Genomic DNA, 72,089 nt, shown 5'->3' on the forward strand with positions numbered 1-72,089 from the left:
ATTAGATGTTTCAATTCGGTTTTAAGAAATGAAATACAGAAGTTCCCAAAAATAATTAGCATCCAGATGAAATGGTAAAAGGAATGAGTTCTTAGGTTCAAACCTTAAGATCACTTACGATAATAATATTGTGATTTATCTGATCCTTTAGACTTGTATACTGTTTAATAGACCTTAGAGATTAGTTGAGATACGCATAAGCTCATGAACGGATCCAGCCACTTTTTGGGTGGGCCATGAATTTTTTTTTAAAAATATTAATATGTATAATTTATATATTTTGGCCAATCCTAACAAAAATATTAATGAACAAAAGTATTAATGTATAATTAATTTTTACTTTGGTCCACCCTAGCAGAATTTTCTGGATCTGTTACTGTGCAAGCTGGTCCAGACACCCGGTTACCCAAAAAAAAAAAAAAAAAAAAACAAATAAAATGGTAAAAGGAAGAAACAACACTAACTTACCAAGGACAGTGGAGGGTTGATATCAATACACCCCTAAAACTCTGCAAAACTATATGTTAAGCACCACTAAGATCAAAAACTACACCATACACCCCTTACCATCACTATTGTAAACTAAATTTGATATGAAAAAGGTTAAATTGGACGTTTCACATAACAATTTCAGCAATAATACATTTTTAAAAATTACAAGCGTATACTTTTTAAGAAAACTTTAAGGGCAATACCATCTTTTAAGTTGTCAGTTCAAGTCAATCATCCAATACTATAGGCAAAATTGAGTGTATAATATAGTTCATGATGGCTATTCAATATTTCAATTTGCCAATTTTGAGAAGTAATACTAATATTAACCCTTTCATGGAAGGTGGCGCATTTTTTTTTTTTCCATTTTATATTATAGAGAAATTATATTAAATGTCCCTAATTCAGGGACCGAATTGAAATCTAGCCAAAAAAAACAAAAAAAGGGTCTCTCAAAAATATCCCTTCCACATTTTCAAAGATAATAATACCCCTTGACATAAAAGCAACCCTAACTTACTCGAACCTTAACACTTCTCTCCTCACATTTAAACTCTAAACAAACCCAAACATCAATCAAAATTTTTACCGTGACTTGAAGTGCATTTGGTGGAGATTAGAAGAAATCAGTTTGCTAGGTTTAAAAAGGTAACATTTACAATCTTTTTAAGATTATGTCATGTATAGATTTGGGCAATTTTTTATTGTTGAATGTTTGTTAGATGGTTTATTGTTTGATTATTGTGATTGGGTGTTTGTGAAGAAGTGATTTTGTTGTTTTGTTGGAAGAAACTAACAAATGCTGGTGATATGAAGCCACGAAAAATTACGAAAAGGACTGCAAATTTCGCCCAATAGACGTTATCGGACACAATTGATCTAATCAAGTGAAATTTTGAAGCGGTGACAAAACCCCACTACATAGGGTGATATTGGAAGGTATCGGGCACTTGGTATTCTGTAGGGGTGGGCAGTTCTGGGTACCCTGTATTTTTTAGGAGAACTAGAACAGAAACTACACAGTGCAAGTTCCCAAAAAAAGGAACCAAAACCGAAATCGCTTAGTGCAGGTTCTTAAATTCAAGAAACCGGATCCTAAAATGCAAGTTCCGTTTCATTCCCCAGTACCCTATAAAAAATCAATTACCCCCTATTAGTTTAAAAAATGGCAAAAATACCTTAAAAGTTTACAAATACGCCCCTAACAAATTTTGATTACTCATTCATTTGTGTTCAATGTGACTCATAAATCCTCTAATCTCTAGGCAACACTTGAATTCAATTAATTCATCACAATTCACATAAAATTCCTCAATCAAAACCAAAATACAAACAATTAATTAAACAAGCATACTATAAATCTATAATTTAAAATTATAATTAACTAAATTTTTAATCATTTAATTAAGTATTGTACTATTGTTTATAATGGAATATTATAATTAATTAAGTAATTATACTATAAATCTATAATGTAATGTTATAATGAATTAAATTTTTAATCATTTAATTAAGTAATGTACTAATGTAATAAATTACTAATATTTATAATGAAATGTTATAAATTTATAATTAATTAAGTAATCATTTAACTATGTAATGTTATAATTAATTAAGTGATTATAATATAATATAATGTTATTATTAATTAAGTAATTATTTAATTATAATATAATGTTTTAATTAATTAAATTTATAATCATTTAATTAAGTATTATACTAATGTATATAATAGAATATTATAATTAATTAAGTAATTATTTGTTTATACTATAATGTTATAATTAATTAAGTAATCATACTATAAATTTATAATGTAATGCTATAATTAATTAAATTTCTAATCATTTAATTAGACATTGTGCTAATGTAGTAAATTACTAATGTTTATAATATAATGTCATAATTGATTAAATTATCATTTAATCATGTAATGTTATAATTAATTATATGATCATACTATAATGTAATGTTATAATTAATTAAGTAATCATACTATAAATCTATATAGTAATATTATAATTAATTAAATTTCTAATCATTTAATTAAATAATGTACTAATGTAGTAAATTACTAATGTTTATAATGTAATGTTATAATTAATTAAGTAATCATACTATAAATCTTTTATGTAATACTATAATTAATTAAATTTCTAATCTTTTAATTAAGTATTGTACTAATGTTTATAATAGAATGTTATAATTAATTAAGTAATGATTTGTTTATAACGTAATGTTATAATTAATTAATTAATCATACTATAAATTTATAATATAATATAATGTTATAATTAATTAATTTTCTAATCATTTAATTAAGTATTGTGCTAATGTAATAAATTACTAATGTTTATAATATAATGTCATGATTAATTAAGTAATTATTTAATCATACAATATTATAATTAATTATGTAATCATATTATAATGTAATGTTATAAACAATTAATATTATAAACAATTAATATAATTAATTAAATTTCTAATTATTTAATTAAGTAATGTTATAAACTTATAATTAATTAAGTAATCATTTAACTATAATGTAATGTTATAATTGATTAAGTAATCATTTAACTAGTAATATATTAATGTTTATCAATTTATCATATATAATTAATTAATCACTAATTTACTACTTATATACTTAGAATTTGACAATTGAAGTAAATAACTAAATATTATATTATTATTCAATCAAATATACTATTTTATTCAAAAATAATTCTTTCAATAACATTAAAACACTTTTAATTGGTCCTAATTCCAATTATACATTTAATTAATCAAAAATTTAATATTAATATATTAAAGTTTTTTATATGTGTAGTTTATATGTAAAATTACGAGACCCCCCATTCTTCACAAATATTTCATTTCAGCCCAGGTTCCAAAGCAAGGTACTTGCCGCAAGTTCCGAGCCAGGTACCCATTGCGGGTTCTTTTTTCCAGGTTCCGGTTCCTCCACATGTAGGAATCGGAACCGCACAGTGCGGTTCCACAAAAAATGGAACCGAAACCTACAGCACAATGTCAGTTCTGGTTCTGATTCTGGTTCTACTCGCAGGTTCCGATTCTACCCGCAGGTTCCGATTCTACCCATTACCCGTGCTCACCCCTAATATTCTATAACTTACCTCGATACCTTCCAATATGATCCTATTAGGCAATGTAGGGCATTTTCAAAAATAACCTAATGATGGGTATCGAGTGGTTTAGAGCAATATTCAGGTACTTTATATATTAACATATGGGGTAATTGGTTGGTATAGGGCATGGTATAAATGCACAATAGAGGGGTATCGGGTGGTGTAGGGCATATTCGAGCACTTTTACAATTAACAGATGAGGTGATCGGGTGGTTTAGGACATGTAAGTAATGACCTGATTAGAGGTATTGGGTGGTTTTGGGCGTATTCAGCCACTTAAACAATATATTATCGCTTGTTTGAAACTAAGAGATTTTTTTTTTTTTTTTTTATACAAACAATTAATTAAATTAATTAAACAATCATACTATAAATCTATAATTTAATATTATAATTAATTAAATTTTTAATCATTTAATTAAGTATTGTACTATTGTTTATAATGGAATATTATAATTAATTAAGTAATTATATTATAAATCTATAATGTAATGTTATAATGAATTAAATTTTTAATCATTTAATTAAGTAATGTACTAATGTAATAAATTACTAATATTTATAATGAAATGTTATAAATTTATAATTAATTAAATAATCATTTAACTATGTAATGTTATAATTAATTAAATGATTATAATATAATATAATGTTATTATTAATTAAGTAATTATTTAATTATAATATAATGTTTTAATTAATTAAATTTATAATCATTTAATTAAGTATTATACTAATGTATATAATAGAATATTATAATTAATTAAGTAATCATTTAATTAAGTAATTATTTGTTTATACTATAATGTTATAATTAATTAAGTAATCATACTATAAATTTATAATGTAATGCTATAATTAATTAAATTTCTAATCATTTAATTAGGCATTGTGCTAATGTAGTAAATTACTAATGTTTATAATATAATGTCATAATTAATTAAATAATTATTTAATCATGTAATGTTATAATTAATTATATGATCATATTATAATGTATGTTGCTAATTAATTAAGTTAATCATACTATAAATCTTTTATATATACTATAATAATTAAATTTCTAATCTTTTAATTAAGTATTGTACTAATGTTTATAATAGATTTATAATTAATTAAGTAAGATTTGTTTATAACGTAATGTTATAATTAATTAATAATCATACTATAAATTTATAATATAATATAATGTTATAATTTTAATTTCTAATCATTTATTAAGATTTGTGCTATGTAATAATTACTAATGTTATAATAAAATATGTCATGATTAATTAAGTAATTATTTAATCATACATATTATAATTATTATGTAATCATATTATAATGTAATGTTATAAACATTAATATTATAAACAATTAATATAATTAATTAAATTTCTAATTATTTAATTAAGTAATGTTATAAACTTATATTAATTAGTAATCATTAACTATAATGTAATGTTATAATTGATTAATAATCATTTAACTAGTAATATTAATGTTTATCAATTTATCATATATATTATTAATCACATTTACTACTTATACTTAGAATTTGACAATTGAAGTAAATAACTAAATATTATATTATATTCAATCAATATACTATTTTATTCAAAATAATTCTTTCAATAACATTAAAACACTTTTATTGGTCCTAATTCCAATTATACATTAATTAATCAAATTTAATATTAATATATTAAAGTTTTTTATATGGTAGTTTTATGTAAATTACGAGACCCCCCATTCTTCACAAATATTTCATTTCAGCCCGGTTCCAAAGCAAGGTACTTGCCAAGTTCCGAGCCGGGTACCCACGCAGGTTTTTTTTTTACAGGTTCCAGTTCCTCCACATGTAGGAACCGGAACCAAAACCGCACAGTGCGGTTCCACAAAAATGGAACCGAAACCTATAGCACAATGTCGGTTTCAGTAGGTTCTGGTTCTACCCACAGGTTCCAATTCTACCTACTACCCGTGCTCACCCTTAATATTCTATAACTTAGCTCGATGCCTTCCAATATGATCCTATTAGGCAATGTAGGGCATTTCAAAAAACCTAATGATGGGTATCGAGTGGTTTAGAGCAATATTCAGGTACTTTATTATTAACATATGGGTAATTGGCTGGTATAGGGCATGTTATAAATGCAAAATAGAGGGGTATCGGGTGGTGTAGGGCATATTCGAGCACTTTTACATTATGATGAGGTGATCGGGTGGTTTAGGACATGTAAGTAATGACCTGATTAGAGGTATTGGGGGGTTTTGGGCGTATTCAGCCACTAAACAATATATTATCGCTTGTTTGAAACTAAGTTTTTTTTTTTTTTTTTTTATGTTTATTTCCAAAATATGTATGTTATATATGTTTTCAGTGGATTAAAACATAATTTACTCCTTCGCATCACTGTTTTAAAACCCGGTTAGCCCGACCAGTTTAACAAGACCCAAAAGCTTCACTGGGTCGGGTTTTATATTCCTATTCACCCAAAACCCTAAAATTTAGGATGATAATCAATGAATAATTGAAGGCTGGGATGTTGGGGCTTTTGAAGAAAAGGTCGGTGAGTGTAATAGTGGTGACGGAGTTGATTTCGATGAGTAAATCGACCAAAATAAAAACACTAGCGACGGCAACAACCAGCTTTTCACAGCGATTGGCGAGGCTAACGAGGGTGGGGTGAGGTGGGTTTGGTTGGGAGGAAAAGGGGAGTATTTCAAACCTATAGGACCTAACATAATTTTTAGGGGTGTATTGTCAATTTTAAATTTTTTGTCAACTTTTGACCATTTTGACCAATGGTCAAACCGGTTAAACTAGTCAACCCAAGACTCGACAACTTTTCCGGGTTTCATCCCAGGTTGAGTTTTAAACATTGCTTCACACAAGGTAAATGACAATTATAAATAAGGTTTGTAACACTGGAAGATGTGAAACAATACATAGCATATTTACCAACTATTGCAAGTTACTACTCCTTACTTATTGAAGAAATCAATTACTTTGAAAAGTATCAAAAATTGGAAAAAATCGAGATGAAGAATTACCAATGACATACCACAATCGAAACTTTACTTATTGAAGAAGATCAATTACTTTGAAAAGTACTTGAAACGTTGACAATCAAAAATTGGAAAAAATCGAGATGAAGAGATTACACAATGATATACCACAACGAAATACAAAGTTTCGATTGTGGTGCATTTACGTTGAAGTTTATAAGGTACCTTATGCACCACATCTCACTTTTTTATGTTGAGAAACATGATGGACCCACATTTACGAAGCTTAATGTGTGCTCTATTTTTCATAGAGTAATGCTTCTATAGTAGTAAATTAATAAATAATGAAACTGTACATGCTTTTATTGAAGTTTAATTTAATGATAATATTTGATTTTGTATATGCATTTATATAAGTTTATTGACAAATTATGCTTTCAATAAGATTGTATTTACAATGTTTTCCAATGGTATGATTCATTATAATTATTATTATAAGTATCGATTCTTTTAAATCGTAAACTTAGAATTACGCATCATGCCTTACTGGTTTACAATGATATAGATAATGATCATTATAGGGTAAAATAGATTCAAAATTGAAGCTACAATGAATTAATCACATAGCTTTTGTATGGTAAAAGTGTAAGTAATCACTACTAGGGGTATGCAGGTCTGGGTATAGACCCAATTCCAAGGAACCGAAACCGATTCCGATTCCAGATACCTTGTAAATTTATGTCTACCTAGGGATGGGCATAGTCCTCACCATGTCAGGGACCCGGCCTGGCCCCACCCAAACGGGGTGGATCCCTGAAATGTTTGAGGTATTGGTTAGGCCTAGATTGAAAATCAGTCCCCCGAATTCAGGGACGAGCTTGGGACAAGATTGGTCTCATCCCAGACCTGACTTCCCTAACCCAGCCCGACCCATATATATATATTGCATCAAAGTATAGTTGTGGAAATTTTGGGAATTAAATTTTAGTGAACTTTATTATCTAAAAATACAAATATTATAATCATTAGAGTGAAAATAAAGTTTTTGAATTTGCCCATAAGTTAAATTAACATTAATTGTGACAAAATAATCAAATTAAATATAAATATAAATATGATTTATAAATCTTTAATTAAATAATTAGTATGAATGTATGACTGTAAGTTTGTTTTATTTCATTAATTTAAGTTTTATTACAAAACACTTGTCTTTCTTAATATACCATGAGTTATCATACTATAATGTTATAATTAATTAAAAATCTAATCATTTAATTAAGTAATGTACTAGTATATTCATCAATTTATCATATATAACTTATAACTTGATAATTGAAGTAAATATTATTCAATCAAATATACTATTTTATTCAAAAGTAACTGTCTTAAGAACATTAAAACACTTTTAATTGGATCCTAATTCTATCTATACACTTAATTAATCAAATAATTAATGAATCTAATCTAATTTGATTATCTTAAGTCTTAATCCCATGCCCTCAAAACTTTAACATTATAATATTTTTTTAATAGAGAAATAAAATAAAATTACTAATAATTAAATTATTTCGGAAAAAGTTTCATACATAATTAGTAGGTGGTTTTGAATTTTGTATTTTAATAAATTAACTACTAATCACTTATTTGTTATACTCATTAAACTTCGATTCATACTTATGAATAGATAAAAATAATTTATATAATATTATATTTATTAGAGTGAAAATGAAATTTTTGAATTTCCCCTAAGTTAAATTAACATTAATTGTGATAAAAGAATCAAATTAAATATTAATATTGATATGATTTAGGAATATTGAATTATAAAATTAGTATGACTCTAAGTTTGTTTTATGTCTTAATATACCATGAGGCATGAGTTGTCATAGAAATCAAGGGCGAAATCGAGTCAAGTTGAGTCAAGTCGAGTATCTGGTAAATCGAACTCGACCCGAGCGCTCTAGTACCGAATTTGAGTTCGAGTTCGAGCCTAATCGAGTCTAAGAAATCAAGTTTGAACTTGAACTTGGTACCTAAAATTGGAATTTGAGTTCGTATAATCAAGTTTTTTTTTTTTTTTTTTTTAGTTTTGATTGAGTTCGAGATCGAACTCGATTTCAACAAGGGTGGATTTGCAAATTTTATAACTTTTAAATTACTTTTGACTCGTATTACTTTAAAAACTATCAACTTAACCATCGAGCTTGGATTCTATTGTTATCGAACTCGACTCGAATGACTACTCAAACTTGAACTTGACTCAACTAATGTCAAGCCAATATCGAGCCGCTCGCAAGCGGCTCAGCTTGATTTTCACCCCTAGTCATACTATAATATTATAATTAATTAAATATCTAATCATTTACTCAAGCAATGTATTACAGCTTGATTTTCACCCATAGTCATACTATAATGTTATAATTAATTAAATATCTAATCATTTACTCAAGTAATGTATTAAACTACTAATTTTCATCAATTTATTGTATATAATTACTAATTCACTATAGATATATTTAGAACTTGATAATTGAAGACTTGAAGTAAATATTATTCAATCAAATATACTATCATATTCAATAATAATTTTCTTAATAACATTAAAATACTTTTAATTGGATCCTAATTCTATTTATACACTTAATTAATCATAAAAAATATATAATATTTATAATTTAATATAATCTACCAACCAAGTGGGGCCTCCACCTACTTTCTATCGCCACATCCCTTGACTCACTCACGTGTGTCTTCATCCCATTTTCAATTTTAAAATTTTTTTATGCAAAATTATAACGCCCCCAATATTTACTGATATTTCATTTCAATCCCTATTCTAAGACAAGTTCCATCCCGAGTACCCAACCTCGGTTCCCATTACAAGTCTCGGGTCTAAGATCGGACCTGCACATGCAGAAATTGAAATCGAACCTGCACAGTGTCAGTTCCAAAAAAAATGGAATCGAAACCTACCCGTACAGTGTCAATTCCAATAGGTTTCGGTTCTAGTCCCAGTTCTACCCGCTACCCATACTCACCCTTAGCCATAAGTACGTAGTAAGTTACCATTAGCATGGTCCGACTTGCAACAAGCATGGGATTATTGATCCATATCCTAATTAGGGGATTATGGGTGCAAGAAATCCTATAGCACCCACTCTCACCAACTGTCAGATGGGATGAGTATAAAAGGAGCCCTTAACCTCCTTTTGAAGGGACTCTCTTCCAAAATTAGTAAAGCTCAAGAAGAAACTATAGTGATCTTCTAGAGAGAGTTAAAGAGAAGATTGATCACGGAGCTTGAAGGCCTTCAGTTCATGCTCGTGATCTCCCTTCCTCTATAATCTCATTTAAATTCATTACACCTTGTAACAACCTTACAATAATAGTAGAATAGTGGATGTAGATTTGGTTCTCATAATTGTCAAACCACTATAAATTCCTTGTGTTCTTTACTTTACTACGTGGCTTTAGCGACCTTGCTTGTCACCTATGGCCACGCGCACATCTTACTCAACTCCTTTCAAGGCTAACTGAGTATCTCTAGTTGATACGATTTGTTGCATCAAAATTTTAGCGCTAGAATGAGGGCCTCCTCCTTCAACAAGTTTTCCAAAGAAGACAACTTTCCACTCACAGTACACTAGCTACAAGCTCAACGCAAAACAAGATAACATGGCTCTTACTAGAACATCTAGAAGCTGAGTAATCGGCCCTTAGTAAACTGGCCATCAAAAAGTTCGACAAGAGGCCCATGCCAATCACCCAATGATTGTTTTGCCCTTACCGATTGTCCCGACAATGAACCCACTTGAGATAGGCACTTCCAACAATGTCCCAATGACGGATATGCTAAAATTGCTAACTAACGCGATACAAGCCCTACGTCAAAACGCGCCTGGGACAAGCGAGACGTAAGCGGGCACTTCTTGTTCCAAATCTTGGCCCACTTCTTGTTCCAAATCTTGGCGAGTCATCTCATACAAAAACCATGCCATATCATCCTGTCCATACATAGCTACCCTTGTCAATGGCAAGTTACTTTCATTATCTTTGATGCTAAGAAAACTTCAATCTTATGCTAGCAATACTTTTGCAATCTCAATACCTCCAACAACGGCAGCCCTTGTAAAAGTAATGTATCCATATTTTTCTCCCAATTTCAAGTCATCTTTAAAATATTCTCTGTCAACTAAGATGAACACAAACTCGCTCTAAATCTTCTGTTTTATAATTACTTATTAACTTGATGGGAAAATGGCCCTAAGCATTCTCTTTCATAATCATCTATGACTTGGCAATTCTGCCCTCATCGGTCGCCCTGGCAACAAATCCACTCGAGGCTGGCACTTCCAAAAATGTCCAAATGATGGATACGCTAAAATCGCTAACTAACGCGATACAAGCCCCAAGGCAAAACACGTCTGGGACAAGGGAGATGCAGGCGGGCACTTCTTGTTACAAATCTTGGCAAGTCATCCCATAAAAAACAAAGCCATATCACCCTTTCCATACATCGCTGCCCTTGTCAATGGCAAGTTATTTTCATTATCTTTGATGCTAAGAAAACTCTGATCTTGTGCTAGCAATACTTTTGCAATCTCAATACTTTCAGCAATGGCAACCTTTGCAAAAGCAATGTATCCATATTTATCCCGTAATTTCAAGTCATCTTTAAAAAAATTTCTCAGTTGACTAAGATGAATGCAAACTCGCTCTAAATCTTCTGTTTTATAATTATTTATGACTTGATGGAAAAATGGCCCTAAGCATTCTCTTTCATAATAATCTATGACTTGGCAGTTCTGCCCTCACCGATCATCCTGGCAACGGACCCACTCGAGGTGGGCACTTCCAACAATGTCCAAAAATCGCTAACTAACGCGATACAAGCCCTATGGTAAAACGCGCCTGGGACAAGCGAGACGTAGGCGGGCACTTCTTGTTCCAAATCTTGGCGAGTCATCTCATACAAAAACCAAGCCATATCACCTTATCCATACATAGCTGCCCTTCTCAATGCCTGGTTATTTTCGTTATCTGCAAAACGCGCCTAGGAGAAGGGAGATGTAGGCAGGCACTTCGTTCCAAATCTTGGCGAGTCATCTTATACAAAAGTCAAGCCATATCACCCTGTCCATACATTGCTACCCTTGTCAATGGCAAGTTAGTTTCATTATCTTTGACGCTAAAAAAACTTCGATCTTGTGCTACCAATACTTTTGCAATCTCAATACTTGCAACAATGGCAGCCCTTGCAAAAGCAGTGTATCCATATTTATCTCGCAATTTCAAGTCATCTTTAAATTTTTTTCTCAGTTGACTAAGATGAACACAAAATCGCTCTAAATCTTTTGTTTTATAATTATTTATGGCTTGACGGAAACATGGGCCTAAGCATTCTCTCTCAAAATCATCTATGACTTGGAAGTTTTGCCCTCACCGATTGTCCCAACAACAGACCCACTCGAGGTAGGCATTACCAAAAATGTCCAAATGATGGATACACTAAAATCACTAACTAACGCGATACAAGCCTAATGGTAAAATGAGTCAGGGACAAAGGAGACACAGGCGGTCATTTATTGTTCAAAATCTTGGCCCACTTCTTGTTCCAAATCTTGGCGAGTCATCTCATAAAAAAACCAAGCCATATCACCCTATCCATACATAGCTGCCCTTGTCAATGGAAAGTTATTTTCATTATCTTTGATGCTAAGAAAACTTTGATCTTGTGCAAGCAATACTTTTGAAATCTTAATACTTCCAACAATGCTAGCCCTTGCACAAGCAGTGCATCCATATTTATCCCGCAATTTCAAGTCATCTCTAAATTTTTTTCTCAATTGACTAAGATGAACCCAAACTTGCTCTAAATCTTCTATTTTATAATTATTTATGACTTGACAGAAAAATGGCCCCAAGCATTCTCTTTTATAATCACCTATGACTTGGTAGTTCTGTTCTTACTGATTCTCCCAGTTACGGACCCACTCGAGGTGGGCACTTCCAACAATGTCCAAATGATGGATATGCTAAAATCACTAACTAATGCGATACAAGTCCTATGGAAAAATGCACCTAGGACAAGGGAGACGCAGGCAGCACTTCTTGTTCCTAATCTTGGCGAGTCATCTCATACAAAAACCAAGCCATACCACCCTGTCCATACATCACTACCCTTGTCAATGGCAAGTTATTTTCCATATCGTTGATGCTAAGAAAACTCTGATCTTGTGCTAGCAATACTTTTACAATCTCAATAATTCCAACAATGTCAACCCTTACAAAAGCGGTTTATCCATATTTATCCCGCAATTTCAAGTCATCTTTAAAAAAATTTCTCAGTTGACTAAGATGAACACAAACTCGCTCTAAATCTTATATTTTATAATTATTTATGACTTGATGGAAAAATGGCCCTAAGCATTCTCTTTCATAATCATCTATGACTTGGCAGTTTTTCCCACACCGATCGTCCTTACAACAAACCCTTTCGAGGTAGGCACTTTCCAACAATGTCCAAATGATGGATACCCTAAAATCGCTAACTAACGCAATACAAGCCCTATGGCAAAATGAGCCTGGGACAAGGGAGACGTAGGCGAGCACTTCTTTTGCCAAATCTTGGCGAGTCATCTCATACAAAAACCAAGCCATATCGCCCTGTCCATACATAGTTGCCCTTGTCAATGGCAAGTTATTTTCATTATATTTGATGCTAAGAAAACTCTAATCTTGTGCTAGCAATACTTTTGCAATCTCAATACTTCCAACAATGGCAGCCCTTGCAAAAGCAGTGTATCTATATTTATCCTGTAATTTCAAGTGATCTTTAAAAAAATTTCTCAGTTGACTAAGATGAACACAAACTCACTCTAAATCTTCTGATTTATAATTATTTATGACTTGACAGAAAATGGCCCTAAGCATTCTCTTTCATAATCATCTATGACTTGGCAGTTCTGTCTTCACTGACTGTCCCGGTAACGAACCCACTCAGGATGGGCACTTCCAACAATGTCCAAATGATGGATACGCTGAAATCGCTAACTAATGCGATACAAGCCCTACGAAAAAACGTGCCTGGGACAAGGGAGACGTAGGCAAGCACTTCTTGTTCCAAATCTTGGTGAGTCATCTCATTCAAAAACCGGGCCATATCACCCTATCCATATATAGTTGCCCTTATCAATGGCAAGTTATTTTCATTATCTTTGATGCTAAGAAAACTCTGATTTTATGCTAGCAATACTTTTGTCATCTTAATACTTCCAACAAATGACGGCCCTTGCAAAAGAAGTGTATCCATATTTATCCCGCAATTTCAAGTGTTCTTTAAAAAAATTTATCAGTTGACTAAGATGAACGCAAACTCGCTCTAAATCTTCTATTTTATAATTATATATGACTTGATGGAAAAATGGCCCTAAGAATTCTCTTTCATAATCATCTATGACTTGGCAGTTCTGCCCTCACTCATCGTCCTGACAATAGACCCACTCAATGTAGGCACTTCCAACAATGTCCAAATGATGGATACGCTTAAGTTGCTAACTAACGCGATACAAGCCCTGTGGCAAAACGCTCCTAGGACAAAGGAGATGTAGGCGGGCACTTCTTATTCCAAATCTTAGCCCACTTCTTGTTCAAAATCTTTGCGAGTCATCTCATATAAAAACCATGTCATATCACCCTGTCCATACATAATTGCCCTTGTCAATGGCAAGTTATTTTCATTATCATTGATGCTAAGAAAACTTCGATCTTGTGCTAGAAATACTTTTGCAATCTCAATACTTCCAACAATGGTAGCCCTTGCAAAAGTAGTGTATCCATATTTATCTCGTAATTCCAAGTCATCTTTAAAAAATTTTCTCAGTTTACTAAGATGAACACAGACTCGCTCTAAATCTTTTGTTTTATAATTAGTTATGACTTGATGAAAAAATGGCCCTAAGCATTCTCTTTCATAATCATCTTTTACTTGGTAGTTCTGCCCTCACCAATCGTCCCAGCAATGGACCCACTCAAGGCAAGTACTTCCAACAATGTCCAAATGATGGATACATTAAAATCCTAACTAACACGATAAATGTCATACGAAAAAACGCGCCTGGGACAGGGGAGATGCAGGCAAGCACTTATTGGCCCACTTCTTGTTCGAAATCTTGGCGAGTCATCTCATAAAAAAACCAAGCCATATCACCCTATCTATACATAGCTACCTTTGTCAATGGCAAGTTATTTTCATTATCTTTGATGCTAAGAAAACTCTGATCTTGTGCTAGCAATACTTTTGCAATCTCAATACTTTCAACAATGGCAACCCTTGCAAAAGCAGTGTATCCATATTTATCCCGCTATTTCATGTCATCTTTAAAAAATTTTCTTAGGTGACTAAGATGAACACAAACTCACTCTAAATCTTTTGTTTTATAATATTTATGACTTGACAGAAAAATGGCCCTAAGTATTCTCTTTCATAATCATCTATCACTTGGCAATTCTACCCTCACCGATCAACCTGGCAATGGACCCACTCGAGGCGGGCACTTGCAACAATGTCCAAATGATGGATACGTTAAAATCGCTAACTAACACGATACAAGCCCTATAGCAAAACGCGTTGGGGATAAGGGAAACGCAGGCGGCCACTTCTTGACCAAAATCTTAGCCCACTTCTTGTTCCAAATCTTGGCGAGTCATCTCATAAAAAAACCAAGCCATATCACCATGTCCATACATAGCTGCCCTTGTCAATGGCAAGTTATTTTTGTTATCTTTGATGCTAAGAAAATTTCGATCGTGTGCTAGCAATACTTTTGCAATCTCAATACTTTCAACAATGGCAACCTTTGCAAAAGCAATGTATCCATATTTATCCCGTAATTTCAAGTTATCTTTAAAAAAATTTCTCAGTTGACTAAGATGAATGCAAACTCGCTCTAAATCTTCTGTTTTATAATTATTTATGACTTGATGGAAAAATGGCCCTAAGCATTCTCTTTCATAATAATCTATGACTTGGCAGTTCTGCCCTCACCGATCGTCCTGGCAACGGACCCACTTGAGGTGGGCACTTCCAACAATGTCAAATGATGAATATGCTAAAATTGCTAACTAACGCGATACAAGTCCTATGGCAAAACGCGCATGGGACAGGGGAGACGCAGGTGGGCACTTCTTGTTCCAAATCTTGACGAGTCATCTCATACAAAAACCAATACATATCGCCCTTTTCCATGCATGGCTGCCCTTGTCAGTGGCAAGTTATTTTCATTATCTTTGATGCTATGAAAACTTCGATCTTGTGCTAGCAATACTTTTGCAATCTCAATACTTCCAACAATGGTAGCCCTTGCAAAATCAGTGTATCCATATTTATCCCGCAATTTCAAGTCATCTTTAAATTTTTTTCTCAGTTGACTAAGATGAACACAAACTCGCTCTAAATCTTCTGTTTTATAATTATTTTCGACTTGATGGAAAAATAGCCCTAAGCATCATCTTTCATAGTCATCTATGACTTTACTTACAAATGTACTTTGTGTAGCTTGAATAGCTATACGAAGCATGGTTTCTTTTTTGTCAGTTATCACCACTGTAAACAAATTCAGGTCATGGTTAATTTCCTTCAAACCATTAAAAACCTCAATATCTCCTTCCCATGCAGCATTACGGATTGGCACACAAGTATTTGCATAGAATTTCATGTCTTTGGCTATCCCTACATTAATATATGAATGAAATATCAAATTTTAGAATTCTAGAACCAAATATTAATAGATGCTTCAACACCAAATATCAAAATTTAACATAACAATATGGGAGAGAAAAAGTTCACTAGCATCAGGGATTTAAGGAGGCTCAGAAGTATGTTGCTCTCCCAAAGAGGAATCGATCTCCTCAGAAATTGGTTGTTGTCTGATACATGCTTGCTGAATTCCTCCTCTTGAAGTTTTTTGTTCTTCACTTCCACTTGGCATGTCCATCACCACAAAGTCTGCCAATCCTTCTAATAAGAATTAATAATTCCCCATAACAAATTATATATGTAAGTCGAAAGAAAAAAGGAATTATTTTGTTCCTTCACTTGAGATGTATATTCTATGTTGTGAAAAGGCTGAAAATAAATTAACCAAATTGTTGAAAAAATATGTTTAAAAGAAAACTTATATATATGTATATTTATTTCATTCTTAGTAGACATAGATATACGTAAAAATCAAGAATGAGTTATCTAGAACATTGGTTCTTACACCTACTATTGCAAGCTCTTATCTATGAATGAGTATGTTATGCCTGAAAATGTAGGGCTGACGCAAGTCTCAGTCGGTATAAAAAGGCAAAGCTTAGGTAGGCCCATAGCCAGTTAGAAGCAGCCATGTCGCGTGGTGACGGGAGCAGCACACTCATGTCAGTAAAGTGGGTGCACGCCAGACCAGCCAGAAGTTGTAGTGATTCCACATGTCCAATCCCTGCACCAAATCGCGTAAATCACTCTAGAAGGTGGGCAATGTGACATAAAGAAGGATTTGCGCGGATAATCCCACCAACTCACAGATTCAGTATTGATAACCTTAATCCATCTCACTATTAATTGAGAGCTCTTTTCTCATTAAAGGGATTAGCTACTCTCTCTCTCAAAATATATATAGCATTTTCCCTTGTACAATCATTTGTAAGTCAGTCCGTTAACGCGACCTGACCTCCATCATTAATACAAAAATCAGTGGACGTAGGATTCGCTTCCTTAGCATCCGAACCACTTTACGCTGTTTTCATTGCATTTACTCTCATTTTCATATTCACGTGTGTTCTCTGGGCCTACTCAGCATTTCACATGTGCGTTTGGTTGGTGTCAAAATCATGCATCAACAGTTTGGTGCTAGAAGAAGGGCCCTGATTTAGTGTTCATTCTTGATCAGGAGAATCTCTTACTGGTCCTACAACAGCAAATGGCCCGCCAACCTGAACCTGAGCGAACTAACCAGGGTGCTGAGGGCATACCCCAAGTCCAGGGGGACACATCTTCTGAGATACCTTCGGTTCTGCAAAATGTCGCGGGAGATATCCCATCAAGTTCACAACTTGACCCTGTCATTATGAGCTACCTGGAAAGGTTCAACAATACCCTTCAGACAATCAACCAAAGGTTGGACCGTTTGAACCAGGGCGTGCCACCCAAATCAGTTGGGGCAGTGCAACTGCCAAAAATGCCTGTAGGTCATGTGAAGACGCAACAAAAGGAGATAGCTTATGCCACGAGCACTACAGCGCGTCGAAGAAAGGGCAAACAAGTGGCAAAAAATGGGCCTAAGGGTTCCAAAGGGCAGGCAAACACCGACCACATCCCGAATAGAATACCAGTGGCATTAAGACGTGGTGAAAGGACATAGCCCGAGTCGTCCCATGCCACGTCGCATATACACCCCCATAAAAGTACTGGGCAAGGCAATTCTTATCACCGTCAGCAAAACGATCCTGATCGCCATCAGGTGGGAGGTTTCCACACTTCGCGGGGTGGTTCGTACCACCGCAAAGGTTGTGAAAATTTCTCATACTATTCATCACCATCACACGGCTCTAGCTAGCGTGTATCGAGAGCAGTCGAAACTGTCAGCCGAGGCGAAGAGGAATCCGACCTCTGGACTTTTCTCAATCACAATCGTGAGGGTCGAACTCGCATGGGCGAAATCAATCCCCAAATGGCTCCACTATCTCAGATTGAAGAGCTGCAGCGAGCTCTAGACCGACTAAGAGCTCAGCAAAATGAGCAAAGGCAGGTCGCATCTGCTTCCCCCTTCTCTCCAAAAGTGCTAGCCACTGTACTCCCATCAAGATTTAGAATGCCCGACATGTGGGCATTCGACGAAAATTTTGATCTGCGGGATCATTTATATGAATTCAATGACCTGATGGAGCTTCAATGGGTTTTAGATTTGGCCAAGTGTCGTTGTTTGGCAGTAACTCTAACCTCTCATGCCAAACGATGGTTCAGGTTGCTCCCAGCGAGATCGATCAGCTTGTGGCCTCAAATGAGTGCAACATTCCTAAGGCATTTCCAAGCAAATCGAAAGTTCTTGATGCCTTTGAGCTACCTCAGCAATATAAGGCAAGAGAGGGATGAATCCCTCCAATCGTACATCGATCGATTCCACAGAGAACTCAATAAGGTAGCTCATACTCCTGAAGAGTCTGTTCAGACTCTCATAATAGCAGGAGTTCATCCACAGACCAACATATGGAAAGAGTTACTGGCTGAGGATGATGTTTCCCTCACCCGCTTCTATAGCCTTGCGAGAAGAACCTCCAAATTAAAAATTCAGTGGCAATGCTCCACCGTCGCGACCCCAGTGCTTTAGGCAGTGCGTCTGGTCGAGGGGAGAGTATGAGAGTTGATCACAGATGGGCTACTGACGATCAACAAAAAGGAAAGAAACCGCACTATGAACCCAAAAAGTCTAATGCTTCAGTTCCTCATCGCGATTGTGACAGAAATCAATATACACCTTTGAATGCATCTTATCGGCTATTATTGACAAATCAGAAGAAGCCAGCCTGCTTGGAGAGCCTGAGCCCATGAAAAATCCCTCGTCAGCTAGAAATAGTAAAAAGTACTGTCGCTTTCATCGAGATAATGGGCATCACACCGATGAGTGTCGAGCTCTCAAACAGGCAATCGAAGACCTCATCAAGAAGGGGCATTTTAAGGAATATATTGATGACTTTACTTCTGCACAAGAGAAAATTCAAGGGGAACCAGGAAAGAAGCATCATGATCGCAAAGGCATAAGCAGTATCAACTTGATCTTTAGAGGGTCGTACCTCACGGGGAACTCGCGAGGTGCCCAAGAAAGATATGCTCGCATGGCTCATCACGACCCTATCAGTGTGATGAGCACGATGCAACGACCGCAAAAGGTTCGCAGGGAGGAGGCAATTACCTTCTCCAAAAAGGATACTGCTCATTTGCATCATGCCTACGATGATGCTCTTGTAATCATGCCCCTCATAAGGTGTCATAATGTCCAGAGAATATTGGTGGATAATGGAAGTGCTATGAACATCTTGTTCCAGACAGCTTTTGAAAGAATGAACTTGGACGAGGCCGACCTGAAGCCTGCCTCGATCCCCTTATATAGTTTTACAGGGGACCATTGATCCCCAAAGGAACGATCTTGCTTCCAGTCATGCTGGGTGATTTCGATGAAGTGACCAAGGCAACTGAATTCTTGGTAGTGGATTGCCCATCTGCTTTTAATGGTATCTTTGGGCGACCTCTATTGAAAAACTTCAGAGCAGTTACTTCGATATACCATCTGAAGATGAAGTTCCCCACCCCGACGGGGATAGGGAAAGTTAGCGGATCTCAGTGCGCAGCTCGCGATTGTTACATAAAAGTAGTACAGATGGCGTGCAAAGGGAAAGGCATCTTACACGGCACTCCCTGATAGGCTATGGCAATCAGCCGGATCGAGCCACAGCCTGGCCCAACCGAGAATAATATGGATCCTCGTATTCAAGAATGCCCTTCCAGTGGGCTGGTTGAGGATCTGACTGAAGTATCGATCGACCAGAGCGAGCCAAGCAGAGTGTTAAGGATTGGGAGCAATCTCAATCCCCAACTCGCTACCGAGCTGACTAGCTTCCTCAGAGAGAATATCAATGTGTTCGCCTGGTCACACGCAGATATGGTCGAGATCAACCCGGATATTATTTGCCATGCATTAAACATCGACAGTGAAGCCAAGCTGGTTCGCCAAAAAAGAAAAGCGATGGATCCGAAGCGATATACTGCCTTAAAACTAGAGGTGGATAACCTCATTCGGAGCAGATCCATCCAAGAAGCGCTTTATCCAACCTGGGTTGCCAACCCGGTTCTTGTAAGGAAGCCAAATGGCAAATGACGAACCTACATCGACTTCACCGATCTCAACAAAGCATGCCCGAAAGATAGCTTTCCCCTACCTAGAATCGACCAGCTCGTGGATGCCACCTCGGGGCACGAGCTACTGAGTTTCATGGATGTATACTTGGGATATAATCAAATTTTGATATACGCACCAGACGAAGAGCATACATCCTTGGTTACAGATTGGGGATTGTACTGCTACAGAGTTATATTCTTCGGCCTCAAGAATGCTGGCGTGACCTACCAGTGGTTGGTTAACTAGATGTTCTCTGAACAGATCGAAAAGTCAATGGAGATCTATGTAGATGACATGCTGGTCAAATCCCATGTTGCCTCGAATCACATTGCGCATCTCGCTGAGATGTTTGATATCCTCCGACTATACAGAATGAAGCTAAACCCCCTCAAGTGCTCATTCAGAGTATCCTTGGGAAAACTTGCTAGGATACATGGTTAATCAACGGGGAATAGAGATCAACCCCGAGAAAATTCAAGCTCTCCTCGATATGGAAAGCCCGACCAGCAAAAAGTAGGTCATGAGCCTTAATAGGTGAATAGCGACGCTAAGTCGCTTTATATCGAGGTTAACAGATTGCTGTTTGCCATTCTTCAATGTTCTAAAGGCCAACAAAAAGTTTGAGTGGACTCCCGAGTGCGAACAAGCATTCCAAAGTATTAAAGAACACCTCGGGAAGCCAACTCTCCTGTCCAAGCCTCTCCCACAAGAGATCCTCCTCCTGTATCTATCCGTCTCTCAGTTTGTGCTTAGTGCAGCCTTAGTTCGAGAAGAAAACAAGGTCCAATGGCTAGTGTCTTACGCGAGAAAGCGTCTGTTGGATGCCGAGATGCAGTATCTAGAAATCAAACGGTTAGCCTATACCCTGCTAATCACTTTCAAAACGTTACAGCCTCACTTCCACGCCCATACGATCCATGTAATGACTGATTACCTACTCAGACAGGTCCTTCAGAAGCCGGAGGCGTCAGGTAAATTGCTTAAATGGGCCATGGAATTAAGTCAGTTCGATCTAAAGTATAGATTGAGATCAACTATCAAAGGGCAAGTTGTTGCCAATTTCATATCAGAATTCTCATATCTTCCAACAAGTGAGTTGGAGCAATAGCCCAACGAAGCCATTTAGGAAACTACTCAAAATCTATCAACCTGGAGCTTTTACGTCGATGGATCATCGAACAGAAAGAGGGCCGGTATAGGTCTTCTCCTTTTGAGTCTCAAAGGGGCTCGCGTTCATGGCATTCTCCGGTTCGGGTTTAAGACAACCAATAATGAGGCCGAGTATGAAGCTCTGCTCGCTGGATTGTAGTTGGCCAGAGAAATGGTGTAATCACGATCAGTATCCACAGCGACTCCATGCTAGTCATTAACCAGATTTTGGGAGAGTACCAAGCCAAGGAAGAAAATATGATCCACTATTTGAAGAAAGCTAACGCCGCACTCGAGCCATTCAAGCACTTTGCGATCACTGATATCCCCAGAAAAAGCAACTCTGTGGCAAATGCCTTGGCAAGGATAGCCTCTTCATTAGACTCAGAAGCACCGGATAGCATCCCTGTTTGATTCATCGAGAACCCTAGTATCAACCCAATCAAACAAGTCGTGAATGTAACATAATCAGATTCTTGGATGACTGCCATTATTCAATACCTCAGGGACGGGACCTTGCCTGACGACAAGGTCGAGGCAAGGATTCTACAAACAAGATCTGCTCGTTATACCCTCATTGGAGACCATCTGTACAGGCGAGGGTTTAGCGCCCCTCTCCTCTGATGTGTAACTGGCAAAGAAGCAGATTACATCATGAGGGAAATACATGAAGGGATCTGCGGTAATCACACTGTCGCACGATCTCTCGCCAACAAAGTTATTCGTCAAGGATACTACTGGCCCCGAATCCAAGAAGACACCTACAACTTTGTCAAAAGGTGTGACAAGTGCCAGCGTTTCACGAACATATTGCAAGCTCCTTCCCACCAACTGATAACCATGACCAGCCCCTAGCCATTCTCCATGTGAGGAATCGATCTCATCGGTCCCATGCCAATTGGTAAAGGGAGAGTAAAGTATGTCGTGGTCGCAGTAGATTACTTCACCAAATGGGTAGAAGCTGAGCCGCTAGCCGCGATCACGACCAAAAAGCTCAAGGACTTCGTTTTCAAGAACATTGTGTGTTGCTACGGGATTCCTTATACCCTCATCTCAGATAATGGTAAGCAGTTCGACAATGAGGAGTTCAAGCAGTTTTGCGACGAGCTGGGTATTCATAAAAAATTCGCCTCAGTTGTGAGACCGCAAACAAATGGTCAAGTTAAAGTTGTCAACAAAACCATCAAGCACACTCTAAAGGCCAAACTTGGCGCAGCCAAGGGGAATTAGGCCGACGACCTTCCCGAAGTCCTATGGTTATACAGGACAACTTTGAAAACCTCTACCTCAGAAACCCATTTTTCAATAGCATATGGTTGCGAAGCGATGATCTCTGTGGAGGTAGGAACCGATTCACTACGGAGGGACTTGTACAATGAAGCTGACAATGAAGTGCTTATGCGAGCAAGTCTGGATCTTGTTGAAGAACATCGTGGCAAGGCTAAAAATGTTAAATGGTTCCATAGTACTGCGAGCTTGGAATGTTGAACACTTGCTACCTTACTATCAGTAATTCCGAACTCATTTTTTTTCCTTGTAAAGCTTTTATAACCTTTGTAAATAACGGATGTAATTCAGTTTTTTTGTAATCACTTTACATGTATAATTATGTTCACATAGACTTATTCTAGTGTAATTATAAAGTTGCTATGCGATCTCATATGTAACGAAGGGTACCAAAAGTTAAGTACTCATGAAAAATTACCAAAAAACGATCTTTATTTATTTGTAATAAAAAGGAGTACATAATCAAGCAAGAACGAAAGCTGCAAAGGCGGATCACTAATTCTCGTCCCTAGGACCCGGAGGCGCGACCTCTACATTCCTAAGCTGGTCGCCGAATTCCTTTTTGGGTACCACCTCTAGGACATACTCTGGATGTTCTTCCAGATTAGGTCCCCGAGCCATTTCCTCAACCTCGGCCTGTGCCAGAGTAGCCAGTTCATCCTGGTACTCGCCAGGGAGATCGGACAGATCCATCTCAAGGTTCTTCACTTGAAGAGCAAAGATGGACCTAATCGTCCAATTTATAGCTTTGTTCTCCATCTCTGCTTCCTGCTGTTGCATTTCTGCAATTAGCGAGGCAATGCGACCCTGTGCAAAGTGGAGCGCGACCTTAAGCTTGGTTCGCTGCCTTTCAGTAGCCTCCCACAGATTGCCCCTTTCCTACTCAGCTCGCATGGCTCGTTAGGAGGTATTCTGCAACGCTTGATCCTTCTCAGTAGCCTCCGTGGAAAGTCTAGCCACGGTCCGTGATAATCTATGGATTATACCATTTTTATTAGATCTTTTAGTCGAATTTCAGGTACTTTCTAGTTCATTTTGACCTGAATTGTTGCTTAATTCTTTACATTTCATGTTTCAGGTTAAAATGGACATTTTGAGCTAATAAAGACAGAATTGGAAATTCTGGACTCGGAAGTAAGCGGATCTCAGAAGTTGGGAGAGTCCTGAAGCAGGGTAAAGCACTATGAAGCTTGCTACCAAGAGAAAGCACCGAAGATCGAAGAATCAAGCAAAGATGCAAGCAAATGGGCAATTCTGTAAATTCAGAATTTGTCAGGAAGCTTCGCCGTGGCGAAGGTTGTTCTTCACCACAGCGAAGTGCCCCAGTCATGCACCAAGTCTGCTTTTTTCTTCGCCGCAGCGACGGATGCAATTTCCAGTTTTGTAAAACGCACATTTTTACTTTTGAGTGTTTTGTTGAGAAATTTGGGGCGAGGTATAAAGAAAAACACTCAGCCTTTTTGAATGGGTCTTTGGATAGGGTTAGAGCAGCTTTTTACATTTCCTTAGTTTTCATTTGGAGGAATTTTTGAGATTGAACAAGGGTAAATATTTGATTTCGAACTAGGGGATTCATCATTTTGGGGAGATTTCTTATCTTTTCTTTTATTTTCATTATGTTGAACTTTAGTATTTTCGTTTCTTTCATTTGTGTTGTTGACTTAGCCATGAACTAACCCATTTTGGGTTAGGGTTTTGATTGTAGTTCGAATTTTAATGGGTTAAGTTATTGATTATTTTCTTTTCGTATGATTTTGCTTTGATTGTGTGTTTACTCTGCATTTACTGGTTTTATGTGATGAACATAATGAGATTGAGAAATGAATCATGTTAGGCTTCTTGGGTAATCACCATAGTAGTATTGGATGCTAGAGATAGATTCAAGAACCAATGAAATCATTTTAGGATTCTTGTGCTTAATGAGCTTAAAATTATTAACTTTCTAATTGTTGAATGCGGAGGGTTAATAAGGAAGAGTAGGAAAACATAGCCTGAGAATGTATGTTTGACACTTTGGAGAGTTTGATTTACAATCAATGCATGGGAATATGAATTTAGCTTAATTCTTTAGGTTTAACCCATAAAGCCCGAATGAAGTCAAAACCCTACCCGTTTGTTTGAATTGATTTTTATCCGTGTTTTACATCTTACATTCATAGTTAATTCGCAGTTTAGTAATTTTGTTTTAGTAATAGGTTAAATTGCTCCCATTAATCCAAAAGAATTCGGTTGCTCCAACTTGAAAACGGTAGAAAACTTAGTGCTTAGCGAACAATCCTTGTGGAAACGATACTCACTCATCATTATATTACTTATGCGACTAGTATACTTGCTACATTTGCATGTTGCAGGAAACACGCATCAAGTTTTTGGCACCGTTGCCGGGGATCTTGTTTTAAGTTAACATTGAGTTTTTCTATAGTTAGCTAGATTGGAGTTTTTGTTTTTGTTTTTATCATATTCTGTTTTATTCTCGTTGTTAATTTTCAATTGGTTTGTAATCTCACCTTCCTTCATTTCTTTTCGTGCAGTTTATGCGAAGAACAAGATGTCAGTCAGTGGTTCCTGTTGATCTTGAGATTGAGAGAACCGCCAGATGACTGAACAGAGAGAGAAGAGAAAGAGGGGATATCGTGATTGAAACAGAAGAAATAGTTGTTGAGATGGCAGAACCAGAGAACAAGACATTAAGGGAATTTTCAGTTCCCACGGTTAATGGCAGTGGGTCGAGTATTACTAGGCCTATGGTGCAAGCCAACAACTTTGAGATTAAGCCGACAATCATTCAGATGATCCAGCAGTCTGTAAGGTTTAATGGTGATTTGAAGGAAGATCTGAATCAGCATATTGCAAATTTCTTGGAAATTTGTGACAACTTCAAATCGAACGGAGATCAGATGACGCCATTAGATTGAGGTTATTCCCATTCTCATTGGGGGATAAAGCAAAGGGGTGGTTAATGGCACTACCACCGGGAACCATCACAACATAGAATGATTTAGCACAAAAGTTCCTTACCAAGTTCTTCCCTCCAGCTAAATCAACAAAACTCAGAAATGATATCACATCATTTCTACAAGATGAGTCCGAGTCATTGTATGAGGCTTGGGAGAGATACAAGGAGTTAATGAGGAAATGTCCACACCATGGGTTGCCAGTTTGGCTTTAAGTCCAAACATTCTACAATGGACTGATGGGTAATGTGCAAACCATGGTGGATGCAGTATCAGGAGGAGACTTGCAGAATAAGACACGAGAGGAGGCTTATGAGTTGCTTGAGGTATTGGCAAGCAACAACTATCAAAGACCAAATGAGAGAGTAATACCAAGAAAATCTTCGGGTCTTCATGAAGTTGATGCCTTCACAGCCATCTCAGCCCAACTCATGGCACTTCAGAAACAGTTGGGAAGTATGTAGGTAAACTCTGTACAAGTACCTCAACTAACTTGTGATTTTTGTGCAAGAAACCATGTGAGCAGTGAGTGTCAAGTGGGGAACACATTTGCTTCATCATCTTCATCATCGGAGCAAGTGAACTACTTGGCAGGAAATCAGAGGCAACCAAACAACCCGCAGCTTTGTTCACTTGATCAGACAGATCCATCTCAAGGTTCCTCACTTGAAGAGCAAAGATGGACTTGATCATCCAATCCGTAGCTTTGTTCTCCATCTCCGCTTCCTGCTGTTGCATTTCTACAGTTAGCGAGGCAATGCGACCCTATGCAAAGTGGAGCATAGCCTCAAGCTTGGTTCGCTGCCTTTCAGTAGCCTCCCACAGATTGCCCCTTTCCTACTCAGCTCACATGGCTCGTTGGGAGGTATTCTATAGCGCTTGATCCTTCTCAGTAGCCTCCCTGGAAAGTCGAGCCACGGTTCGCTAGAGCTCCTTTACCTCCTTGTCGCGTTTGCCCATCTTGATCTTTTGAAAGTCCACTGTCCGACGAGCATCCCTTTTCGACATGTGCTAGTCTGCCTAAGCAATGGACAAGTCTCTGTCTACTCGTGTAACCTTCAGCTCCCACATAAGCCATGCATTCTCCTCTTATAGCTCGACCAATTTCTCGGCAGACCCCAACTGGGCCTTCTGCTGGGACATGTGTAGGGAAAGCAAGGCCTGCACGATAAGAGTAAAAGAGTTAGTCTACTTCCCTCGAAAAAGCGAATAAATTTCTTTATCTGGGACAGCTTGTTTACCTGGCTAAAGAGTTTGAATGATGTAGACAACAGTTCAGTAGGACTGGATGCTAGGAACTGCTCGAACGACTCCGCGAGTCCATATTCCAACAATGTTAGGACCACCGACTGCAAATGGTCCGGGAGTTGGGCCATTGAGTCTAGTACAGGCGTTCCAATCCCCTCTGCAGGTAAAGCTTGTCCCGCGGGCTCTTTACCTGGTCTCCTCCCGAGGACTGTGACCGTAGGTTGCGTCGGCTGATTGATGGAAATGCCAGTTGTGCCTCTAAGCAGCCCTCCTAAGTTGAATGCTTGGTAAGGCTGTGACCTCTCGAGCTGAATGCCCAAGCCTTCCTCTTCGGACTCCGTTTCCTTGGTCCGAATTTGCTGCCTCTTCTTAGGCCTTGAGGTCGTAGTCTTCTGCTTCTGGTGAGCAGCCGAGTATGGAGGAATTTCTGCAGGTCGGTTCGGAGCACCAGCCTGTGTCTCTCCGACCGGAGGACCGCTGGGAGCAGCTCCAACTGGTCCGGTGGTATGCCTATTGGGAAAAGAGAATTGTCTCGATCGTGGTGACTTAGACACCCGATGAGGTATGGTCACTGCATGCGAACAACGTTAGTAAAACAGTTCACTCCAGAAAAAATTAGAAAGTCTAGAAGCTACTCGGGGGGGGGGGGGGGGGTAGGAGGGCTCTAAGGCTGTGTACTCGTTGAAGAAGTCGTACCTCCATAAGTTTTCGGTTGTCACAAGCAACCTCACGTCGCGACTTTCCTTAGGTAGAAAACCGAAGGAAACAATTCTGTCCGGGTCCACGAGCAAGTTCAAACTGGTCGTTCTATTAACTGCCAAGGAAAACAAATAGCTCATTAGCGAAGAATGGAAATCGAGTGAGTTTAGAAGGGAAGAGAACTTACTCGGATCCTAAAAGCGGCTGATGCCGTCATAACGAAAAAAGAAAAATTTTGTGTCGAATGGTCCCACATTGCTCGGATAGCTATGTATCCCTGCTTGTATTGAGTTTCACCTGGACAAGTACCAAGAATCCTTGTCCTTACTCTTTTTTAAGACATACGAACAACCGAGCTCAACTGCGGTTAGCTCACCCAGTCGATTCTCCCTACACATAATGTACATGGCAATGGCAATCATGTACGCATTCGGGGTGAGCTGCATTGGCGTGATCCCGAAATGATCGAGGACCGACCTGGTGAAAGGGTGGAAAGGGATGAACCCCCCACCCTTGAAGATATCTTCCGAGATCACGACCATCCCACATGGCGGATCCCGGGCAGTATGCACCCTGTCACGAAAAACCTCTACGCTAACAGCGAACTGGTTAACCACCCTTTGCAGCTCGTCAGCGGTAAGCGCCAAGTAAATTTTTTGAGGGGGGCCCGCAGGAGCATCCTCTATAGGCGAGCTGGCTCCTTTATGGGGGTCCATTTTGTAATCTGCAAAAGCAACAAAATGTTACCATTCAGTCTTCGTACATTTTTGTACGATAACGTGGAGGAAATATTTTCCTCCCTAAACCCAAAAAAAACCCTAATAAAATACTTAAAAGAGCCACCACCAATGGCTCCAACCCAACGGAGAGTATTTTGCCTCCGATGAGCTACCGACGAACAGTCATCACATGATGACTGTCAAAAGCTAAAAACATTGAAGATAAAAGAAGGGAATCATCTTTACCTCTAGGAATGAGAAAGATTGGTTCCTGTTTTGAATATCGAGCGAACACCACTCAGAAAGGCAAAGAATCAAGACTGGTAAAAGTTTCTTGCTCTCTGAGAATGAAAATGTTGTGGCTTTGCCTAAAGAGAGCTTAGGGTTTTTATAGTGAAGGAAATGATGCTTTGATTTCCCGAAATCAAATGACGTTTAGGCGAAAAACACATCTAACCGTTGATAGCGACCACATGTCACGAATCAACGAGGAAGAGTGACTGTCACGCCTCAAGAAAACAGATTGTCACCTCCTTCTATTGAAACGCTCAAGCGACAGCATGTTTTCCCTCCTCCACATTTAATGCGCCCACAGTCGCATTTAATGCTCTGATAAGGAATGTCGTTTCAGCATGGCTTGCATTTAATGTGCATGGCTGGCACTTATTGCGCATAAGACACATCTGCCAGAGCAAAGGGCATTTCATTTAATGCACCCGCTGCAAAAAGTGCAACGGATAATATCCGAAGAGATCGTTACCAGAAACACTCTTCATCGTCAGTTGCGAAGCGACGTGACTCCAAACTTTTCGTCAGTCGTGAGGCGACTTGACTCTTAAGATTTCTTATCAGTCACGAAGCGACGTGATTGTTCAACCCCATCCCACGTCAATCGCGAAGCGATGTGACCGACTATGAAGCAGCATGGCCATTTATCCTAAAAAGTTGCTAAGTGCAAACAGGTCAGGAATTCCCTCAGGTCGGGATCATCACTAGCATGATCAGGTTGCTGATCCTGAGGTCGCGGATCATCCTCGGTTGCTTATGGAAAGATGTCCTCTCGATCCCCTTTGCAATCAGGTCGGGTCGACCAACATCTCTTCATACGCATCAAATCTAGGCATTTGTAGTTTTCAAGGTTCGATTCTCAAACCTTAAAAACTAGGGGACTTCTGTTATGCTTGAAAATGTAGGGCTAACGCAAGGCTCAGTCGGTATAAAAAGGCAGAGCTTAGGTAGGCCCGCAGCCAGTTAGAAGTAGCCATGTCACGTGGTGATGGGAGCAGCACACTCCTGTCAGTAAAGTGGGTGCGCGCCATACCTGCCAGAAGCTGTAGTGATTCCACGTGTCCAATCCCTGCACCAAATCGCGTAAATCACTCTAGAAGGTGGGCAATGTGACATAAAGAAGGATTTGTGCGGATAATCCCACCAACTCACAGATTCAGTAATGATAACCTTAATCCATCCCACTATAAATTGAGAGCTCTTTTCTTATTAAAGGGATTAGCTACTCTCTCTCTCTCAAAATATATATAGCATTTTCCCTTGTACAATCATTTGTAAATTAGTTCGTTAACGCGACCTGACCTCCATCATTAATACAAAAATCAGTGGACGTAAGATTCGCTTCCTTAGCATCTGAACCACTTTAAACGTTGTTTTCATTGCATTTACTCTCATTTTCATATTCACGTGTGTTCTCTAGGCCTGCTTAACATTTCACACGTGCGTTTGATTGGTGTCAAAATTGTGCATCAACTGAGTAATTGATCACTCTTATAATTTAACACCTTAACATCAAGTTTTGATGAAATGACTATATAAAATAATGACTATGAATTAGTAATTTGGTGTTTTTGAATTAAGAAAATAGGAGATATAAAAATATTTTTGATTATTTTCAACATTCTTTAAATTCATTTCTCATAACATAAAATATTGGCATAATTTTTTTTTTTTTTAAATTTTCGGATAGAGAAACACATAGATGGTTAAAGAGGAAACATTCTTTAATTTCATTTCTCAAAACATTTTTTTTTTTCAAATTTAAGATAATGCATGGTTCAAGTAAAAAAAATAAAAATCAATTTTGTTTGTCTCACTTCCCTATTACTAAAGGCTATTAACACTGGCATGGACTAGAAATATATAATCTAAAGGACTAGAATTGATTGAAAAAATGTTGATGAAGTGATTGTTGGGAAGCAACAGAAAATGGTTGACAACACCAACACTTCATGCATGCATAAACAGATCCATTAAAAAATAAAAAAAAACAGATATAAAAGTTGAAAATGAAAGGAAAAGTTGTAGAATGAAACCTGCAAATTAGTTCAAGGTCGAAAGAGAGAGTCTTCAAATATTAGCGAGTATGGAAGCTAGCATCCGTACACCGAAAAACGTGAAACAAATGAAAACATTTTCAGAAAACAAAAGTGGTTAGAAAGAAGCAAATGGATGAAATGAAAGCATAAATATAGTGAATTGAAACGAAAGCATTAAAAAAAGAAAATTACACGTTCATCCATCATGTTTATTTTGGAACTCTATATTAGAAATAATGACAATTTCATCTATCATGTTCTAGGCTATTCCTTCAAGGACACACTCTCTCTACATATTTTCTTGCCATTTTTCTCCATTCAATTCCTCACTCTTAACTTTTATTATCTTTGTAGCCTCTCACTCTCACTAAAAGTTAAAAAGGAAATTACACAAACAATCTTTTTTTTTTGATAAAGTCCTCCATCTCTTTAAGTTTGTTATTAAACTTTTATTTCAAAATAGCATTGCGTTTCAAATTTAATTGATCAAAGACAAATTTGCTATAACCATCGAACTGTATAAGAGATGTTATTATTACTTTAAATCCTCAAATTTTGGTTAAATCTTTAAATAAATAAAACCTATAAATTTTAGTTTTCAAAGTATCATGGTAAATGACCTTGATGCCTTCTATAATCTATTATCCCATGCTCAATAGACACCACATCCAGCACATGTGAAGATATAAGTTTACAATTTTTATAACTATTTTTATTTCTTTATTTCATAAAAAATTTCGTATCTTTTAACTTTTTTTTTAATAAATTAAATCTTTTAAAATAATATAATTAATTGAAAACAATTTGAAAAAACTTAAAAACATATCCAAATTTGGAGCAATGTTCTAAAAACTAGACCAGGCCTTGACCCGATCAAGTTTGTAGTTCCAGTGGTCCAAAAATTTTAAATTCTTACAAACACATCCTTGGAAATTGCATTTTCAGTCCTTACAGGTTGAAAATATAGCAAATACGCTCCTATGTTCTATTTGGGTTTTGACATTTCTGGCTAATTCCAGTGGCCAAAATTCAATCCGACACCACCACCTAAACTACCGTCCTCCATTCTACAAAACCCCTCTAACCACGGAACTTAGTAGGCCTCTGTTCGCCGGCCGTGAGTCGCAAACATCGTTGCGATTACGTTAATTTTTTTGGCCAAATTCTAGTGTATTCCGACCTCCAAAATTCAATCAAACACCACCACCTAAACCACCGGCCTCCACTCTACGAAACCCCTCTAATCCCGGCACTTGTAGCCCCCTTTTCACTAGCTGTGATTCCCATATTGAATTGAACTTTTCGACCAAATTTCGGCTTATTCCAACATCAAAAATTCAATCCAACACTACCCCATGAACCACCGATCTCCACTCTACAAAAGCCCTCTAACTCTGGCACTTAGTAGCCTCTCGTTCGCCAACGATCAAATTAGGGATTTTGGTTAACAGTGAAATTGAAATCTTGGACCAAAAAGAGGTCGGTCGACAATTGGACCTGTCCAACCGATCAGTTCGGTCCGATTTTCAAAACATTGATTTTGAGTCTACTCCACCTCATATTCTAGCAACTCAAATGACAGCCCAACCAAAGCAATCCCACCACCATAAAACACCACAGAAACTCATTCAACACTTCCAATTAAAGAAATAATAGACCCATTCCATTCCAAACAACAAACAATCAAATAAAAAAATTTAGAAAAACAAGAAATGTAGAGGAAAGAGAGGGCGGTTGTTAGAAGAACAAGAAGTCTAAGAAATGTTGATGCAGTGATAGTTGGTAAGCTACAGAAAATGGATGGCAACCACATTCAAGTGAGAGACAGATGAAACAAAATAAGTGTTGGAAAATTACACCTATAGTGACAGCGAACAATTTATCATATCTATACTACAAACAAATATTTTTACCTCTTGATTATCGATCTTTCTCCTTTGTCCCTAAAGTGTAGTTTCTAGTTTGGATACTTAGTTTCTACCTTGAATCGATTGATGAATGTGCTTTCTCAAAGAAAGTTTACGATAAAACAGAGTAAAGTAAAGAGATTTTGTAGAGTTGAGGAGAAACCAAAAAAGCATTATTTTTTAGACGTTGAGCATACCCAAATTGAAAAGCATTATTTCTAAAGAGGCCATCTCTTCCTCAAGGGTGGCGACCCTAACCTTGGATGCCTCATTCCCAGTCTCGAGGGTCTGCACTAACAACCACAATTCTAACACCTGAAGCTTCAACAAGTCTCTCTCTTGCTTGATCCTTTCCTTACTCGTCGATGCCTCTTAAAGCTCCCTAATATCGCGATCCCATGCTTCAAAGGCCTCCCTTTGCTTGACCACCTCAACTTTGGCCACATTAAGCTCTCCTTCCATCTGATAGGCTGTTCCCCTACAGCCTTTTTAACTCGCTGAAGCTCTGCCATATTTTTGTCCGCACTTCCAGGCCCTGCACTGGCTTCTTGCTGGAAGATCGCCAAAGTATTAGAACCCTACACCAATAAACATAAGTCAGGATAGCCTGGAAGGCACAATGGAGAGAATGACAAGATAAAACCTTATATATACCCTCATGATATCACGTACGACATCTAAGAGTTTATCACTGGAGGATAGCTTTTGCTTTTGCTCATATATCTCATTAGTTACAACCTAACGAAAGACTATAGTCCCTCAAGCAATAGAGGCCGAGACCCGCACATCCACAATCACCTCGTGCTCCTCACCCTGCAAAGAAGCGGTACTTGACTCATCCTGGACCTAGAAGATGGATGGATCTTCGTTTACTCTCGCCTTCTTTTGCGACGCTAATCGGCAGGCCATCTCACCAATCTCTTTGGGTCTCTTCTAGTGTGACGTCAAGGGCCCTCCCCTCTACTGCTTTCTTCACAAGGATCTCACATTGCTCTTTTCTAGACACAAGCCAATGAGATTCTTACCCTGTCTCCTGTAGCCTTGTAGACATTCGTCTCGAAACTGAGTGCTTAGGCACAACACTAGTCTTAGGTCTCTTGGCGCTTTTTTGGGGAACTTTAACAAAAATAGCAAGAAAGCTAGTCGACGCAAGACAAAACCCAAACTCGACCAAATTTTCAAGAGTAATCAATTTACTAATGTCCTGGTCTTTATTCGACAGCAAGCTAAAGTCTGTGAAACGTGTTTGCAACTCTATCAACAATATCGCTTGATCACGATCAGCTCCAGACAAAGAAAGTAATGTGTTAGCAATCTAGCAATTCTTAATGGAGCAAAGCTCGAAGGCATCTTACATGCATCCCCAAAGGACATGTCCCTGTCAACTGGACAAAGGAAACCGTCAGAATCCCATTCTGGAATCTTGTTCGATATCCCAATCAACCCCGCACCAATACATTTGGTCTTACACAGGTAATACAACCAACCCTCCCAGTTTTCCGCAAACTATACATATATACAAGCTCATCAACAGATAGCTTGCCAAAACCAGCTTTTTGAAAAGCGATATACATGCCGATCATATACAAATATGAATTGGCAATGAGTTGCAGCGAAGCAATCTGAAATCGTCCATCACGATCTCAATAAAACAGTGTTGGGGAATTGATACCTCGCACCTCAAAAGTGTCTTTGAAATAGCGACCCAACCCTCGAGCGGACTTTTTGGAGCGAGATTACTTGGCACATGCAGAGTGCAAGCTAAACCATATTCCCAACGAATCCGCCCCAGCTCCTCTACAGGAAGAGCCACAAGGGGGTTCCCCCTTGGTTTTATCGTCGCCAATAGGGGAACGTCTTTGACAAGGCCAACACCCTCCGCCTTTAAAGGCTCAAATCCAGCCCCACTCAGATGACTCCTCGCAGACAACTACGTCAAGTCATCAGAAGACACAACCACACATCGATTACTACAGCCAACCATTCATATGTCCACCATCAGATACTTGAAACACACAAGGACAAGTGTCACAATCCACAATCAACTTGAGCCACTACCCTCGCACTTGCCTTTGACAAGAAACGCCGACCAAGCCTATCAACCTAACCCAACAACAAAGCAAATCCTATAGACCCTACAAACCCTAACCACATAAAAACCCTGAGCAAACCTACATACAAGGAACAATATACACAACTTACCAATAGAAACGCGGTGACCTTCCAATATACGAAGAAATGCCAAGACAAGATAAACACCCAAAAGTTGCACAATAACTGCTTTGATAGGAAATTCGCAAAAAAGCGAGGAGTCAGGGTTTTAGGATTCACTGATAAGAAGTACACCACAAATGAGAAGAAATCCAAATCATGACCTTCATGCCACATGCATTCCATTATTCAGGATAGCGTACTCTCTAGAGAGAAAAAACAAATCATCACACATTGTCCGGTTAGACGACACCGCCGTACGACTGACACACGCATTCAGTGCAAATTCAAATCCCCAAGCAAGACAAATACATTTCTACCCCTACTACCTCCCAAACCGTATGACAAAGAAAGTTAGCCCAAAGAAAAAATTGAAGGGAAATGCAGAAGAGCAACAAAGATATCTCAAAAGCATCAACTATTATTTCATATAATTCATCACACAAGTACATTGTGTCTAAGAGAGAGAGAAAGAGAAAAGTATGTATAATAATAAACATCTAGCCAATGATGCTCCACTAATAAGCATACACAAACAGCTTTAGCCCTCACTCAAAGTTCACGACCCTGCGATTCCACACCCCCGAACGCCTCAACCTGTTGTCGCATCCTATCCCATTGTTGTCGAATGGTGGCAATGGTCCGTCCATCTTTGTGCGCTTGCTTTTGAAGGGCTACCCTCTCCAATCGCAATTCAACTAACGCTTTGTCCTTGTTCGCGATGAGACCGCTATATAGTGCCACCTCCTCTTCATGGGCGACATGAGCATTGATTCCAAACCTCTCCGATTCAGCCAGCCTTGCTTTGACCAACCAAAGCCTCCCTACATTTTCACCCAACCTCACCAAGTCACCATAGGCTTCTTGGAACAGCAACGTTGAAGAAGGTTGCATAAACATAATGTTAACATACAATGAAGCCAATACTAAAAACCAATTAAAAAATCAACAACACAACGTACCCGAGCCTAGTTGTTAGCCACTGTCTTTAGCAAGTCAGCCTTGCTAAGGAGCTTATCTGCCTCCCACTCTGCTGATTTATCACAGTCCATTAGGGTGCTCATAGGTTCGCATAGATGCTTTGGGAAGAACGTTATCACCTCCTTTGGGGTGGTTAGTCCAACAACCACATGGACAGACGACGAGCCATCGACGACATGTGTAGCACAGCGCATCGACTCCCTATTATTCCTCATCCACCTACCGATATACGGCACAACAATCCTATGGCCACCACTCCCTCCATCAGCCCTTGCAGCTATTGTGTCTCGTTTAGCATCACACTACGCAGGGAAAGAGCTAACCTCATCCTCTTTTCCAAGGCTCTGGGAAGGCCCAGCCTCAGTAGCCAACATCCATAGAAATTCTCGCATCCGCTCCAACCACCCAAGCTCATTACTATTACTATTATTCCCACCTGAAACCATCTTCACAAACCCTAATTCTCAACACAACTCTACATCAAAGTAAGGAAAGCACAAGTTACATATGATACAAGTGTAACGGGCCATATTTGTACACGCCCACAGACACTAAAATGACTTGTCATGGTAACTGTTTAACTTCCAACACTCCATAATGACTCAAAACGAGAAGAACACATCTTTTCCCAAGGTGTCATCAACTCCAAAATTCTAAGCGACGCAACCCCAAATTTGACAGGGTGTTAAGATAGTAATGATGTGACAACTCATAATTCACACGTAATGAACAATCGCGCTCATAAAAAGCTAAGTTTTCAATGCCCAATACGCCCTTCAAATATTAGGGGTTAATATTGAGGGACGTCATCTCAAATGTTGTGACATGTGGGTATTAAATAGCCAGGACAAAAGCACTAACACTTAGCAAAATGAGTAAAGCAATCAACAAGTTCGAGCAAAGAACAATATTTAGAATAACATTTACATGATGCGCGAAAATATGAAGGTCATACAAAAGCGATCGATGAATACACATATATGTATAAAAGTAAGGGCCACTAGGCCAATGCTTACAAAATAGTTAACATAAAGAAAAGAGTACAAGCACTAGAACAAGTTACAGGAAATATTTACAAGCTACAGATTCACCCTCACATCCTCAGAATTTGCAACAATTTCCAAGGCCTCCATGTGCGCTACAACTCGACGAAGAGAATATCCCAAAGCCTCTAGACATGTTGTAGCTCTACAAGAGAGATCCCCTGCGAAAATTCCCAAGGAGGGAGCAACTAGCCAGACTCACTAGGAGGCCAAAGTGAGCACGCTACCCTCCAAAAAGCATATTGGAAGTAGACCCAAAGGAAAGAGTGGGAGCAACAGGACAGAGGCTCCACAGGACATTACCACAGAGATGCACACTTCACCAAATCTCTTGAGGTTTTGAATAAGATACAGAACCTATCAAAACTCCTCTAGGATCCAAAGAGATAGGAGGGGAGGGGAGGGGGAAAAAACAGCCCCATATCTACCCAGCTCGCTAGAAGAGCCTCTTCAAAAAAGGAACGTAGTAATTCCAGTTCGAGAAAAAGTATGCCTATGCAACTAAACGAAAGTCTCGCAACCACAAACATACCAACTGGCATCTAGGCATATACTAACTCTCGTTTACAGGGGAGAGTATGGGTAGTTGTCTTACTAGGCGGACAGTAATCCTCGTGAGAAGAAACGGAGTCTTAAGACTCTGCATCCCAGCGTGTCGCAATAAGCCAACTCATTCTCACGTTCTTTGCATGCACCTAAATGAGCTCCTCCCAAAGGAACTCCATACATCAATGAGTGTCGCAGAGAACGCTGCGTAAACTATCCATTTCCCTCTATTGGCTGGCATGCACTGCAGCAGCAATGTCCTTCGACTGCAAAACTTACACTCCACCCTCCAGAGCCTCTCTAAAAGTGTGGCCTTCTCCCAAGAATCGAAGGTCACAACTGAAGGGCTAGATCAACCAGGATGGTCCAGCGGATTTGTACTCCCAACTGTAATGACCCGATTGCTTCCCTTCGGACTCGTTCGGCCTTAGGTGCTAATCTCCTGACGATTGCCCTAAGTCAGCCTTGCTTGCTCACGCTCCTAGCCCTGCAAGTAAGAAAACACTCACACAAACTCACAAGAAATGCTAGAAGAGAAATCTTTACTAATTGAGAGAACTTTACAATTCTTGGATGGTTTGGCCAAATGAAGGCCACCCCCTTTTATAGTAGTTTGAGTATACAATGAACGGTCAAGATCTTCCGAGATCAACGGTGGAGATTAGTTAACTCTAAACTACCACCTACCAACTACTATCTACCAACTACCACATTAATTACAATATTCTAGCATATACAAGAGTATTCCGGAAGCTTCTAGAATGTCCGGGTGACGCACACCAAGTGTTCGATGAAATGCTTGAGAGGCGTCACATTCTCCCCCACCTAATCCGGAGACGTCCTCGTCGACTCTTCGTGGAATTCTCGGACCTTGTCTTTGAATTGCCACAATGCACTCTCGGGTTCCCAACTAGCTTCACTCTTTGGTAGCCCCTTCCATTTGACAAAGTATTCCCGACTTGGAGGATGGCCCTTTTGTCGAACGACACGATCGGCTAACACACACTCCACCTCCTTATCATAGAACTTAGTGTTGCCAAACGGTACTCGCTTTGGTTCTCCTCTTCCCGGATCTTCCGTATCTTCATGGTACGGCTTCAAACAACTCACATGGAAGACCGGATGAAGTCTCAACCAAGAAGGTAGCTCAAGCTTGTAAGACACATTACCGACCCTCTTGATTATGGGAAATGGCCCCTCGTATCTTCAGACAAGGGCCTTGTGCAATGATCGGGTAGACTTGTGTTGTGAAGGGAGGATTTTGACAAGTACTAAATCTCCCACATTGAACTCTACATGCCTCCGTTTCTTGTCCGCCCATTTCTTCATTTTCTTAGTTGCTTTGTCGAGGTACACCCGTGTGATGTCGGCTTGCTCGTGCCATGACTTAGCAACTTTGAATGCCGCGGGACTGCTCCCCTTATAACTTGTACCCAAAGTGTGCGGCGTGAGTGGCTGTTGACCCATTACTATTTCGAACGGGCTTTTGTTGGTGGCTTCACTTCTCTGTAAGTTGTATGAAATTTGGGCTACATCAATCAACTACGCCCAATCAAGTTGGTTAGCGCTTACAAAGTGCCGTAGATAAATCTCTAGCAAAGCATTCACTCTCTCGGTTTGCCCATCGGTTTGAGGGTGAAAGCTTGTAGAAAAGTGTAATGCCGACCTCATGAGTTTGAATAATTCGGTCCAGAACCTCCCGGTGAATCGACTGTCCCGATCACTTATGATAGACTTCGGAAGACCCCAATACTTCACAACATGCTTGAAAAAGAGCTTGGCCGTGTCTTCCGCTGTACATTCCTTTGGTGCGGGGATGAAGGTAGCATACTTTGACAACCTGTCCACCACGACAATAATGGTGGTAAACCCCTCGGATTTCGACAAGCACACTATAAAATCCATTGAGATGCTCTCCCATGGTCTACTCGGTGTGGGCAATGGTTCCAGTAATCCTGCAGGGCTTTGGTGTTCCACTTTGTCTTGTTGGCACACAAGACAAGTTCGTACAAACTGTTCCACATCATCCCGCATTTGTGGCCAATAATAAGCTGCTTCTAACAGTGCTCGAGTGCGCCTTTGTCCGGGATGTCCGGCCCATTTGGTGTCATGACACTCCTTGATTAAGTTCCTCCGCAAATTTCCCCACTTTGGAACATACACCCTTCTCCCTTTGGTGTACAGGAGGCCATCTTCTACCCAAAAGCGCTTGGTCTTGCCATCTTGAGCTAAAGAAATGAGTTGCTTGGCCAATGCGTCATGATCGAGACCCTCCCTTATAATCTTGAGAAGATCCCCTTGTATCTTACTGATAGCTGCAAATTCGGCCTTCCGACTCAATGCATCTGCTACCAAGTTGGCTTTCCCGGGCTTGTACTCTAACACATAGTCAAACTCGGCCAGGAAGTCTTGCCATCTAGCTTGCTTGGGACTGAGCTTCTTCTGACTCTGAAAGTAGCTTGTTGCCACATTATCTGTCTTTACCAAAAACTTGGACCCAAGTAAGTAATGCCGCCAAGTGCGTAGACAATGCACCACGGCTGTCATCTCTTTCTCTTGCACTGTGTATCGCCGCTCCGTTCATTGAGCTTCCGGCTCTCAAAGGCTATTGGATGTTCCTCCTGCATTAAAACACCTCCAATAGCAAAATCGGATGCATCAGTATGTACCTCAAATGGTTGGGCATGGTTGGGCAATGCTAATATTGGCTCCTCCATGATGGCCCTTTTCAAAGTGTCAAAGGCTTGTTGGCGATCAACCGTCCACTCCCATTTTATGGCCTTTTTAAGCAAATCCGTGAGTGGTGCGGCAATGGTGGAATAGCCTTTGATAAATCTTCGATAATAGTTGACCAGACCCAAGAAAGAGCGCAACTCGGTAACCTTTGTTGGAGCTTCCCATTCCACAATAGCCTTCACCTTGGCTTTGTCCATGATGAGTTTCCCATCCGTGATCTTGTGGCCGAGAAACTCTACCTCCGACTTGGCAAATGAACACTTCTCCCGCTTGACATACAGCTTATTTTCTTGCAACACTCGAAAAACTGTTCGCAGGTGCTCGGCATGCTGCTCAAGAGTGTTGCTATATACCACAATGTCGTCGAGATAAACCACCACGAACCGATCAAGATATGGATGGAAAATGTGGTTCATGAGGGTGCAAAACGTGGCAGGGGCATTGGTGAGGCCGAATGGCATGACTTTGAACTCGAAGGCTCCGTAACCCGTCACACATGTGGTCTTCGGCTCATCCTCTTCCGCAATCCGCACTTGGTAATACCCCAATCTCAAATCAAGCTTAGAAAAGTACTTGGCCTGTCCAAGTTGATCAAACAAATCGGCAATTAGTGGAATGGGATACTTGTTTTTGATGGTTACCTTATTGAGTGCCCGGTAGTCGATGCAAAGGCGAAGCGACCCATCATGCTTCTTTTGGAAGAGGACCGGAGCTCCGTATGGTGGCTTTAACATGCATGAGGGACTTATCTTGAACTTTCGGTTGTGCGGGCTTTACCTTCAAGGCATTGAGAAGTTGGAGGCATCCCATGTTGGCAGTTTCAGATGCGGATGTCTCAGGTTGTTTCTCTTCGAACATGGCATTGAAGGCCTTGCGCTTGGGGCAGTAACGGATCCAATGGTCCCCATCACAAAGATAGCAATTCTCACGACGCTTGTATTCCTTCTTGCCATCCTTCCGCCATTCTTTCTTGTGAGGCGGCTTATCTTCCTTCTCTCGGTGGGATGGTTTGTCTCCCTTTCCTCCCCCGCCTTTGCCGTGATCGGACTTGCCATCCTTCTTCGGCTTGGATGGTTCTCCCTTGTGGAACTCAACAAGGATGTCGGCTTCGGTAAGGGCTGTGGAGATGTTGGCTACTTGACGCCTTTGGAGCTCCCATTGTGCCCAGGGTTGGAGCCCCTCCATAAAGTTGAATAGCAAATCTTCCGAATTCATGTTATCAACTTGAAGCATAAGTTTAGAGAATTCATCCACATACCTAGAAATAGGCCCCGTGTCTTTGAGTTCCCGCATCTTCTTTCATGCCTCATATGCTACGTTGCCCAGATAGAATTGCTTTTTGATTTCACACTTGAGTAACTCCCAAGTGTTGATGATGCATGTGCCTTGCATAATCTCAGCATGCTTCCGTTGCCACCACGCGATTGCATGGTCCTCAAGATACCCGGTTGCAATGTTCACCCTCTCTTGCTCACTTTGGACATTAGTAGCTTCGAAGTACCTCTCCATGGACCATAGAAAGTTCTCCAGCTCTTGGGCATCCCGCTTTCCCCCATACTTTCGCGGTCTTGGAACTTCGACCCTTGCGGGAGGTGCAGCATTGGTGACGACCCCGTTTGCCACCGCCCTCTTGCAAAATGCCCAATCGCCCTTGCTTTCTTCTAAACCCGATCGGAGCTCTTCCACTTGAGCTTGTAATGTCCTAAGAGAGTCCAACACCACCACTTGGAACTCCTCAAAGGCTTGGTGCTTATCGGCAACATGTTGGCGAAACTCTCCCATGGTTTCGACCATGCCTTCAACATCGTCCATCTTTTGATCGAGGAAGTCGAGGTGTTCCTTCACTTCGGCAACATTCACCTCGTTGCGCATCACCCGCGCTTCCATGGAGGCAATCACGTCCACGGACTTGTCCTTCCCTCCTCGAGAGTTCTTCTTGGAAGGGTTGGGGTTAGGATTGGCTTCCCTCCCCCTTTGCTCTTCATGGCAAACTTTGGACGACATCTTGAACCAAGAATCTTCTGGCTCTGATACCAACTGTAACGACCCGTTTGCTTCCCTTCGAACTCGTTCGGCCTTAGGTGCTAATCTCCCGATGATTACCCTAAGTCAGCCTTGCTTGCTCACGCTCCTAGCCCTGCAAGTAAGAAAACACTCACACAAACTCACAAGAGATGCTAGAAGAAAACTCTTTACTAATTGAGAGAACTTTACAATTTTTGGATGGTTTGGCCAAATGAAGGCCTCCCCCTTTTATAGTAGTTGGAATATACAATGAACGGTCAAGATCTTCCGAGATCAACGGTGGAGATTAGTTAACTCCAAACTACCACCTACCAACTACTATCTACCAACTACCACATTAATTACAATATTCTAGCATGTACAAGAGTGTTCCGGAAGCTTCTAGAATGTCCGGGTGACGCACACCAAGTGTTTGATGAAATGCTTGAGAGGCGTCACACAACGCCATGGTCTGGAACACCGCAAGAAAGGACCCTTTCATTGCTCCCGTCCCTCTCTGTTGAGCATGAAGGTTATTAACAATAGACATTTGCATAAGAAAGCAACCACAGTTAGAAAAATGTAAGAAGTACAAATAGCAATGACAAGACCAAATAAGAGCGACATACCAGAAATTTTCTTTTCAAAAAGGATGGAGAAAGCAGAAGAGGCGATGGTGGCAAACCTAATCGCAAAAACTATATTTATAAGCGAATGGGAAGACGAATTGTTCGTTGTCATCATTATCGCCATTTCCAATGACTAGATAAGGGGTACAGGCGCCGTTTCATTTCTCTCAACTATCGTCGTTCCCAACATACTCGTACACAAGGGAAAAAGAGACCGACACGCCACCATTCATTGTGCCATGAAAAATTAGACAAAATGACGGCTGATATGACTCATCAAGAGGGAAGCAAAGGGTGTCAAACATAACTCCTTGCATGGATGTGAAGTAATAGGCCAAAGAGTTATAGCTCATAAGAATGGCGAGCATCGAGACCCGCACTCCATTTTCGTATACGATCACTAAAGTAGAGGTTTTCAAAGCCCGATATGCCCTTCAAAAACTAGGGTGTTGATGTTATGCCTAATTCCCGAATGGTCCGATAAATGCCATGTGTCTCTAAAATACACAGTAGCCTAACACCCAGGATCTTCCTACGTGTCATCTTCTTGGTGTTTGACTTGTTTTATAAGGTGATTACCATAAGTCAATAGAAGTTTCTATTAGCATGGTCCGACCTACAACAAGCATGGAATTACTAATCCTGATCCTAACTAGGGGGATTATGCGTGCAAGAAATCCCATAGCATCCACTCTCACCAACTGTCAAATAGGATGAGTATAAAATGAGCTTTTAACCTCTGTTTGAAATGACTCTCTTCCAGCATTAGTAAAGCTCAAGTAGAAAATACAGTGATCTTCTAAAGAGAGTTAAAGAGAAGATTGATCACAAAGCTTGAAGGCCTTCAATTCATGCTCGCATCTCCCCTCCTTTGTAACTTCATTTAAATTTATTACACCTTGTAACACCCACTCATAACCATCGAACCACTATAAATTCCTTGTGTTCTTTACTTTACTACGTTGCTTTTGCGACCTTGCTAGTCACCCGTGGCCACATGCACATCTTGCTCAGCCCATCCCGAGGCCGGCTGAGTATCTTTTGTTGATACGATTTATCACATCAACAAAAAGCATGAGAGGTATGAAAATCATATGTTCCACTGATCGTCCATTAAAGCCTCAAGGTATTTTTGTTGCACAAGTTTATTGTGGAGCTATTCATTTATGAATTAGATAAAATAGTGGATATTTTTAAAAGGGTTGGAATACAAACTTATTGCTAAAGAAATAACAAAAAATAAAAAATTCCAAGAAATTTTCCTTTTGATATTGCCAAAGAGAATCAATTTTCATTCGTGTATATACATAACATCAATCTAGGGTGTGTTTGGTAGGGGTCTAGGAAGATTACCCCTGTAATCTATCTTTTATTACGGGCATTAAGTAATCTTTCATTGACAATAGTTGTTACTGTTGGTAATATAGGAGGTAATCAATATGTGTTATTAAAAGATTACCAAGGTAATCCACTGTTCATATCAATTTTATCCTTAATTAAAAAACACTTCAAACACAAATGTCCTCATATGTTTACCAATTAACAATTAGCTCAACTATGCAAAATAACTTCCATAACCTCATAAATTAATTTTTTGGATAGAAATGCCCCTCACTATTTATATAAATACCACCCAAAATTATTTAGCCATTGTAGACAACTTCTGGCCACCACCATTGGTGGCCTCCCGCAGTCGCCAAAATGACGCACAACTAATTAAATATGGTCGGCCATGCACCAAGATGACCATTTTTTACTAGATCGAAGGCTGAAAACGACAAGACGGCCTTGGATTTAGTCGCTAATGGCCTTGGATCTAGCTGAAAATGGCTAGATACTCAACCATCCACGACTGTTAACGACCTTGGATCTAGCCAAAAATGGTCAGATCTACGGCCATCTAGCCTTTTTCAGCCTTCGGTCTAGACGAAAACGACCAAATCGATGCACTGTTGGCCAGATTCGACCGGTCGTGCACTGTTCTAGCGACTCTTGGTGGCCACCAGCAATGGTGCCCATTAGTCGTCTGCAGTAATTGGGGTATTTTGTTAAAATTTAAATTTTTGTTGTTGGGGGTTAAAAGAATCTATCTAAATAATAATTATAATAATATCATTAGAAAGAAAGGGCAATTCAGTAAAAGTCTTTGCCGAAAATATTTTATTTCTTCCGACTAAGCATTTTAATTATTTATACCCACCAATCTAACCAAACATATTAATATAATATTCCCTCATAATTTTTAAGGTAATCTATCTCACTAATAATCCTACCTTTTTAGTAATAAAACATTTCCTGAACCAAACACACTTTATATATAATAAGGACAGAAACAACTTGTAAAAGAATGGGGGTCACTTCACTGTTACTTTCGAAGAAGAAAGTATTACTATGTAATAGTTTCGGCTCCGTTGGGCTTATTATTTCTACCCATATTCCCAATCTTGTTCCCCAAATATTGTTTGGCATATTATTTGAGAAATATTAGTCTATTTTTTAATTACTTTTAGACCCCTTAAGTTTATTAATTTCATTAAATAACCCCTAAAAAAGTTTAAAAATTAACAAAAACACCCCCACCTACCAATACTTGCCAGATTTCGACAACCACCGTTGGTGGTAACCGGAATCTATCACAACGGTCTACACCACCATCGAAAATGGCCAGTAATTCATTGATCTAGCCTTTTCTGACCGTAGATCTAACCGAAAAATGCCATATCAATGCTCTACCCGCCAGATCCGACTGGTCTGTGATGTAATGCAATTTTTCGGCGAGTGGTGGGAGTGTTTTTGTCATTTTACAAAATTTTTATATATTGGGATGTTTAGTTAAATTAGCAAACCTATGAGGTTTTTTTATAAATTTTTAAATTTTACCTCATAATACTCCCTTATTCAATTATCCAATATTATTTCTAAAATTTTATTCAAAATAATAAAACAAACCGAACCTATTTCACTTAACAAAGGAGGGGCATTAAGAGAAAGACAACAAAAGAAGAAGAAGATTCTAGACTTTTAATCCCATTCAAACAACTTGTAAAGGAAGGGTGAAAGTCTTTTCTCTTTCTGACTTCACCAGTCACTACTTGTTGAGGAAGGAGACACCTTCAAGTGGAAGGTGAAATATTCAAATATGAAAGGGAGCGCAGAGTGAGATGGTGGGGTCTTCTTTACACTCCTTGGGCGGCAAGTTTATGCACAGCGTCACACACTTCTTCGAGAATGTTGACTGTTGAGCATTGCTTGCTTTTCGTGTATATAAATAATTGATCGCCCCCTTGCCATTAGAGCAAATTATTCAAATGGACGCTCTTGTTGGATTTAGATTCCATCCGACTGATGAAGAAATCATCCGTTTTCTGGAAAAGAAGAGGCTTGACCCTGATTTCTCTGTCCATGCTATTACTGAGACTAATATCTACGATTTCGAACCTGGTGAATTGTTCGGTATGTTGATTTCTAATATCAGTCAACACAATCATTTTAATGTCCATATGATATTTTTATCTACTTCGTCAAGAATGGTTCTGATAGTTGATTTGTTCTGGGTGTGATTCAGGGCTTTCACAAATTCAGTCCGATGGAAAATGGTGTAGCTTTTTCTGCGCACCTGATTATGTAAATGCTGAGAGGGATCGAGTTCACAGAGCAACAAAGACAGGGTACTGGAAAATAACCGGTAAGGGTAGTGAAATCAATGCCAAAGGTGGCACTGATGCTATTGGCAGAAAAAAGATCTTAGTTTTCTATGAACGTGGTCAGGGTCCCAAAGGTACTAAAACCGACTGGGTCATGCATCAATTCTCTGCCAAAGACAATCCTCTTTATAAGGTATATGCTAGTCTCATTTTTTATTTATTTGTTTGGTTTCGACTAGTACATTTGGCGTTGCTTTCCATTTTATTGCTTATTACGCTCATAACATGTCATTTCCCTGCAACTATGAAAGAAAATTTAATCTTTGTTTTTCACTTCAACCTCAAATTATAGCTGGAAAACTATTATTCAATTGGTTAGGAAAAGTTAGCATGAATGTGACTTGTTTTGATGAATGAGAAATTGTTGATCTGCTTGCTGCTAGAACCTTGGCATGTACTATTCTGCCTTTTTTTTTAATGAAAATTTGCTATTGCTATTGATAATATAGCATTTATAGATAGCAATCTCATTTAATTGTGACCATTAATTTGTGCAGAAGGATTTTGTTGTGTGTCGCGTAAAAAGAAATGGAGATAAGAAGCGTCGTAATTCAACCTATGTTAAAGGTCGACAACATAAAAAGCTTCGTACTTCAACAGAGGTTGAACGTCAACAACATCAAAATCTCCCTATTTCAATCCGCAATGAGGGTCAAGTGAATCACCATCTGGCTTTTAGTAATCACAGTCATGCTACCAAAGATATTTTTCCAGAATCACACTTTTTACCAAGTAATTATCCGGTTTGGGGTTCCAGAAATCATGTTGCAGAAAACGCTTTTCTGGAATCACAATTACCACCAAATAGCAATCTGATTTCTAAGTTTAGAAATCTTGTTGAAGAAACTAGTTTGATTTCTGAATCTAGAAATTTTGGTGAAGATACTTCGATTTCTGATTCTAGAATTCGTGTCGAAGAATATACTTCGTCTGAATCTAGAGATTGTGTTGAAGAAAACACTTCGATTTCCAGAAATCGTATTGAAGAAAATACTTCTCCAGAATTGCAGTTATTACTGCAGTTTCTACGAAGTAACTATATGATTTCTAATTCTAGAAATCATGTTGGAGAAAATACTTCTCCAGAATTGCAGTTACCAACAAATGACTTTTCGATTTCTGAATCTAGAAATCATGCTGAAGAAAATACTTCTCCAGAATTGGAGTCATTGTTGCAATTACCAGCAAATGACTATTTGATTTCTGAATCTAGAAATCATGGTGAAGAAAATACTTCTCCAGAATTGGAGTCATTTTTGCAATTACCAGCAAATGACTATTTGATTTCTGAATCTAGAAATCGTGTTTTTTCTGCTGAAGAGAACACTTCTCCAGAATTGGAGTTATTGTCACAGTTACCAGCAACTGACTATTTGATTTCTGAATCTAGAAATCGTATTTTTTCTGCTGAAGAAAATACTTCTCCAGAATTGGAGTTATTGTCACAGTTACGAGCAAGTGACTATTTGATTTCTGAATCTAGAAATCGTATTTTTTCTGCTGAAGAAAATACTTCTCCAGAATTGGAGTTCTTGTCACACTTACCAGCAAATGATTATTTGATTTCTGAATCTAGAAATCATGTTGTTTCTGCTGAAGAAAATACCTCTCCAGAATTGCGGTTACTACCCCAATTTCTACCAAGTAACTGCATGATTTCTGAGGAAAATACTTCTCAAGAATTTCAGTTACTGCCACAGTGTTTACCAAATAATAATTTGATTTCTAATGCTAGAAATCATGCTGAAGGAAATATTTCTCCAGAACAATTACTACCAAGTAATGTTTTGATTTCTAATTCTAGAAATCAAGTTATCGAGAATACTTCTCCAAAATCACAGTTACAATCAAGTAACAATTTGATTTCCAATTCTGCAAATCATATTGTAGAGAACTCTCTGCCAGTGTATTCTGATCTACCCACAATATCGAATGCACTTGAAGGTAATGAGCTAGATGAGGGCTCTTTCTCCACACTGCCGTCACTAATTAATCAAGAACAAGGATCCTCGTATTCTAGTTTCTCTATTAGTGACTGTTCTCCATTTGGCAGTGAGTGGGAAATTAACTTCATGAATCCACAATTTGTAATCCATGATCCTTGTGAAGGAACTGGACGCAGTATTCTTCCCCTTTACTTCAATTCACCAGAGGCGGGCGGAGGATTTTGTGGTGGGGATAGCAGTGACATCAACAAATGGGTAAATGACATTTCTGTGTAAAACCCCACATGTAAACCACAATTGAATACTGTACTACCTATATTGCGATATGCTTCGCGTATGTTTTTATGTATTTTGTTTTTTATACTGGAGAACTTAATTGTGTTGTGTGTTTCTTACATGTAATAATATATCAAAGTTGTGTGCCTTTCAAGTTTGTTTAATGGGAATTCTTGTTCAAATGAGTACCAACAGGTGCAATGGTTCATAGACTTAACGAAAAAGTTTTAGTTTCTGTCATTCAGGAGGCTTCTCTGAGTCTGTTTATAAACTGCTGATCTGTTTCAATAATTACCTTTTATATACTAGAAAATGATCTGCTTATATGTTGAAAGATAATCCGGCTCATGATAGAAATTTATCGATGAACAGAACAAAAGAAAGGCGAGAAAAAATGATCCATACATGATATACAAAAATTCTGGTAAAAGACGCTATTTGCATTCACGGTACCAACTTCTTTGGGGGGTTTATATACCACTCTGCAATTTGTTCATCAGCTTTGAAGATTTACGTGCGGCCTTCTCTACCTTCCATGGCATCTCCAACATGATCTCCTAGCACCCTTTAAGCAACACAAAAATGTCAGTCAAGCTGCTCTTTATGCTTTGAAGCTTGAACAAAGGATTTGCTAATAATATAACCTTTATATCACAGTGTCCGTGTTCTGTCATCCAAGTGATTGTGTAAGTTCACACTAGACTTCACTAAATTTCCGATGATCACTGACATCACTAATATAAAGTTCTTCGGAGACGTCAACCTGACTTTACTACTATATTTTTTCCTGCATAGGAAAATATGATAATTAAAAAGTTTTCAGTTATTCACCCTATTGACTGTAGCCTTTGGCAGTTTAAAGGAAAGCATTAGCCTTAAACAAAAAGGGAAACTCTAAAACAAAGTTCGCCAGTAGAACCACAACATCGTATATTTAGTTTTCAAAGAAACTACTAATTTCAGTATGCTGAACGGTGAGGGAAGATCTTTGGTAGTTTCTCAAACAGAGACAAACAAAAATTTTAAGATCCGGACTTCCAGTTGCAGAATGTGAATAAAAGTTATAGGCCACCAAGAACAAGTAAAATCTTATTTATAGGCAAAACAAATCTTGCAATTCACTAATCTTTCATCTAGTCAAATAAAATAGTATGTATGTCACATACCTGTCTTTTTTTGTATGGATAACTTTGGCAGCTAAGATTGTGAGGAAGGGATCACATTATCTAAAGAGAAGTGAACTTTCTTCTCTAGGCTTTTGACATGCCCCAGGTCTTTGGTTTTCAGTAATTTTTCATCTGTTTTCCCTCCGTTATTGTCCTTCAGTGATCCAGCACGACCACTGAAGGACGATACTTTAACAAAACCATCAGGTGAACTGCTACATTCAGATTTTACATTGTTGGATGTGCAAGATTTTGATTTATACTCTTGGTAATCCTCATCATTCTGAGCTCCTCGCCCCTCGATTTCATCTTCCCTTAAGCATCCATATTTTACTTTATAAGCATCAAGCTCAGCCTCTAATTCTTTAACTTCTTCCTCTCTCTTGGAGAGCAAATCCTTGGTTGTTTGCAAAGCTTCCTGGTCATACTCTGCCTGCTCCTCCATCATCCTCTGATATTGTAAGGCATCCATCTGAACAGCTGCTTTCTCCGCCTGCAACCTAGTAATCATGGCCATTGCATTGTTAGCCGCAATAGCAGAAGCACTTCTTTCTTCATCCAATTCCATGTAGAGAGCCATCAGTGACTTGCGATCCAAGCGAACCTGTCTATTTAAATGGTGCAAAATGGAGTCACCATATCCTTCATTTGATCCGTTTCCCTCAGTAGACTCTTTAGAATCAGCTGTTTTCTCAAGTGGTGATTTTCGTAGAAGCCTTGTGCCAAACCTAGGACTGTTATGAGCTGAATCTGAGAGTGGGATTCCAAAGAATCTGTTTCCTCTGACAAATGTAGGAGTTCTATCGTCATTAAAATCTTCAGAATCAGTCAGCAATGGAACAGTAGCCGCTTTGACTTCTTCCCTTACTGCTACAGAAGATTCATTAAAATGGATTAATTACATGCCAAGCAGACACTGTCATGGACATAGACACTTGGAAACTTCTCAGCAGGTGGATAATGAAAGATTTGAAAGCCAGTCAGAAAGATATATTCTGATTACAATTTATAGCACATGTGAATAATTAATGGCGCAGAGCAATGCAGGCAACCAAGTATGATCAGTTATATATGACTGCGGATTTGAAAAAAATAATCTAAATAAATTGGAAAAATATGCAAGAGAGAATCGCATAATAACAAAGGTTAAATGTAAAAATTTATACCAAAAGGCTACAAACTCACCTTGCCTATTGAGACTCCAAACATCCTCTGGAACCTCTGATTCATTATCTAAGACAAGCTTGAGTTCTGTGTATTGAATGTGGGGCAACTCCAACTGGCGAGACTCCTCACTTCTCGAAGTCATGAATGGTGATCGTGGAGAAGAAGCAGGAGCCAATGAAGTAAGCCCCATATTTTTAGCTTTTGAGTGGTATTTAATTTTCAATGGCTCCCTACAACAAGAACAGCAATTGAAACTACTCTTCCCCATTCGCATCAACTCATCCTTCTTATTAGAAGGAAATTTCCACTGAATTTCATGTTCATCATCAACAAGCATTTCAACATCCTTATGCAAAATCCCAACCAGAGATTTATAGGTATCGCAATCAGAATCTTTACCTGTAGCAAACGAAAGGAGACATCCCTCACACATCTCCCTTATATCAGAGAGCTTCTTATGAACATGGCAATATGCAAGGGATGACACTTCTTTCTTGTGATTCTCACATACGGATTCATTGTAATAAAAATCAGAATTTCTATGAACAACAACATGATCAATCCTTGTACAAAACAAGCAAGGAATTCTCAACTCAAAGAACTTGGCAAATTCATTGGCAACAAATGCAAAAAACCCATCAATGAAAAGTAAAATTATCAACACCCATTCAAGAGCAGCATAAATCAAGAAATATGGGAACTTTCCAAATTCTTGTTCCACAAAACACTTAAATGATCTCTTTGCCATATTTTCTTTTTTCTTTTTTGGTAATCCTAAAAACAAAGAAATGCTACTTTTGTGCTTGTCCAAGTTGATTAAAATTAAGCAGGTTTAGACCGAAATTCTCAAAGGATGATGATGAGGTTAAAAGATCATGACCTGAGGGGGACAAACCAGACCATGATCATGACCTTCCTCTGTGGAGGAGAGTGATTTTGAGAGGAAGAAAAGGACAGAAGTGAGAGGGTAATGCTCAATTTTAGGTTTCAAAATTTGGGTGGTAAATTTAAATTATCTTTAAATAGGAAAGTTTTAATAAAAAAATTTGAGGTTTATTAGGAAGCCCATGAACCGGAAATAACGGTCAATCATGTAGTATTTAACAAATCACAACAAAGACAAGACCTCTACGTTTTGGTCGGCTATTAAGTGGGTTTATTGTGGATAAAAACTATCAATGATTTATTGTATCTTTATTTTATCCAACCACAATATCCTCAAATCAAACTTATGCTTAATTCATACATGATGTCAAATTTTGTTAACAACTGACAAATTACATTGGTGTATAAATTATTCGATTAAAGCTGTCCAACTCTGTTTTAAAAACCGGACCGGACCGGCCGGTCGGACCGTGAACCGGTAGCTTCTCCGGTCCGGTTTAGGTCTCAGGAGGGTTTTTGAAATATTTTAAAATTATGAGGGTTACTTTGTAATTTTATAAGGGTATTTTGAAGATATATCAAAAGTTTAAAGATTAATTGGTAATTTTATTGGGGTATTTTTGGAATAAATAAAAATTTTAGGGACCAATTTGAACTTTTTTAGGAGAATTTTTGTAATATATTAAGATTTAAGGGGTTAATATGTAATTTTTTTAAAATAAAATATTGCTGACGTCACCGGTCCAACCGGTTGGACCGATTGAACCGTGACCCGAACAGCAAAACGGTTTGCCCTCCGGTCCGGGTTTTAAAACAATGCTGTCCAACAGACCCATTTGTCTGCTAAAATAAACAAGTTCACAAAACTTGGCTTATTTCCACTATCACAATCATTCAATTTACCTCAAACAAGTTGCTTTACGTCCAAGTCCCAAGCGCAGCATACCCAGAGTTGAACAGCATTCAAATTTCGCTGCAACATGTCATTTTGGCACATAGTTGAACCATTTCTCCATGAGTACTCGTATGGCTATATGTTCTTCGTGACATATTTTGTACATGATGAGAGAAATATTTTCCATAGGTGCATTATTTAGAGACAAAAGGAGACAGTTTATGATATATTTTTTACATTAGCATAAATATGATTGCTACACTGTAACCAAAATGCCATCTTTTACAAGCTGGGATTCAACTTAGTTGAACACCTATGATGTGGACTATATAAAAATAAATTCGAGCATCAACAACTCTATATTAATTATCAGCTAGCTTGTAGGTAAAACATTAACAGATATGTAAGGAGATGTGCATCCCTGCACCTGCAGAGGAAACCAAAGAACAAAGCAATTGTTAAAAATAAGAATTAACCTGGCAGTCAAAAAGAAGGTTATATATGCTTTCACAAAAAATAAAATAAAATAAAAAATCATTTAAGCGAAAGAAATGAAGACTGTCATTGGAGGAAATCTGTTACCTGCAGCAAGCAAGTAGGAATTTGGATGAAACCCTGCAGAAAAAGATCAACCTTTTCCAGGATGCTTGGTGGAACAGGTGTGATAACATAAAGCAAGCCTTTCAAAGTGTCAATTCCTCTAACAATCCCTGTATAATAATAGCATTATGTAAGATAAATAAAATATTCATAGCCATATACTTATGTCTTTATGCTTAAAACATACAGACAAGTGCCATGAGACCATATTCATTAACTCTGCACAATAAGGATACTGTAGCACAAATAGACAGAGCAGTTTTCCTGCAAGAACAATAATAACCTGGATCCCAGTACACTCTAACTGTCCCACTTGCCAAAGGTAAATCTTATGCCCAATGGCTTAAATTTCTTCAAGTCTTAAAACATCACACTTTAGACCCCAAATAGACAGGAATGAAATAAGTGAAAAATTTTACTAATTCAAACAAAACAGAAGGGCTTGTGGTAAAAGCAAAGAATAAAATAAAGAAAAGATGATGTAGAAGTGACCTACCAAGACCAACACACCAAGGTAAGTTCTCACACATCTCAGAGCTAGTTGCCAAGCCAACAATGGTTGCATTCAAACTGTAGAAAATTTCAGTACTGGGTACCTAGCATAAAACATATAAACATAAATAAGGTCTTCCCTTAACAATGACACCAAGTGGAGTATATAGCAAGCTTTCATCAATGACATCTACCTTAGAATCTTCCAAATATCCAAATTTTAACAGGAAAAAGACAGAGAAATCAAAGCGGTATTTATATAAAGTGTGCCAGAGTAACATAAAATTGTCAGAACACCAACTGCAATTCCTTCAATGTCTTAAAAATTAACCTGGCAATGGAGATGTCTAATCTTGATACTTGAAATAGGAACTTCATAAGGAGGATGAGAAGCCAGTGCATGTGCAAGTTCTTTGATTGTAGTAATGTTCTGGTTACTAGAAAAGCATTGCCTGAAATAAGCCATTATACGCAAGTCTCGCAAAAGTCGTGCATCCTTTTGTATTAGCACTCTGTAAAAGAGAATGGAAATGCAATGTAATAAATAGAAACCCATCCTGTTAAAACATGAATCAGGAAAGGAGCAAACTTTTGATATTGATATTTGAAAAGTTCAATTAGAAGAAGAATTACTGTAAGTTAGAATTAGATAACAAAATTTTACAAATTATAGAACTCCAAACAGAAGTATCTAGTTTAGGTAACAGACAAAATTAATATAATCTTCATTCAGCCTATCTGCCAATGAAAGAGTCTCTACCAATTATATAGTGAAACAATTTATAACTTACACAAAACTGATTCAATTACTAATATTACTTTTCATAATACCCAAGCTTACAAGTAACTGAACTAAAACTCCATACCATAGTTGGGAAAAGTGTTATAGTAGGAAAGAAAAATGAGAAATGATCACCACATATCAAGAACAAATACCAACCCATGTCAAAGCACTCCATATTTACCATTAACATTGATTTATAGTTCCAAAGGAAATAAAGAAAAACATTAAGGCAGAATTTGATAATTGCAGGGTAAACTAAAATAGAGCTAAGAACTTACGATCTATTGTAAGAGTCCTGGCGAGCTGAACTGATCTCCATAAGATTAACATCCCCATCAGAATCACCATCTAACCAGAATGCCCCAGCAGGAAGATTCTTACTCTCAAAAGATATTTTTATCTTAACTACATGGCTAGGGGTAATATACCTCAACATGTCTACCAACATATCATAACCAAAACCTGGAACATAAAAGAAATGTGAAAAATCAAGATCACTGTTAAATTACTTAGTGCTCAAATGAAGAATAGTTAAGAGGAAAAATAACTAATCCATGACAAGAGGAGAAATTAATTAATGTTACAACTAGAGGGGGAAAAAAATGCAAACATTAAGAAGCTAACCTTTCACCCAACCAGGTGTATTCACAACAAGAGGCAACTCAGTCCTGCCAGTACTTTTATTCTTGTCAGATATGCAATACTCTTTCCGATAGTAATCATACAAGGTGAAGATACATTTCAAATACGCTGTTGGATCCCTTTTTGAAGAAACATCACCAAAGAAAAAGCATCTAGAGAAAATAAATATCAGCTGTAAGTGACAGGGTCAGAGTGAAAATAGCACTGAAGTACTACAGCAAATAATCAATTCCAGTATAACAAAAACCTAGGCGATCAACGACATTAAAAAAACCCAAAACAATGAGCTCGTGGTTCAGGCTCTCATGCATTAATTCAAAAATAATGTTATCCAAGATATATATGCAACTACATACCATGGGAGATTCAGTGATCATTTATCTAACATTTTAAATAGACAGCTGGATTTCAAATCAAATGATACAATTATTCATAGTGCTTAAACTCATACACAGAATCAGACTGTCTTAAGAAACTAAGGTTTCCATTAAACTTCCACATAGTAGAACATTTACAAAGCCCTAATGCTCTTTTTCAAATAATTATGTGATATATATCTAGCTGCTTCCCGATTCAAATGACCCTTATATGATAAAAAATAACAAATGATAAAAGAAATACAGCAATATATCATAAATAACTATAACAATGGACTAACTGCTGATAAGATCAAGAAAAATCCATCAAAAAAGCCATGGAAGATTCAACATTCAAATTATTAACCTTCTCTCATTGGAGATATTAGAGCCACATTTAATCCTTCTCTATTAGTTTTATGGGTCCAACAATGTTGCATTTTCATATGTTTTGTGTAAGGCCACCAAAACATATGCCACAACAGACATTAAAACAACTAGTATATTCCAAAAGCAACATTGCAGATTGTCAATACACAAAATAAGTTATTGGAGGCTGGATAAGTCTAGAATTTGTACCTCTCAGGTGTCTTCAGGCATGGAATTGTCAAATCTATTTTTAGCAAAAGAAACAGGAACATAAGACCCTCGATTAGTAAATAATATAAGAAACAATTGTTTGAACAAAATTAACAAAAAATAAATAAATTATAGCTTGAAAACTTAAAAAAATAATAATAATAAAAGATCATAAAATAAATACCAGGAGTGAGCTTATCAACCACAGTGAGAGATAAAAAACCAGGAGCAGTAAACTCAGGCTGCCCAACATCAGTATCCAAATATGCAACTCTTCTATATCTACACACACAATATAAAAACATACAAAGATTATTCAGTTACGGAGCACATAAATAAACTCAACCATTACATGCCAGCAAACGAATTTCAAATTAAATCCGTTGAATCAACAAATGAAATTGACAGCAAAACCGTGTTCAAATAAAAAGAAACATTTACCTCTGTAGAAGAATGTTAACGAGACAGCGAGAGAAGGTGGTATTGCCACAGTTTTTGGCCCCGCAAATCAAAGCAATAGGAGGAGGCGAAGTGTTTGAATCGTAAGCTATGGAGTCCGCAGCCTCGGACCATTGGTGTGGTATGTAAATTGCTGGAGATTGATTTTCAGCTTCTGATGAATAAGCCGCCATAGCTACTTGAACTAAGCCCTTATTTTACTTTTATTTTGAGTTGTGTTTCCAGTATGCGTGCTATTGTTCGCGGGTTTTAAGTTCTAACATGCGGATAGCGCATGAAAGATTTGTATGCAATTGCAATGTCGATTTTGTGAAATTTTCCTAATTGTTATTGTTACTCACACTTGGGGAATTTTTTTGACACCCCTCAGTTGTTTTGCGAAACTTTGACACCCCTCAGTTGTTTTTCGAAATTTTCACCACGCATAATTTTCATAAACTAACGATGCCTCCCCATCGTTACTCATAAAGAAATGCTTGGTTGACCATCTTTGACTGGATAAATACCCAATATACCCTGATTCACTATATATATATATCCCTATATATATATTTAATTCTCTAGTAAAGACATCTTTACATAATTATTATTTTTTTTTTTATAACCGAAGTGTCCGAACTAGTCTGTATACATCTCAATTCTCAACTAATCTCAGAGATCTATTGAATACTCTACAAATTAATTTACATAAATTTTATGAGGACAATGTTTAAATACCATTAGATTTATTTTCATCGGATTGAAATGATATTTTTACAGATTAATCCAATGGTGTTTAAGCAAGTTCTCACAAAATTTACGTAAAGACATTCTTATCAAAGAATTTATGCATGTAAAGATGGTTAATGATTTTGATTTTTTGATTTCAGTCGTTTAAGTTATTCAATTGTTTATGGATTATTTGTTAAGTGAGTTGTTTTTACTCACACTATAGTCGCGATTTACTGGATGTATTTACCGGAATGGTTGATGGTGGAAGACAGTTTTTAAGTTCAAAAGTTCAATATGTTTTAGGATTTACTTACTTTTTATAATCTATTGTATTTTAATTAGCTTTTAGTTTTGAGAAATGCACACCTATTCAATCCAATAAATAAAAATGGACCATTAATTTTATTTTGTTAAGAGCCAAATAATCTGAAGCCCTTACTCGGCTAATTTAAACGGAACGGTTGTTATTCACGTATGTGACGCTCGGGGGTAGCATGTTAATTTATGAAACCTAAGGGTGAAGAGATTCTTTCACCCAACCTAGGGGTGTCTACATGTCCCCCATACTTCCCATTTAAACGTGCAGCCGGAAGACGGGTTTCGCTGATTCAGCGTTGAGTTGACTCAAGACACTTGGGCTAAGTATGAGTTTCATAACCTTCTTTGTTAATTTTAATTCCCAAAATATCAATAATTTGTTTAAATGACATGTTTAACCATGAAATCATATAATTTAACAAAAGAGCAGCACTGTACTTACAACTTTTTGATACAACCTTTTAATATAACCTTGACATGGTAGTCCATGATTGGTCAACTTGCAATGGATCCCGTTTACCTAAATACGAATAGAGGTGGAAAAGTAACACGTCCGACCCAACCCGACCCGGCCTATGGCAGGTTACTTCTTTTGACGAGTTGGTCCTAACCCGCCCGCCAACAAAGGCAGGCCGAGTTAGGCCTGCCATTTTTGGGGTAATGGTTGGCCCAACCCGGCCCGCCAACCCTAACCCGCCGGATTAGGCTACGGGTCGGGCCGGGTTAACCCTATTTTTTTATTTTTTTTATTTTTTGTTTTATTTAATTAACTTTTCAAATAAATAATTAACGATTTATAAATGAATCAATGTAATTGTTTTTAGTTAACTTTTCAAATATCAATAATTCAATTAAATTAATTTTTTTTTATTAACATTTCAAATATTAATTCAATTTTAATACAATAAAATTGTAATATAAGAAAAATTAGATTTATTTATTCAATTGATGAAACTTTAGCATAAGAATGAATTATATTTTATACAAGACATGGAAATTAAAGAATAAGACTTCAGTATTTAATTTTTTTATATTTTACATACCATAAAAAATAATAATAATAATGTGTTAAATATTACGAAGTTTTATACATTTTAATATTTATGATTTAGAAGTATAGTTTAATATTATTGTGTAAAATTATTTGTAAGAGTTCAATCATAATAGTTTAATTAAAAGAATTAAAAAATTGGGGAAACTTGAAAAAAATAATTTATTTTTTATTTTTTTAATTTTTTTTGGGCCAACCCAGCGGGTTGGCTATTGTAAACAAATAGCAACCCGTCGGGTTGGCGGGTTACCATATAGCAACCTGGCCCGCCTGGGGGTTGCATGCAGGATGGGTTTAACCCGACCCGCCTATAAGGCGGTCCGGGTTAAACCCTCTCTAATGCGGGTCGGGTTAGGGTTGACCCGCATAACCCGACCCATTTGTTCCATCTCTAAATGCGAGCTGACCAATCATGACCTGTCACATCAAGGTTGTATAAAAAAGTTATTTGAAAAAATTGTAAGTACAGTTTTATTGTTAACAGAATTACTCTTAATGAAAAATAACACAAATAGTCAGAATACACTAAGGGTGCGTTTGGTTCCGTATTTTTACCATATTCTCAACCGGATTTTACAAATAATGTTTGGTTCAATATTTACACATTGCAATCCTAGAAATAAAATCCTGACAGCTATCCTGACAGTTTTTTTTACCGTTGAAGACAATTTGGAGTCCTGCTTTTATTTCACTTTCTCACTTTTCTTCACTGACATTTCACTTTCTTAGTTCACCATTTCACTTTCTCAGTTCACCATTACCAGCTTCAGTGCTTCACCATTTCACTTTCTCAGTTTACATTACCAGTTTCAGTGCTTCACCACTGTCACTTTCTTAATTTGCATTACCACCTTCAATGCTTCACCATCGTCACAAACCATCTTTCTTCTCCAAAATAATCTTCCACCTGCAAATACAAAACAAAGCACATTAGAATTCCGACCAGCCACTTGAATCAGAAAACCACCCCACAGCACCACCCAATCAATCTTCCACCGTCATCACAACGGAACCACACAGCCACCACCCATCACCATCTTCCACCATCATCACATTACCACCCCACTGCAACCACGCATCACCATCTGTCGCCATCATCACAGCACAAACGTCACCGGAACAAACCATCATCCACTGCATCACCTTAATCACAAAACAACACCACGAATCACAAACCATTCACAGTGACTTCCCGTCGTCGATCTGCTACAATTGGAAGTCGATCGTCACAAACCCACCACCGTGAACCCACCGACATAGTAGATCTGTCACAAACCCACCACCGTTAACCCACCAACATCACAGATCTGTCCCACATGAACCCTCGACGTCGCCGATCGTTAGAAACCCACCACCGTGAACCCAACGACGTCGCAAATCTGTCCCACCTTAAGCCCCAACATCGACGATCATCACAAACCCACCACTGTGAACCCACATCCTCACAGATCTGTCCCACGTGAAGCCCCAAAGTCATCGATCATCACAAACCGACCACCGTGAACCCACCGTCATCGCAGATCTATCCAAAGTGAAGCCCCGACATCACCGATCATCACAAACCCACCACCGTGAACCCACCGACGTCGCAAATCTGTCCACAGGGAAAGGTGTTTTTGGTTTTTTTTGGTAGGTTTTTAAATCTCGTGTACAAAACATCTGCGCATGAATTTGTGATTGTGTTTGATGTTTATCTGTCCAAAATATTCAGGGAAGGGAAAGAGACCCGCGAAGTACCCAAATCCAGTTTGTGAGCTTCCGTGACCTATTTGTTTTCAAGACACCCGAGACGCAATTTTCCTCATTTTTATTTTATTGGAAATAATTTGTGTTAGTACTATTTTTTCGTTTCATTAATCCTTTTAATTTGGACTTTAATAATGCGTTTTATAATTGGTTGACTCAAACTGATATCTACACATGAGCTACTTGGATCTGTGGATTTGTTTGTGGGGTTTAACGCTTACAACATGTGCTATGTTGCTTACAATTTTTAGCACATGCGTCAAAATATTGTGCAGTTTCATATGTTCTGTATGTAATATGTTGTATGTAATGGACAAATTTTGGGAGTAAAAAATTATTGGATTATTGGAAATAATTTGTTGGGATTTCACTAACTGATATATTTGTTCTATAGATTCGACATCGTTCTTTTATCGTAAGAACAAATTACGATCATATGCACAGATGTCAGTATAATTTATCCCGACGTCGCAGGATTGATTACTACTTGCAGCAGAGGCGAAAGTTTCGACGTTTTTCCAGACTTGGAGTTCGTCATACACCCTGTTGGTCGACATTATCTACATCTTCCCCTACATTGATGTCTTCAAGCAGTGTCGGATCGAACGAGGTATAAGTTTATCTGTGTTTACTTGATTATGTTTACATGTGCGTATGTCTGTTTGTAATGTGATTGGTGATTCGTATGGTGTCCCAATGTTGGTTGTCGTTCTCACCATATTGTCCTTAGATGAGTGATAACATGAACTGGTCCGTTGAGATGACCCACAAATTTATGGTCATGTTGTCTAAGTGGGCAAAAACTTCACACGGTACTTCAATAAAAACAGCAGATTACCAGAAAATGTTGGACGACTTATCATCAGTGGCTGGGAGGAAACTCAACATCACACAACTAACCTCTAAATACTTTCGCCTGCGAAGAGTATATCAAGCATGGCGGAAATTGCTGCAACACACGGGGTTCGGATGGGTTCATGAGTCGCAAAGTCCAACGTGTCCCGTAAAGGTTTGGGAAGAATATGTGAAGATAAATTTTCAACTTTTTTTTAACTAATATTAATCAACGACACCGTAATTGTACGCATTTTTTTCGGACTGCCAAATATTAATATATTATTCTTTTGCATTACCAACAAAACCCACTGGCGCAACAATTCTACCACAAAGGATTTCCTCACAAGGAGCTTTATGAAATCATATTTGAGAAACAAACTTCCACTGGGAGACATGCGTACAACTCTACATCTCAACCGGTGGAGACCTCCACTTATTCCAATCAGGGTGCGATTCCCATGGTTGATAGCGACTTTGAACCTGATCCAGATCGGACAACAGGGGAAAAACGGCCAAACACATCTGGCCATGGAAAAGCGAGAAATAGGAGGAGCCGAAGCGGCTCGGGACAATCACTTGCAGATGTCATTGGTAGATTGACGGATGAGCTTGTGGAGAAGCGAACTATGGGATCAAGTGCTAGCAATAGCAGTGGAGATGAGAGGGACGAAGAGAACATCAGTGGTCCATCTGATCCGTTTTTCATAAGCAATTGTATTGACATCATGATGGCCATGCAAGTACCCACAGAGTTTTACATGCCGGTTGTGAAGTACTTATATCAAAACTCAGGGTGGCGGGAGATATTCGTGAAATTCCCACCCGAGGAAAAGGCTAATTGGATTTATAAAGACTTTCACAATTTGTAGATGACACGGTATGTCCTAAGTGTTTGCCAACACTTTTGTATGCGTCAGTGGGCACTTGTAATTAGAATTAGAATTTATAACGCTATTGTATGAACTTATTAATTGTGCTACTGTCTTATGTGACATTACATGTTTCATATGAGTTTGGGATTGTCATTAAAATTAAATATTGACTATTATATTTTGCTAAGTAGTACAACAATTATTAATTGTTGATCAATGTTTTGCAAATATGCATGTTTAAATGGCATCGTCTAGCCATACAGGAAGAAGACGACGTTCTACAGATGACAAAGAAGAAATACTAACAGATATAGCCATTACACTATGCGGTGTTGCCACGTTAAAAACAAATCGGCATCAACTATGACATACATCCATATTAACTAGTCATGAGTACATGTTGGAAGTACTCAATGGTCATACTAATAGGATCTTTGACAAGTGCCACATGGACAAAGACTGTTTTACATACTTATGTGACATTTTGTCAGAGCAAGGCAAATTGCGACCAATCAGGAGGACGAGTTTGGAAGAACAAGTTATGATATTTCTAACAATTGTTGGTAAAAACGAGACAACCAGAACGATGATGGAGGATTTCTAACATTCGGGTGAGATGATCTCTAGACATGTTGGCGCAGTTTGCGAGGCGATATGTGAATTGAAGACAAAGTTTATCAGACCACCTAACTTCAGTGATGTTCCATGGAAAATATCAGCCAACCGAAAATATTATCATTTCTTTAAGGTACTGGTTCATTATGTTTTCTATTAGTGGATAGTTAAGGGTCCATTTGTGTTATTAATGTTGATAGTTGGTTGATATGAGTAAAATTCAATTTTGATGATAGGACTGTATTTGAGCCATTGATGGCACACATGTATACACTTCGGTTCCACGTGAATTTGCCGATAGGTATCGGAATCGCAAAGGAACATTGTCATAGAATGTAATGGTTGCATGCAACTTTAGAATGATGTTTATGTCGTTACTGGATGGGAAAGATCTGTGCATGATTCAAGAGTTTTAAATTCAATTATTTATGATCCTAATTCTAGATTCCCACATCCTCCACCAGGTATAAGTATTTTCTTGACGTATTATAGCGTATTTGCTCCACTATTGAGGCCCTGTAATTCAAATAACATGTATGATTTTATTACAGGGAAATACTATTTGGTTGATGCGGGTTATCCAAATAGAGAGGGGTTCCTCGCCCTTCATAGGCGAGTGGCTTACCATATTTCTAATCATAGCCATAACCGAAGCAGGCCACAAGAGTTGTTTAACTATAGACATGCTTCACTCTGCAATGCTGTCAAGAGAACCTTTGGTGTTTTGAAAAGACGGTTCCATGTTCTGAATGGAATGAACAATTACCCGTTGGACAAACAAGGGAAAATTGTTTTGGCATATTGTGTACTTCATAATTTTATTAGAATGTACAATATGGAGGACCCTATCTTCGAAGAGTATACTAAAAATATGGGTAATGAACAAGTATATTGTGATCACCAAAACGAGGCAGAAGATGGCCGAAATGGAGAAGGACCGAGTCAACCGCAGTAAGGTATTATAGACAATATGACGACTGTACGAGATAACATAACGAATACACTGTGGGCAGCACAGTGGATCATGTCGTAGTTGTTAATGGAGTATACGTGTAAGAACGATTGTAAGGGTTGATAGTTAGTACTTTTGTCATATATGTATTAATATGATGTTTTTAAACAGTTGGATTAGTACTTGAAATTAATGTGGGTTTACATTTTTTAATATTTATTGGTTACAAAATTACCAATAAAATGTTTAATATTATTAAAATGTAAATTGATAAGTTTTAAGGTTATAATAATACATTATTTTAACAAAATGCACCAAAATATTATATTAATAATCATTTATAAAAAAATATATCAATCAAATATTCAACACAAATATCAAGGTCAAAATACTCTGCCAAACACATATTCTTCAAATCTTGTTCTTATAATAATAACCCTACTCAACTATCCAATATTATTTCCAAAATCCTATCCAAAATAATAAAACAAACAAAGCATAAACTATCGAGTCCAATAAGTTTTAGTTAAACTATCAAATCATACTGTTAAATGTTACACTATTGAATCTAACATAGTTTAGCATTGTATATTAATAATATATCTTCTTTTTTTTTTATGACCGGAGTGTCCAGGTGAGCTTACCCGTATCTCAACTCAGGAACGTAGCTAGGAACTCATTCTAGGGGGTCAAGACATTAATTAAACTTAACAATACAATTGTAAATAAACTTATAATAAATAATATATTGGGTATAAGTTATACAAAAATATAAGTATTTATTTGTAATGTTTTTAATAATTAATATATTTATGATTGTGTTTGACTATTTGGAATAAACATATAATACTTTAACGAGTGTAAAACAAAACCAATAAAATTTACTAATGAATAAGTTATTAAGCCAACACAAACAACTACACCTCCAAATTAAACTACAATAAAAAATTTATTAATAAAATGTTCAAAGATTTATCTAGCTTTTATAGTAAAATATTATAACTTTTGTAATAATTTCAATTTTATGTTTTGACCCCTTAAAATAATGCATCAAAATACAGATTTTTTATATTTATCTTTTTTTTTTTTTTTTCTCTTTTTCATATTTTTATATGACCAATATGTGGGTAGGCTAGATGATTATAACGAATTGGGGATTTTGTTGATAGGCATGCAGTCTCAGTTTTATTCTTTATCTAAGCATCCACAATTTAAGTGAGGGGTCGTGGCGGTAGATTGCAGGCTAATATATATATTCTAGATGATTACAACGAATTGGGGATATGGTGGAATACATACAGTCTCAAGTTCTATTATTCATCTGAGCATCCACAATTTAAGTGAGAGGTCGTAGCGGTAGTTGTAGGCTAATATAATAATTATAATATATATAATATATATTAATTATAATTATATATATATATATATATAATAATAAATCTATATATATATATATATTTATATATTTATATATATATAGGGCAATACTACACTTACAATTCAATCTCACAAACTTTCTCTAACAACCTCGACTTGGTAGTTTGCAATTGGTCAACTCGTATTGGGTCCCACTTACCCAATTGCGAGCTGTCATGCCAAGGTTCTAAGAAAAAATTTGTATGATTGGGTTGTAAGCCAATCTTTATTTATTTTTTTTTTTTTAAGTAAGAAGTAGTGAAACACAAAACAATTGACAGTAGTTTATTTGACAAACAAATTTTATAAATGATATTTATTTTATAAAATATATGAAAAATATACAAACTTTCTTTATTTTATTCTTTGTACAATTAAATAATAGATATAAAATTCATTATATAATTTATTAAATGTATTTGTGAGATTTTTTTGTAAAAACTAAGAATTTAATTTGATATATTTGATGAATTTAAAAATTAATTTTACACACACACACACACATATATATATATAGTTTTTTTAAAGTCTAGAGGGTCAACTGACCCTCCTTGATCCCCCTTCTTCCGTCCTTGCCTCAAGTAATGTCCCGGGACCCTAGAACTACTAGATGAGTAAGAGTTCTAGTGACTATTCCTATTAGCAACCGAGGAGAGACTTGAACTCCCCTATTAGCAAATGAGGAAGGACTCGAACTCATGATTCCTAGTTACCAAAAATAAATAAAAATACATCCAAGAGTCCCTATAGAACCACTCAGCTATCCAAAGGTAGTTAATAGTATATCATTTGTTATTTCATTAAAGATATAGTTGGTAAGTCATTGAATTTTATTACTAGATTTATACTTTAAATAAAACCTGCACGTTTTGAAATTTTTGTATTATTAATTTAACTATATGGGGCCGTTTGGATTGGGGGTATATAAAATAACGGGGATAATATTCGTTTATTTTGCAAGATTCCAGTGTTTGGTTTATAAGTAATAAAATATTACGGTAACCTTTTATTGCAAATAGTAGTTACCGTTGGTAATATGGGGGGTAATTTTATTACCTTGTTAGGGGGTGTTATTAAAATATTACTGGGGTAATATGATTTTTCTACCCATTTTGCCCTTAATTAAAAACCATTTCGGATACAGTTGCCCAAATAACAATTACCCAGCCCCCCAACATTTGAGAAATTAGCTAAAACACCCCAGCCACAAAAATTTTTAAAAGTTAACAAAATACCCCCATCCACCCAAGACCACTGCCGGTTGTAACTCACCACCATCGCCCACCGACATCAGTCGTCGTAATGGTACACGAACGGTGGGATTTGGCCAGTAAGGCCTTTTCCGATGGAAACGGCCAGATCTAGCGCTTTCATGGCCGTTTCACTACCAAAGATGTGGCCGTGAAAAGGCTAGATCTTTGGTTGTGAAATGGCACGACTAAAGATTTGGCCTTTTCACGGCCAGATTTATGGTCGTCTCCGACCACATCTTTGGCCGTGAAATGGCCATAGATCTCATCGTTTTTCGGCCATGGACTTGTGATCCATTGCTATTTCTGGCTTTTTCGGTGCATGGCTAGCTATATATGGCCATTCGTGCGCCATTATGACGACTACTGGTGGTGATGGTTGGTTACCAGCAGTGACTTGGGGTGGATGGGGATGATTTTACTACAAATTAAAGTTTTATATGACTGGGGTGTTTTAACAGAATTTCAAATGTAGGGGGTTAAAAAGAATGATTCAAAAAATAATAATAAAAAATATTATTATATTAATATTTAAAAAGGAGAGTAATTTAGTAATCTATATAATATACCCATTCATTTATCCTTCAACCAAACATGTTATTCACCAATTTATTCGAATTAATCAGATATATTTTCTAAACATTTCTAATAATTTTCAAAATAATATTTCTTTATGTTAATATAATATATCAATTTAATAAAATATTATATGATCTAAACACCACTTAAATGTTATTATTTAGAAAATATGGATATCTAGTGTGGTATGAATTAAAATTTTATTGTCAATTTGTCCTTTTCGTAAAAATCTTATGAAATGATAAATATTGAGTCAAGTCTCATTCACTTTATACAAGCGTAGCTTTTTTCTTCTAATAATAATAAAGATGGGAACACGAACAATAATACTCAGTTATGCGAAAAAACAACGGCCTTGTCATGTCTATTCCATTGAACAGACAAATTTTGTGCTAGATTCCTGCACATTGTATGGTACTTCCCAAGTTACTATGAATCATACATATTTACCAAAAATAAAAGAGCCTTTTTAGTAATTTTCTTGGTGGAAGCGACAAATAGGAACTACCAAAAATAATGTCACATAATATAAATTAATTTAAAGTTATAAAGTAGATAAATAATACTAATAATGCGATAATAAAAAAAAAAAAAAAAGATAATGAATTACTAATTTATGAAAGTGACATGTTTAAAATATGTCACGTCTTGATGTAATTCTATAGCAACGATCAACTCTTTTAAACTGTTTTAAGTTTTAATTCTAGAGGCATCTATTATGTGTTTGCTTTATAGATTTACCATCCTTCAATTAAACTAAAAAATAATGTTAGTTAATTATCAGAGGAAAAATATTTTTTCGTTTTGAATCAATCCAGCTGTGCTTTCAACATTGACAATCTGTTCACTGGGACCCAGCACCTAATTAATCCGAGCCACGTGTTTAGTTGTGCGATTACAGTACATAAGTACAATAATCCCTCTCCGCAAACAAAATGGTCAACCCAACTCACGTTATAAAGAAGTCAAAGTACACAAATCAGACGGCTAAAATCCTCACTCCATTTATCATCCCGATCAATTTCATCGCGTTCACAGTCACACTGCAGGCGCCAAAGCCTCACCCTTTTGCAAAATAATTCTGTCTCCGCCTCCCTTCCAAAAAATAAAAATAAATAAAATAAAAGAAACTAAACAATTAATTAAATAAAACCATTTTATTTATTTACATATATATCCGTTTCTCTCTCTGTACAGTTCGATTTTCAAACGGAGAGAAGCATGGAGCTCCAAAACACAGTGAAAGAAGCCCTAAACGCACTGTACCATCATCCAGATGATACGGTGCGTATGCAAGCCGATCGATGGTTGCAAGATTTTCAAGGCACCATCGATGCTTGGCAGGTGACTCTATAATCTCTCATTTCTTTTTTATGATTTATAGTTTAAAGTATCTGAAGCTTATTGAACTTGAGTTCGATTATTTAGTGTTTATATTTGAATTATATGTTGTATGGTTTTTAAAAATTTTGTTATGTGTTTTTGTTTTGTTTAATTTCGTTTTGGCGAGATTGGATCAATTAGCCGTGTTTAGTAATCAAAAGGCTAAGTTTGAATTCTTCTTTAGTTAGGGTTTTGTTTGAATTTTGAGTGCCCTTGGTTAACTGAAGCAGTGTCTTTACTTTTTAATGTTATGCTATTACATTTTGCTTCAGTCTACTTTCGCGCTGCTGCTGTTAATTTTATATTATACCTTGCTGTCTGAGTTTAGTTATTCTTTTTCCTCTATTAAAATGAAAATGTGTTTATTGTTCTCTTTCATATTATTTTGACGTCTTATACTTGCTTTAGGTTGCTGATAATTTGCTTCATGATGCCACCAGCAATCTAGAAACGTTAATATTTTGTTCTCAGACGCTTAGAAGTAAGGTAACGAAATGTAACTTTGCATCACTGCTCTGATGGCTCATGATTATTCAGCCAGTTGTGAAGTTTACAACTGTTTAATTTCACATGGCTGGGAGATGCTACCACTGTTGCAATATTTATAGCACCAAGATCTTGTGTGGCACTCTAGTGTTTATTTTATTATTAATAGCGGCTGATTTTGATTATTTCGGTATTTGATTTATAGGTACAACGGGATATTGAAGAGTTACCTTCTTCTGAAGCTGTTCGTGCGCTACAGGATTCCTTAAATGTGAGTGGTTGAAGATATGTACTTTCTCCCAAAGGCTTGGGTGTAAATTTTATTACAATATCTGATAGCATGTTTCGTATTTGATGAACCTTTGAAACTGAGCTATGATATTTTAATTCTAATTGTGAATTGCTGGTTTTCTGACTGAACATCTTATGATTTACATTGTCCTCATAGAGATTTTATCCCATAATAAGTTAACATGTGGCTCGATATTCTAATCTGTACTTGCATCTATGAAAAATGATTTTATGCTGCAGAGCTCCTGGTTCAATGGTATATATTATTATCGTCCTCATCATTATTTTTATATATATTATTTGCAAGTAGAAGGAAGGGAGGAGGATGAGAGGCTAAACAACCCCCCTCCTCCTAACCTTGGGCAAGCTTTTAAATCTGTAAGATCGATCAACTTAATATTTGCTTAATCTAAATACATATCTTTTAATAAGTGGATTCTTTGGAGTCTTTGAAGAATGATTATCCTATTACTCCATCTATCATTGTTTGTAAGATTTTCTTTGAGCTTCTTTCTAGTTTGAGAGGGTCCTGAACTCCGTACTATGTTCCTCCTGGATTTATTTTTTAGTTTAGAAATATTCTTGATGTGGTTTTTATGAACTAGATATACTTCATGAGTAATGGTACTATTTATACGTCCACTTACACATATGTTAACATGTACAAAATGCTTGAATTTCCCATATTGTATATGGAAGTTAATGGCATGGATGTTTTAAAATGCAGACCTTATTGAAAAAGTTCCATAAAGGCCCCCCTAAAGTCAGGACTCAGGTATTTTCTTGATAGTTCCTTTTCACACACTATGACCTTTTTTCAACGTAACTTATGAATACTAAGAGAATTATTGTGCTGAATTATTTGGCTTTCTAGATAAGCATTGCGGTAGCTGCCTTGGCTGTCCATGTTCCTGCAGAAGATTGGGGAGGTGGTGGTATCGTTAGTTGGCTTCAGGATGAGATGAATTCTCACCCTGAATACGTACCTGGATTTTTGGAGCTACTTACAGTATTGCCTGAGGTACTGCTTAAATCACATGTTGGAGATGGTTCTTTTTGCTGCATTTTGTTTGTTTGGTTGTTCCATTTGTATATATGTGCATTCGCTTAGGTTTTTAAGCAGACACAGTATGGGAGAACTGGCAAACTGGCAAACTGTGAAGGAAAAAGGAGAAAATGGTTTTTATGAGGGAAATATCTTGATTGAAACTTATAATTAGTCTAATAATTGAAAAACTATAACGATAGAAGGGCTGCATGATGCAAGAACTTGATATGCATTTTTTCTTTTGAACATAGTAGATGTACAGTCATATGGAGCCCTATAAGCAGCCCACAACAAAGAACTAGAACAAGAAAGAAAAACAGAACTCTTATTTCCAGCTTAAGGTAAAACAGATTAGCTATCTCTATGAATATAGGAAAAAAGAATTATCCTTGAAACTAAAGCCATAAAGAAGCTGAGGAGTGGACAATGTCAACCAGTTTCAGAATTCAACATTTCAGAATATTAATTTAGTTACATCATTGAGTTTTCCTTCAGTTCAATCCTTACTCATTTTGAATATCGGATTTTCTAACTGGTTGCCTGGGAATGTTAATCAGGGTGCACCTTTTGGTGTTAGAGGATACTTGTTCCCGCCTAAGACTGTTCTAGTGCTCTGAATCATGAGGGTTTTATTACTTTTAAAGCGGACGCAAAATGCTTTGCTTGTGTCCTTCACAAAAAATATAGAATTTTAGCTTGTTTGTTAGTGTTGGAGACATCTTCACTACCTCTTTGTCAATTATCTTTTTTTTTTTCTTTTTCTTTTTTTTCCTTTTTTCTGTTTGTTATTTCATCAGGAAGTATACAACTACAAGATAGCAGCTCGTCCAGAAAGACGTCGCCGGTTTGAAAAGGAGTTGACTTCTCAGATGGAGGTTGCTCTTAGCATATTGACAGCTTGTTTGCAGATTAATGAACTGAAGGAAAAGGTGGGACATTCTTCTTGCTGTTTCTCTCATAATGCCATATTTAACTGAGTATTGTATGGTTATTTTTAAGATTGCTTCCCTCATTAATTTACCCATTAAGAAGTGTGCTGGTGAAATCCTTTGATACATTTCTCTGTATTGATGGGGTAGGAAAGAGGAAGCTGTCAATTTCAAAATTTGAGTTCGCTGACAGTATACCTAAATGACTAATTTATGTATTTATTTATTTTTGTTGCTTGTATATACATAGTTTGAGTTGTTTATTAGGTTATGAAAAATATTTTTGATTTCGTCAATCATAGATGATATCAAAATGTAGGCCTTTGAGTTAAAACAAAGGACAGTCTCTTGCTAGTAGAATTATTTCTTGCCAATATATATTATTGAAATTAGTCCTGAATCGAATAGCAAACTGATTTGTGCAGAAAGTTTGTACCATAGAGACAATTATCAAGGTTTTTCTTTTTAGATCACAAAGTTTGGTACCTACAACTAGCATAGCGTTGATGGTTTTGGAAAATCATAAGTCTGATTTTTATTTATCTCCTTATTTGTATGTCATGTGCAAAAATGATGTGGAAAGTGTTGTTACCATTTTCTTCATTGTCCCATAGCATTGAAGTTGTTTTCAACTTTTCCGCT

General features: G+C 37.4%; 4 protein-coding genes and 1 non-coding gene across 8 annotated transcripts in view; 2 read left to right on the forward strand and 3 right to left on the reverse strand.

Annotated features, from left to right (window-relative positions):
• Nucleotides 1-26,054: 26,054 nt before the first annotated feature.
• LOC116119712 lies at nt 26,055-26,161 on the reverse strand. The gene has a single exon (XR_004126430.1). It is a non-coding gene; the product is annotated as a small nucleolar RNA R71 (small nucleolar RNA).
• Nucleotides 26,162-46,306: 20,145 nt separating this feature from the next.
• Nucleotides 46,307-49,139, forward strand: LOC116119675. The gene is made up of 3 exons (XM_031405629.1): nt 46,307-46,465; nt 46,578-46,849; nt 47,214-49,139. Exons 1-3 carry the CDS (start codon nt 46,321-46,323, stop codon nt 48,936-48,938), a joined length of 2,142 nt encoding a protein of 713 aa, XP_031261489.1. The 5' UTR covers nt 46,307-46,320; the 3' UTR covers nt 48,939-49,139.
• Nucleotides 49,140-49,239: 100 nt separating this feature from the next.
• LOC116119685 (probable myosin-binding protein 5) lies at nt 49,240-53,129 on the reverse strand. Of its 4 annotated transcripts, XR_004126428.1 has the most exons (5): nt 53,060-53,129; nt 51,290-51,670; nt 50,105-50,974; nt 49,583-49,725; nt 49,240-49,503 (listed from the first exon to the last, which is right to left on the reverse strand). XR_004126428.1 is itself a non-coding variant. In XM_031405641.1 (3 exons), exons 1-2 carry the CDS (start codon nt 52,017-52,019, stop codon nt 50,136-50,138), a joined length of 1,569 nt encoding a protein of 522 aa, XP_031261501.1. In that variant the 5' UTR covers nt 52,020-52,499; the 3' UTR covers nt 49,240-49,725; nt 50,105-50,135. The 4 variants fall into 4 exon arrangements, 1 of the variants encoding a protein (XP_031261501.1); XR_004126427.1 differs by lacking the exon at nt 53,060-53,129 and having other exon boundaries at nt 50,105-50,971; nt 51,290-52,499; XR_004126426.1 differs by lacking the exon at nt 53,060-53,129 and having other exon boundaries at nt 51,290-52,499.
• On the reverse strand, nt 53,074-57,226 carry LOC116119703 (polynucleotide 5'-hydroxyl-kinase NOL9). The gene is made up of 9 exons (XM_031405657.1): nt 56,946-57,226; nt 56,689-56,786; nt 56,505-56,538; nt 55,552-55,721; nt 55,206-55,389; nt 54,475-54,655; nt 54,148-54,247; nt 53,634-53,761; nt 53,074-53,478 (listed from the first exon to the last, which is right to left on the reverse strand). The coding sequence occupies exons 1-9, from the start codon at nt 57,134-57,136 to the stop codon at nt 53,425-53,427; spliced, it is 1,140 nt and encodes a 379-aa protein (XP_031261517.1). The 5' UTR covers nt 57,137-57,226; the 3' UTR covers nt 53,074-53,424.
• An 11,253-nt stretch (nt 57,227-68,479) lies between these two features.
• LOC116119666 (transportin MOS14-like) overlaps nt 68,480-72,089 on the forward strand; it is a 15,179-nt gene continuing 11,569 nt past the window's right edge. Inside the window, 6 exon segments of the mRNA XM_031405619.1 lie at nt 68,480-68,654; nt 69,102-69,179; nt 69,385-69,450; nt 70,198-70,245; nt 70,345-70,491; nt 71,316-71,447. Of these exon segments, the coding sequence (XP_031261479.1) occupies nt 68,532-68,654; nt 69,102-69,179; nt 69,385-69,450; nt 70,198-70,245; nt 70,345-70,491; nt 71,316-71,447 (594 nt within the window). The 5' untranslated portion in view covers nt 68,480-68,531.

This window comes from Pistacia vera, unplaced genomic scaffold, assembly GCF_008641045.1.
Source record: "Pistacia vera cultivar Batoury unplaced genomic scaffold, PisVer_v2 Contig1250, whole genome shotgun sequence".
Lineage (NCBI taxonomy): Eukaryota > Viridiplantae > Streptophyta > Magnoliopsida > Sapindales > Anacardiaceae > Pistacia > Pistacia vera.

Excerpts from the sequence above, each read along its gene's own strand:
- LOC116119675 (XM_031405629.1), top strand. The coding sequence starts at position 46,321 with ATGGACGCTCTTGTTGGATTTAGATTCCATCCGACTGATGAAGAAATC. Across the intron at positions 46,466-46,577 it reads CGAACCTGGTGAATTGTTCG|GGCTTTCACAAATTCAGTCC; the intron begins GTATGTTGATTT and ends GGTGTGATTCAG. Across the intron at positions 46,850-47,213 it reads AAGACAATCCTCTTTATAAG|AAGGATTTTGTTGTGTGTCG; the intron begins GTATATGCTAGT and ends TAATTTGTGCAG.
- LOC116119685 (XM_031405641.1), bottom strand. The coding sequence starts at position 52,019 with ATGGCAAAGAGATCATTTAAGTGTTTTGTGGAACAAGAATTTGGAAAG. Across the intron at positions 50,975-51,289 it reads TTGGAGTCTCAATAGGCAAG|CAGTAAGGGAAGAAGTCAAA; the intron begins GTGAGTTTGTAG and ends AATCTTCTGTAG.
- LOC116119703 (XM_031405657.1), bottom strand. The coding sequence starts at position 57,136 with ATGGCGGCTTATTCATCAGAAGCTGAAAATCAATCTCCAGCAATTTAC. Across the intron at positions 56,787-56,945 it reads GTTAACATTCTTCTACAGAG|ATATAGAAGAGTTGCATATT; the intron begins GTAAATGTTTCT and ends TTGTGTGTGTAG. Across the intron at positions 56,539-56,688 it reads GGTTGATAAGCTCACTCCTG|ATTTGACAATTCCATGCCTG; the intron begins GTATTTATTTTA and ends TGCTAAAAATAG.